The following is a 72089-nucleotide window of genomic DNA, read 5'->3' on the forward strand; positions in this document are numbered from 1 at the left end:
AATCATTTATATGTGTTTTATGAAGAATACCATATATCGTGGAGAAGGTTCATATATTTATTTATATACCACTTGATTCACATAATATCACATGTCATAATATCTCCATGAACTTGATATTTTACTTCACAATTTTCTTACACGATATAGAGTATTGATTTCCTGTGCGTCTCTATACAAGAAATGAAAAAAATAGTTTTTATGAACATAAGCGCATAGGTACTCTTTTTCATAAGATATCACATGGATTATTTCGTGAAATCAATAAACATCCTGTATAATAATACCGATAGTGATATTTCTACTCAGCCGTAGAAAGAATCCAACAAAAATAATTATCGATGCGCCTTCAGGAGCCCAGTTTATGACTCGTTTATGACAGTTCATGAAATATTTTTGTCCCATAATTATTTCATTCTATTTTATTTTTAACAAATAGAATGTCTACCATGCAGCCATATTATTGTATAATACTATTTCTGTCTTTTTTCTTCAAAACTGCTAAATCGTAAACAAGCTCATAACTTATCCCAAAACTAGTTTTGCATAACTTGCCGAGAATGTTTGAACTATCACGAAGTGGATCGATCGTAACAGAACAAGTTCAATACTTCATTTATTTGATAATGTTATTATTAAAACACAAACTTTGTTATTCATATAGGAATTATATGAAATGATATTTTCCCGGATATCAATTTATTGTGCCAATTAATCATCTATCCCTACCAGATATTTCATTTTTTTTAACTCCCAGCATTTTCACCAGTATTTTCATCTATAAATGTTTCCCAAACTCATGGAAGACAAAATAAAATCAAATTAAGTTGAATCAGTCTCATACATATATAGAAACGAAGAGATCACTGGATGAAATGAAATCAAACATCTTTTATTTTCAACATTCTCCAGCTCCTTCATTTTCATTATAAGTCAAGGAGTGACCTTAAAAAACAGCATTATCGCCCTTCTATTTAGAATCGATTTTCCAGCAATTTAAAGCTATCGCTTATTTAAAATTCACACAATACACCTCTCTAGCGACAATCAATAAATATAGCCTGAAGCCATCTAGCGAATGGGTGCCCAAACTTTTCCGGCGTTCAGTAATCCTGATGTCGTCTAAATGCAGCTATCCTGAATAGTGTAGATTTCTGTTGGCTGTGCAGGAGTTTCGTTACGCTTTAGTAACTGTCTGGTAGATGACGCAACAAGGATTCGCAAACGACGATTCAAGTTGAAAGTTTATTTAGTTTCATTTTGAAAATTAACAGCATATGTGTTTTAAAGTTACTTTCGCTTATAATTTCCTAATTCCGTTATGTTTACTCAGAGGGGTGCGCTCCTTCCTAACTGTTTATAACCGTATTTTTTCATGTTAGAATTGATTGGACCATTCGCAATAATTTATTAAGGTGTCTTTGTCCATACGAAACTAATTTTTATAATCACTTTAACAGAACGGTTCATACTTAATGCAATAATTTTATTATAGCTGGACATGCTTTTTTAAAATCCATAATCGATAAAAACACAGTCTATGTGATTTCTACGCCACTCGAAACATAATAATGATGAGAAAGTAATATCAGTAATAATCAATATGTAAGGAGCGGAAAATTATGACAGGTAATGACGAGACAATTTTTAGTATTGATGTTTCTGTAATGATCTGCTGGAATGACATTATTACTGAACGTGTGATGAAGTCTTATAGATAGGAGAAACAATAATATTCAAAGGTTCTTCTTTAATCAAAAATATAATGATACGGGAGTAGCATATCAGAATTTTCGAAAATTTTGAAGACAATGGTTTAATCAACCATTAGATTACTGGAAAAAAAATCATAACAACTGATTAAAAAATTGAAGAAGCCTTCATTTTTCAGATTCTGAATGTCGTTTATTCAACCTAATATACATACAAAATTTGTATTACTAACTTTTTTCTCTTTGGAAACTCACTGCTTTCGAATACTGAATTACATAGGCGCTGAATTCATGACATTTCTTTCAAATGAATATGTTTGATAGAGAAACAAATTCCCAAAGTCCACGTCAGGATTATCAAAATATAATTAAATATTTGTGATGAGAATTTGCTTGGCCTATAATAATTTTGTCAGAAGAAACTTAGTGAGTGGGACAATCAAAAACCAGCACTGCTCCCAAACCTCAGATTTGCAAAACTCTTCTCGAAGATCTTCTCGAATTACAATTTGGAAGGAGACTGAAAAATCTGAAATCTTGAGGTGAGTGAGTGTGAGAAATATATCTGAAAGTAGAAGTATATTTTCATTCAGCAATTTCACAAGTATTGTAACCTCTGATAGAGATTGGGATGCCTGAATTAGAGACTCACAGTCAAAGTAAGTTTCGACAACATTGAAGTGTGCTCTTCACTTCTCATATAATTTTAGTATTGAAGGTTTCACAAACGCTGAGGAAATCATGCCAGGAAAAACTATGTAGGCCTCGCCTCTCTGTTTCAACATTTTCAGTTCGTCAACATAACCATGATGTCACCAGAAAACGCTGTTTTGGCTGTTTTCGGATGTTTGACTGTATTTTTTCAAGTGAGTAACAATCACATTTTCAACACTGTCGTGATATTCCTCACTCCCCATTTGCCATAGAGTTTTATAAAGTATTCGGAGATAACTTCTGAACCTAATATCCGCCGTACACATTCCGAAACACATGCGAAAGCAAATTGAATGCAAATGTGAATTGGATGGATTCAATATACTTCCGTTGACAAAAACAGACATGCTTATGTCGGCCGACTATATAGTCCTTTAAAATTTTGCACTTTTCTACCACACATGCACTGTAAAACCGGATGGCCAGGGCTGCACAAAATCTCTTCTCAGATGATTTTCAGAGCGTTTGTGGGTACCTATTGGTTTCTTTGCAAGTTATTACAGGAACCGTTCTCTAACAACTCTCTCTTTTCAGTCTGATTTGTCCAATGTTATTAAAAAGTAAACTTGGAACTTCTGGCGAAGAATAAATCCAAAACAAGAACTTTACCGAATTACCAAAACTGCAATACTCTACTCGACTTCTTCAAAAGACATGGATTCAAAGTTTATTATCTTTCCGTATGAAACAGAATACACTAACGGATTGGATCGTATTTTCAAAATGATTAATGTGAAAGTTGCCTGCGAAACTTCCTGCTCACTGCGACGAATAGAATCCAAACCTGAAGACAAGATGTTGGGAAAAAAGAAGCGGATATTTGAAATAAGCTGAGAGTATGTTACAGAAATATATCGGTCAAACTGAGCGATTCAGCTCGTTTGAAGGAACACGCAGCACCAATCCGTTTCGAATACCGAATTTTTTTTTTTTATTTGACGTAATTCTGTTCCTCGAAGGAACCAATTATTATTTGTTTGATGAGTGATCTTTCAGACCAGCTGAAAGGAAAGGAATTCTGTGAAACGCTGGAAACCTGATCAGGATCGCGGTGGATTAAGTGGAGTAGATTGTTTTGCTTCGAGGGCCTGAAGGATGGTCCGCAAAGTGTCGCACAACTTTGGTTTTCAGATAGACAGGAATGTTTTTCTATTCATATTCAGTTATTTCTTTTGATATTTTCAGGGAGAAATTGGGTGACAGGTAATGAAAGTGAATAGAAGTTAACTGAATGCCAATTTCAATAATTTTCCAGAATGATATTTTTCTGTTTCTTAAACTGTGATGAAACTGTCATCAGAATGACGTGACCTGCCACCTGCCTGAAAAGTTACTGGTTTATTCAAACAACCTTGAAGTTAGTAAATTATCACCGTATTCATGAATTACACCTATAAATGAAATGAATAAATCGGCTTCATTTATGTATCAGATTGTAGAAGTTCAGAAACCCAGACATCAAAATACTAAAATGGTAATTTTTGAGACAATTCCAAAAATAGATTGGTATATATGAATAACTTTTCGAGCAGAATGATGTTGAATAAACTTTCAAATCGCATACTCTCGAACCAACTTGAATGTCTGGAAATGTATTATTGGATTGAATAACTCAAAGTTTCTCCTTGTGCGAACATATATTGCATATATACAATTTATATTTCCACAAGTCATTCCACTAGTATTTTCCATGATATTCAGAGAAAATGAGTTGCAATATGTATGTTCGACTGAAGCGGAAGTGCAGAAAATTACAACTATTACAATTTTTCCCTTCGTCGCTACTATTCCATGGTTGGTGCAATGCAGTTCTACTTTCCGTTAATAATAGGTTTGCTTCATACGGTAACTAAACGGTATGTGGAATTGCAAATTGTTACGATGTATGTTATTGTCAATTACATTCACATTTCCAACTCATTGTGACTAGTTTCATTACCCATAATATTGCGAACGTGGAAAAATATGAAAGGACTCTCAGTCTGAGTTGGCAATATGTTACATGAGCTGCAAATACTGATAAAACTCACGAATCAGGAATGATTATGAATGATTATGAACACAGATCTACCTATATTTTGTTTGTTTATTTGAACACGCTAATCTCTGGAATTACTAGTCGAATTTGATTTTTTTTCATATGATAGCCACAATCTTGAAAAAGGGTATATATATATTTATATATATATATATATATATATATATATATATATATATATATATATATATATATATATATATATATATATATATATATATATATATATATATATATATATATATATATATATATATATGTCATCCAACATTACGCTAAAATATTCTGTGTGCCTTAGATATTGATAGAATCAGAATCAGAACAATGCCGTCTCCACGACATTTATACATATATATTTGTAAGTCAGAAATTGACGGTAATTAGACATGTTTCGAGTGGACTTCAGTAAAACAAGAAACAGCTATAAATAAAAAGGATATGAGACATTCTTTGTGAATTTGACAAAGTAGTAGGTACTTACATTATAAAAATTATTAAAAATTAAAAAAAAATTAAAATAGAATTAATTTACAACGACCTCTTTTAGGTAAATTTGAAATCTTAAAGAGAAGGAAGAGAAACTTCCGGTGAGAAAATAAAGTTGGGTTATAAAGGTTATTTCTACCTAGATGGGGGAAATAGGAAATAAAATACAAAATTTGGATTGAAATATTGAGAAAATTGAAAAAATACAAACAATCGAAATGAATCTGGTCATTCAAGGAGATTGTTTGTAGGTCTTTAAGTATTTTATATATAAAATAACCTCACTAATGTTCAAATTCCTCCCTTTATCACAGATGCGTAAAAATTTTATGTTTGTGTCTGGATTGAAAAGGTGGTTTTGGTTGATAATATGGTTGACGGAGGAGCTGTTTGTATTAATTTCATAGGAGTGTTCATGATGTTGATGCTTTCGAATTGTATTGTGACGATATTGAACCCTGGATATGAAGAAGCGGCCGATTTGGTCCACATATGCTTTATCTTCACTACTGGAAATATATTTGTCTAATATATCATTACAGTGAAAGGAAATATCAAGATTTTTGTCATTTTGATTGTTTGAATGTTCACAATTTTCTCAATATTCAAATCCCAATTTCGTTTTTTATTTCCTACTCCACCCGTCTATGTAGAAACAACCTTTATAACCCAACTTTATTTTCTCACAGCAGCTTTCTCTCCCTCCTTCTCATCAAGATTTCAAATTTACCTAGAAGAAATTGTTGTAAGTTCATTTTATTTTAATCGATTTTATGATCCTCCATGAAATGTCTACTCCATTTTATCAAACAGTGTGCGTAGTATGACGGTTCGATTTACACCTGAATCATTTTCACAAATTTTAATGTTACTGATTATAAATACTCTACCTAATCATGTGAGACATAACCATAAGCTAAAGAAAAAGCCTTTTGTATTAAATCACCACGTATGATTTCGTTATTATTCAATTGTTCAACCCAAGCTAATTCAATAAGTTTTATAATCTAAGTACTACTTTGTCAAATTCACTAAGTGTGTCTGATATACTTTTTTTTTTGTAGCTGTTTTTTGTTTTTCGAAAAATGAAGCCAGAAAAAATCGAAACCATTTTCCGAAATTTCTGTTTTTTCCGATATTTCCGGATGTACTCGGAATTTCATAACTTTCTCAACAGCATATTGTTAGTCAGGTAAATACGCAACTTTGCCCCAATTTAACCATCTTCGTATCTCTCATAGTTTCCGAGATCCCAATGGTGAGGATCGAATTTGAAATACCCTGTATATCATGAGCTTTAAATACTGTACAATTTTTAAGAATGGACCATAATGAAGTTTATTTATTTTCATCAATTCCTATTGGAACCAGCTGAATTCAACAGAATTACAAATAATAAAGAAAATCCCGGAAATAAACGAAAGTACGATTTGGAGGAAGGTTGCGTAGTCACCGTAGGCCCCATGTGCACTGTGTATTATTATGGGAGGATTAGGAACGTTTGCGAGGGTCTGAAATGTCTATACAGATGAAAGATATTGTCTGAGTAGCTTTAATGAGATTGTATCAGTAACTCATTAGGGACTGTGTGGGTTCACGGGATGGCTGGTATTATGAAATTCGGTTCCTTTGGGGAAGTCAACATCATTAGGATAGGAGTATCTACCAGTGTTACACATAATTAGTAAAAAATATCCACTTTTATATAATCCTCTACGTGGTGTACGCAAATATTGCAAATCAGATAGATCAAACTCAACTTTTGTTCGTATAAATTACTCTACACAATGTCTCTCATTTTGAACTATCGATTCATAGATAGAAAATCTGATAAAATTGGAATTATGAAATAAATAACAAACATCAATGTAAATAATAATTGAAAGGAAAGTTTATCGGCTACGTACCTACCTACCCAAATATGTTTATGACAAGTCATTAACAACAAAAACTTGACGTCATATATATTGAACTACATAAACAATTTGAAATATATCATGTTATAACTGCAGTTATAGAAAAGAACCAACAAATTATGTTCTAAATATGCATTAACAGGGTAGAAGCATGTATCTCAAACGGAAGTGATAACTTCCAAACTCTGGCAAGGTCGACTTTTTGTAAATTTCAACTGTAACTGAAAATGTGTTGTGTTGGTAGTAGCATTATTTCTTCAGAGAAAGACGCCATAGCTTATAGAAGTGTGGTAAAGAGAGAAACACAAGTTATTTTTAGAATCTTATCCAACGTCAAATGAAAAGAGTTGAACAAAACTGATCAGTGTAATACTTCCAAGTTAAAGTACTGTCGAAAGTTGAATACCCCCCCTACTCCTAACTCTTAACTTCTGAACGGAACAAGATACCTGAGTCGGAAAATATTTTCATGAAATGGAATCACTTTCAGTATTTACTATTTCCTGATAAAAATGCAATGTGACAACACTCGTAACAGAGAGGGCCCCATCATTTTTTTACAGAAAAAAACAATCACTCAGAAGATATTTCAATTCTCCATACAACGATTTTTGCTGTTTTGAATTTGGATAACCGGTTGCAGAGTTATTGTTGTACGAATTGGTGACTAGGATGAACGATAATTCCTAAATTTGGATCGAAACAGCTACAATGTTAGAATGATGTATCAACCACCACCATCAAGAAATAGCTCAGAAGACATAAGTTCCATCACTATATAGTCAATATGATATTCATATATTTTCATATTGACTCATTATGAATGAAATAAAAATAACACGGACAGAAGAATGCAGTTTTATGAGTTGATGTTCAAACGTTCGATTGCCAATCGAAACTGCATAAAAAGGATTTGTTCAGAGAAAAATATAACTGGAGATTCATATTTGTAAATTTCTTAAAACCTCATTCACCCACGGACTCTAAAAATGGTAGCCAATAATCAAGATGAAGTCGAAATTCGAGTTGTTTTCTAACACAATGTGCCTCTTCACATTTTTTAGATCTGTAAGGGATTGGTTGGATCAGACTTACCCAGGCATGTGGTTTGATATGCGCGGTCCATTGGAATGACCTACCTGTTCACTGACTTTGACTCCTCCCGATTTTTTAGGGTTATATCAAATCAAAAATGTATGTTACGGAACCTGGAACAATAAGGAAACTTAGTGACATAATTACCGCAACTTGTGCTAGCATTACACCAGAAACATTTCATAATGTTATGAGTGAGTTCAAAAATGAACTGTTTCATTGTTAGAGGGTTCAAAGTAAACATTGTGAAGATTACTCATATGATTTTTCATGTTGAAGATGAATAATAACGAGGTTAAAATGGAATCTATTGTCACTAGTTCATTTCTCATTTATTTCAAAAACCTGGCATAGGATGCCTGAGTTACGATATTCCTAGTCCCAAATTCAAACATCAATAACACCGAAACCTGTAATCGATATTAAAAAAAAGTAGGTCATTATACAGGGTGTAACTAAATAAGTGTAAAACATTTTAGGAGGTGATTCCCCATCGAAAAAATGATCTTTCGTATGAAGAAATTTCATTGGAGCATCTCTTGTTGAGATACAGCCCCTTAAAGGGGGTACATCAAATTTGTATAACAATTTTTTTCACCACCACTAAAAAAGTTACAATATTGAAATTAACCTGACGTTCTGTACTACCAAAAAGACACTTAGCTAGAAATTTGTTTGGTTTACCACATGGTTGTAAGGGGTAAAAAACGCAACCCCTAAAATTTATTTCCAATGTAACTTTTTGTCTTACTATTTGTTTATCATTGAAAAATTTATTTCCGATAGCCTGTTTCATTTTAAACAAAAAATGTCTCCTGGGTTTTTTGACCAAAATAAACCCGTTCGCAGCAAAAAATTATTTTTGCTGCGAACTGGTTTTACACTTATTCAGTTGCACCCTGCATAGATAATTGAAATACCTTCCATATGAAATGCCACAAGAATTCCCTTTTCATTTGAAAAAAAGGTAGCGCTCTTTCGGCTGCAAATGATGTCACACAAAATCAGTCATTTCATCAAAAAGTGCTGATAATGATTTCTTCTCGAACAAATTTCGATATATATATCAAGCAGTTATCAGTAATAATTCAACATCTAAATATTAACTTGTTGAATGGATGTAAAATTATTACTGTTCACTGCTTGATAACAATTGGTCGAGAGATAAAAACACCCCTGTTATGAAACAATAGTAGAATAGCCCCTTCAATACGACATGACCTTGGTTAGGTTACAAAGTGTGATTGACGTGCTAATTCCATATTCAAACTCCTCAATCACATCTCTAACGACATTGATGAAAATTTTTTTGACGATATCTTTTTGACTACACCTTATCATTACTCTATAGAAATACGAATAATTAAAGAAAAACACTGAAAAATATAAGTGAAAATTTCTGAAAAAATTTGTAGAACATTAAAAAAAAAGTTTTATTTGTTTAATAAAGTCGTGTTACACGACTTTATTGAACAAATTATACACATATGGAATGAGGATTGGATTGAATTTTTCATCAGAAATAGACGTCAATTTGTCTCTCTGAATCACATAGGTACTTAATGAAATTTACTCAAAATGTATCTCCGATACAAAGATTTCACATTTTGGTGTACCCCAATGGTCGATATTGAGACCCATACTTTTTATACTATATTGCAATGACATGAATAGTATACAATTACTGACTCTACATGCATGCAGACGATACATCTCTCTTGTTTTCGGATGAAGATGACAATGTTTCTAAAGAAATATGTAAAAGGGTTATTAATAGTTGAGGTTCCTGATGTAGTGCAAACTATCTTTATTCCAACCTGAATAAAATTCTCACTTTACGATTCCACCACATTCAAAAAACTATTATGATATAGAAATCTCTGTGAATGATCCCACAATCTCTCGGTAGAGGTATGCAATATTCTAGGACTTACTTAAGATTTCTGTGTCAACGGGCAAAGTCATTGTGGCATGCCGATCACAGGAATGAATTTCTTTTCGTATGCAATACGGAACCTTAGACTAATATTAAATATTGACCAATTAATTAACCAAAACCGGGCACATACAGAATCTAGAATAAGGTATGGCATATGCCTTTGAGATTGCTCTACACTACACTACCTAACCTAACCTAACCTAACCTAACCTAACCTAACTTCGAATATATTTATTGCTCAAAAACTAATTGTGAGAATTATATCGGAGGTCGATCAAAGGAAACTATATAGAAAATAAAATTTCAGACCGTCCGGATATGTTTTACTAATTATCTGATGAACTGCATCAGATACAGCACCTAATTTGAAAACATTATTTAGTAATGAAGTAATTGATTGAACAGTATTTGTATTTGATAAACAATATTTTTTAAATTTGGGAAACTCATAACTGTGGATGTAAGCAAATACAAATGTTACTCCACGAAAGTCAAATTGAATTATATGATTATGAAAATTAATGATTTTCGATCCATCAATATTTTTGTTCTGATTCATCACAGTAATCAAAAATATACTTCTTGATCATATCTGCACCGATTATTATAATAATCATGATAAATTAGTGTTAGAAAGAACAATAAATATTGTATTTATAACGGAAAAATTAGTTTACTTAAAATCAGATCCAAATTAAGAGGGATTAAAAGAGAATGTTTATGGGCGTAAAAAAGCTTCCATAATTTCAACTAGAACTTTAATTCTTTGAATTGTAGGTAATGAAAAGGTCTCCAATTTCAGTGGAAATTAGTTTTCCACAAAAAATTAAATTTTTGAAAGGAAATACCGATCTTTTTAATATTATGTCTCAAAAGTTACTCAATTCTCCTCAGTTTTAAGGAAAAATTTTGAATATCAAAAAATTCTACTTATAATTCATAATATTTAACATTTTATGTGGATGTTGAACCTGAAAAATGCCTTATCTTAATATCAATGTCCCAGATTTTTGTTTTGCAAAGTCAGCAGTTATCTTTTTGTATTGAGACATCTTTGGAAATAAGTTAAAAGGTTTTACCGAAAATAGAAAAACAAATGAGTTCATACAAAAAAAATATGTTTTCCGTTAAACAGCTTTCGCAAACCTACGAACGACAACCCTAAGAAGGCGAAACTTGTGCGAGCTGATGACTAACGAGGTCTTACCTTCTGACGTGTGATTCCTAACACTGGTTGGCTTGAACCAGTGGTAGGAATCACACTTGAACGGCTTGAACCACCGATCAAGCACCCACGTCGAATCGACCGGCTACAGATCTTTATAATTGTGACTCATTTCAAGTTCACTTCATTTCATCACCATGTCTACTTGCAGTGAAAATCATAAAAAAATATTTACACACCAAAATTTCAGTCCACTTCACCCCCCGTTTCTTGCATCGACTTGAATTCGTTCTATCATAAGTCCGATACTTTTCCATGATTTAATTACTGATCTTGTCATATTTCTGAGAGGCTTCTACACTATAGCCGTATATTGGTAATTATCAAAAAATAACATTTCATAAAGCTTGTCATATGTAGGAAGAGCTTTCTGAATTCAGTTATGGTCCCGCCCATTAGATGTGCGTTCGTTAGAAGACTATTCGAGCGAGGGAGAGAGAGAGAGAGAGAGAGAGAGAGAGAGAGAGAGAGAGAGATTTTTAAATCTGTTTCTAGATTGGTTTATGACGGAAACATTAATTAATTAAAAATCATATCCATATTAGGAGGGATAAAAAAGAAAATTATAGAGACGGAGAATTGTTTTCCATGATTTTCAGTAGAACCTTGTCTCCTTGAGATGTAGGAAATGAAAAGATCTGCAACTCCAGTGGGAACTGGTTTTCCACACTCGATAAAATTTTTGAAAATAAATGCCATTCTTTTTAATATCACAACCTGAAATTTATTTGGTTCTCCTCAGTTTTGATGTAACTTTCATTTTCTTATACTAAAAAATTTTACTTTTTTATAATAATACATATTGGAGATTTTATGTGGATGTTGAAGCTAAAATTACTTTATCCAAATACGAGTATCATTGTCTCAGATGAAGTTATGTTTTCAAAGTCAGCAGCAATCTTTTTCATTGAAACATTTTCCAGGTGATGCAAAAGCAGAAAATAACATTGTCTTGATAAAATTCAAGAGAAAATTTGAAAAACAAAATTCATGAAATGAGTTAAAGTTAAAGTTTTTGGCTATCTACTGCTTCATCTTAATACAAGAAACAAAAAAATATGAAAAGATTTCCGAAGAAAGAAAGGAAGCAATCAACTTTACAATAAAGGGCAAAATGAAAAGGTTCACCCTGAAAAGTTATTACACAATATAAATTACTGGAAAGTCCAATTAGTCAGTAACTTATCGTATTCATAAATTTTGAAAACAAAATTGAAAAATGAAAATCAATATTTAGCTGACTTGTGTCAAAAGAAATTGAGAAATATATGAATTTTGAGGTGAGATTTGAATAGCAAAAAAAAGGTTTTTGAAATGGAAAATGACTGTTTTCCGAAACGTTAGCCATTGAAAACGGAAAATAACTGATTTTCGAAACGTTAACCACTCAAGAAAGCTGAGTATTAATATTCAAGTTTTCAATTTTGTAGGCAAAATTTATGGATACAAGTTGCTGACTAATTGGACTTTCCAGTAGTTTATATTATGTAGTAACTTTTCGAGGTGAACTTTTCAGTTTACCCTTTACTACATATCAGCAGATTCTCTATTGATTTATCTTACCCAGTATAAAAATATTCTTGGTTACCAATCTCAATAGGAAGTTATTCTTTTTCACACTCACATATCACTGTTTTATTAAGGAATGGTTATCGGTACTGATAAAAGATATAATATGAGTTGTAACATTTTATTGTCATTTAATTTTTTTTCATGAATTTTCTACATAATTCATCTAAGTCCCGAAGACTGGACTCATATTTTTCAATAAAAGCAATTATCCTACGTTGCAGATCACTTTCTCTTTCAATTTCCGCTTCAACGAGAGATAAATTGCTCTTTCATCATCGCCCGTCTATCAAATGCTATTCTCTCTCTCGCCATAGATTCATCGAAGCGCCGACGCGCCTCAGAAACTGTTTCTTTCAAACCATTCGCATTCCCGATTACGGTTTGTGACACTGGATGCATGGAAGTTGGAGGTGATGGATTTTTAGCCTTTGGAGGTTCCTAATTTTTCTAGGTGGTTGCTCCGTATTCTTCTTTACGTTTTCACCACCCCTTTTTCTTTTTTTTGGACTCTCATCCTCATAATCTGAGCTAATTTCGATAATCTCTGATGGGGGTAGCACAACCTTCGAATATCCATCATCCAAGTCCAGTACCAAATCTAACATAATTGATGGGTTGAATATTTTCAGTTCGTGCTTCAGCGTTAATCTGTAAAAAAAATCTGTTTTTCCGTTAACCAGCTGTCGCACCCCTACGAACGACAACCCTCAGAAGTCGAAACTTGTGCGAACTAAGGATTAACAAGGTCTTACCTTTTAACGTGTGATTCCTAACACTAATAATAAAACTATTGTTTGAAGAGAAGTTTCATTCGATGGTTGAGGAGTATTTCAATAATTATCTTTTCATTGTATTATCTGTGACTAATCGAGAAACATCAAACATTTTACAAAAATGAGTGATGAACAAAGAAACCATGTCAATTTCAATTTGAAACAGTTTATCTCGAAAACGGTTCAAAATAGAAATAGTATTATCTGAACAAAGTTAATCTAAAATTGGATGTAGGGCTCAAAAATGTTGAAATATACAGTGTGTTCCATTTGAAAAATTGAGTTCCACTCATTTTTTCATGAGATCAAATTACCTGCATTTTTTTGAAGACTCTGTATGAGGCAAATGAAAATATGACTCCTCATAGTATCACTCCACTCCATTTCAAATTTGATCGTTTTAGTGCAAAAGAGTTCAAGATTATCAGCATTTATAAAAGTTCATGTTTGATAAAAAAAATATCGAAATTAATTTATATCTTCTAAACGGTAATAGATAGGTATAGGGAAACAGTATATGAATTTGTTGACAAAGTGATAATGAAAAATAATATGATATTATATACGGCGGGTGATTGTTCACCAGAAAATAATCATCTAGGAAGCTACGTCCCCACAATTTACTAATAAGGTCCTTCCTCAAAGATTTCGATCCAAACCGGTTATTGAATGACGATGTGGAATCGCAGTTGCATTCCACAATAGCACCGCCAATTCCAACTCCAGCCTTGTTAGATTTGGTACTGGACTTGGATGATGGATATTCGAAGGTTGTGCTACCCCCATCAGAGATTATCTAAATTAGCTTAGATAATGAGGATGAAAGTCAAAAAAAAAGAAAAAGGGGCGGTGAAAACGTAAAGAAGAATACGGAGCAACCACCTAGAAAAATTAGGAACGAGGGTGCAGCGCCCCAATTACAATCACCTCCAAAGGTTAAAAATCCATCACCTTCAACTTCCATGCATCCAGTGTCACAAACCGTAATCGGGAATGCGAATGGTTTGAAAGCAACAGTTTCTGAGGCGCGTCGGCGCTTCGATGAATCTATGACGAGACAGAGAATAGCATTTGATAGATGGGCGATGATGAAAGGGCAATTATCTCTCGTTGAAGCGAAAATTAAAAGAGAAAGTGATCTGCAACGTGAGATAATTGCTTTTATTGAAAAATATGAGTCCAGTCTTCGGAACTTAGATGAATTATGTAGAAATTTCATGAAAAAAAATTAAATGACAATAAAATGTTACAACTCATATATTCTTTTTTCAGTACCGATAACCATTCCTTAATAAAACAATGATGTGTGAGTTTAAAAAAGAATAACTTCCTATTGAGATTGGTGACTCAGAATATTTTTATACTGGGTAAGATAAATCAATAGAGAATCTGCTGATGTTTAGTAAAAGGTAAAATGAAAAGTTCACCTCGGAAAGTTACTACTTTTCAGTAATTTATATTGTGTAATAACTTTTCAGGGTAAACTTTTCATTTTGCCCTTTATTATGTGAGATAACTGCGTTTATAGAAATATATGAGTCCAGCCTTCGGGATGAGTTATGTAGGAATTTCATGGAAAAAAAGCAGATTCTCAATTGATTTTTTTTATTGTGGAAGGTTATGTAGCCAATAAAAACCAGTATAAAATAAAAATATTCATTATTCAGATTATCCATTATTTGTGTTAATAATATTTCTTCGAGAAAAACTTTTCTTTTCCTATCAAAAATTGGCTATCAAAGTAATAACAACATAATGAGAACGATAATATTTATTAAAACAATAATAAAGTTGAAAAAAAAATATTCACTCTAATATGTGTGAAGGGACATTATTACAAATGATGCAAGCATCTAACCTTCGAAAGTTTGTTGAAGGCCTCTCACACGCTTCTCACCACGTTTGTGTCAATCCCATCATTGATATTGTATAATGGAGGTCGACATGCTCGTAATCACCCCCATTATCATTTCTATGTGAGTAGAATCTAAAGCAGCACCAACATAACATGTGGACCGTGTTGTTAATTGTTCGTATCCGCACGTGTGAGTCTGTCACGCAATACAGATTCAAACGATCTTCCACCGTATCACTAACATTCATCCACTTGCTACCTAAGATGACGTTACCATTGTCAGTCGCCGGATCATCATCGATACCCTCATCTTGAATATCTTCAGGATCCATCTCTTGTAGGTTATCGGCGCCTACATCCTCCAGCCCCCTAGCGACCACCATGACTTCACCCTCTTCTTCTACAATAACATCATCAACTACTTCAATGAAGTCGTCCTCTACTTCGATGATGCCATCCTCTCCTTCGATGATGATGTTGGGAACTTCCCCCTCTTCATCCGAAAACCAATTATTCTCGTCTTCGAGTGACAATCTCGTCAAAACTTCATTAATTTTTTTAGAATTCATTTTTGATTATTACTTGAGTAAAATCTTGAAACTACTATTAACACCACTGGACAGTAAGTCAAGTTCAGAATGATGAGACTATTCAAATGTTTTTATTTGGTGGTAGGGGTGGTACCCCACCAATGGTCGAGTGGTGGGGGTGTGAGTTCATGTTCCAATGGTGGGGGTGTTCAGTGGTGGGGGGTTGATGGGTGGATGTTAGGTCATTCACCCCACGTGACGTTATGTGAGATCATGGTCAAGTGGTAGGGGTGTTCAGTGGTGGGGGTTGAAGGGTGGAGGTGTCCAGTGGTGTGGGTTGGAGGGTGGGGGAGTCCAGTGGTGGGGGTTGAAGGGTGGGGGTGTCTAGTGGTGGGGGTTGAAGGGTGGGGGTGTCAAGTGGTGGGGGACGGCATCGAGAGAGGTAAGGACACACTGATGAATATGAATTACACAGCCACACGCCGTGGAGTGCACATCTCGCTCTTCTGCCATTGAACGGTTGCTGCTGCTGTGACGTCACACCACTACTGACATGGTGGGCTCACACCGATGGGACATTCATTACTTGGAGGATCTTTGAAGTATGCAGACGTATGTTTGTACACAGACACGCACATGATAAACCCTGTACCGTGCATTCACACACACATACACACACCAACCCTCAAGGTCACCCTAATTACACCATTACGTCATTAATGACGTCATACTGGTGGGGGGAGGCATGAGTCGGACATGTCGTTCAAGATTACCATAATTACACCATTACGTCGTTAATGACGTCATAGTGGTTGGGGAGGCATTAGTCGGTCTAGGTCATTCACCCCACGTGACCTCATAGTGGTGGGGGGACATGTCGTTCAAGGTCACCCTGATTACACCATTACGTCGTCAATGACGTCATTGTGGTGGGGGGAGGCATGAGTCGGTCTAGGTCATTCACCCCACGTGACATCAGAGTGGTGGGGGGAGGGTCATTCACCCCACGTGACGTCATAGTGGTGGGGGAAGGCCTGGGACCGGCTCAAATCTCCTACTACTGCCTCTATTATTGTTTTCAATCCTTTATTGCATTTGATCATTTCCTTTAAAATTTGATTATTTGAAACTTCAGTTTCACTCATTATTTTGTCGTGTATGGGCTATTTTATGTTATCAGAGATGCCAAAATATTAAAAGCCTCACTCTCCAATGATAAGAATGATTGGAATGTAAATGTTTATAGTTGTTGAATATTAAGAAACCCTCTCGTATTGGGATTGAAAGTGGTTTTTTAATTTATTCTTTCATACAATAACTACTTGCAAAGCTAAAGCTGCCATATATATCTTAAAAACAAATAATTTTATATGAACACTAAATTATACAAAAAACGCTTTTCTCTACTCAGTTTGTATGTGATCTTTTGTATAGGTATTGTTTATGTTTATTGAATTTGTGTTTCGAAATAAATTGATTTGACGCTAATTATATGACGATTCCTATGCAAATCATTTGTACCATTTGTCTAGAGAGAAATAAAAGTCATTATTATTATTATTATGATTTTTTTAACCTTAGTTTGCGCTGGTCAGGCCCTATCCTCTCAATCCCCGATACATTTAGGAGGGAGCGCCAGAATTATCAACCAACGACCACACCCCACACCTTAAGGTAATGATTATTGGATCGGGAACAGCCTGATTAAAATTCCAGCCTGCGGCAAGTCGGAATGATTTCAAAATTTGAGTGTAGAAAGAGCTTCATTCCACCAAGGTATCCAATTATGAAAACAACCATCTTGACAGAGTGGTCTGGATAGAGCCTGCGGAATTCGAAGAGAAAATCTCGATTTTTCATCCGTATTTCTTCCTCTTTTGAAAGATATTCGTATTGTCAGGAGATGAAAACTTCACGACAAGTATCGTCTTGCCCTGACTTATTAGCTTGTATGAGCCTGAGGTTGGGAAACCATAGTTCCTGGTAGGCCATGATGAATCCCCCAGTTTCCGACTTCAACTCACTCGACCTGAAGAAAACGAAGGACAGGCAATTTGATAAGTCAAGGTCTTCAATGCATTGGCTTATCCTTGTGTTGCTTCAGGACTTAAGTGATCTCTGCTGCTTTTATATGGGCATTTTTGATGAACGGAGATGACGAAGAGATGACAGAGTTATGATCACCTCGTTCAGTGTCAAAAATTAAACCTAGTTCATCAGCTGCTTGGGCAGAGAAATGATTCAATTTCTGCTCTCTCATTGTCGTAGACCATGCAGAGAAGGGGATCCGAACTCCTGACGACTATACAGGCTCCATCCAGTACTCATGTAGATACTCAAAACTCAAAAGTCTAGGCCCTCCTTGTTGTCGGCGAAAGTACAACTATGAAACGGACGATTTTGGATGCGAACTTCTATGGAGGTGAATCGTTTTTCCGGTCTATAGGTCGAGTTGATACAGTTTCTTTCGAGTCCAAACGAGTAGAGTAAGATTGGAACGGTAAGCATATTTGTTGCAGCAGCTTTGTTCTTCATCAATAATCCCGATGATCAGATCTGTATGAGTTTGTGCTGATACTTGCCGCGAAGAGAGTTCTTCACTGCTGTTATCTCTTGTGAGTGGAGTTGTTCCACCCCGAAGAGTATACGTTTTTCCTTCATTCAGATGGTGTAGGATGCTTCTATTTACGAGCTGCACATCTGTTCCGTAGTCCCCGCATCATTCTCTTTTGAGATAGACTGTTGCACATTCGTCTATCCCGATTTTCATACTGAAAGCATGAAATATACCCCTTCTGAAAGTTACCCACCCCTTTTGGACTCTAACATAACTAGGTGTTATGGTGAACGAGTTTACCAAAATTGTTCGAAGCATCTCACTATTTTGTCGGGTACCGAAGGGCACTGAGCAAATGGAAGATGAGCTCATGCGATGTTTATCGATTGCCTTGCGGTAATCAATTCAAGCAATAGAGAGGTTACGCTCAAACTGTATAGAGTCCTGCGTTACACATCTATCAATTAGCGCGATTTCTGTCTTCGACCCTCTCTGCTCATATATCAGTTCGAACACTCGGTCAACTGCGGTGAGTATGGTGAGTATTCGTGTGTGTGTGTATGCTTGTAAATAAGTTATAACACGAATTTAAACATGTCATTGGTCTGTAATTATTAGGAATCGACAAATCTCCGCTTATGGGGGTGAGAACGGTCTGTCATACGTCAAACCAATCTTAAATCGACTGCTCTCCATTCAGCCATGAGTTGAAAACTCTTACCAGATGGTGGTGGGAGCTTGGTAGTTTCTTCCACCAATAAGTGTTCAGCCCATGTGGCCTAGAGCAGAAAATTTCTTGGAACCCACAAGGGGTTTTCTAACGTCACCCGGGGTTATCGGGTTGCGTAGTTCATTGAGCTCAGTCTCTTTACTGAAAGCTTGGAACTGCGCTGGGGCTGGAGTGTCTAAGTTGAGTGGCTGCGGGTGTTCATGGGTATCGTTCCAGAAGGATTCCATCCGATCAGCGAATTTACCACAACACATGGATGCTCTAGGAATAAGCGAGAAGATTTTTCGCTCATTCCTTCCTTGCTCTTCTCACTAGTGATTTCTTAGTAGCCACTAGCTTTCGTATCTTATCAGTGCAGTGCTGTTTGGTGGCTAGCAGCACGCCTTAACTCAAACTGTGATGAATACGTCACGAGACATGTATTGTCTCGCCAACGTGATCTCAGCCTCCATCTTGTATATCCATCGATCAATCTTCTGAACTGCAAGGCCGAGATTTCGTCCTCACGTTTTGGAAAGCGATTGGACGATTCTGTACACGATGTTATTTTGCCAGATGTCAGCCTCTTCTGTCAGAACACTATGAACCTCTGCATCTAAACAAGCCATTTCTTGTAGCTTCAGGGACCAAATTTTGTGGAACGCTCTAGGTCTACTGATTATCTCCACTGGTGGGGTGATGCGAGTCTCCTCTTCAGGCGACTGGTGATAGAACTGTCACTTCTACCACTTCGTTAGCAGACTGGGAAGGAGCTATATAGTCTTGTCGCCTAATATAGGATACGTTTTCCTTAAGGCGGAAAAGGCGGCATGCTCCGGATATGTTTCACACCACAGAGCTTGCATTCTTACCATGTACCCTCTTCGCGTGGACTCACCACTCTCATAGCAATGCATAAGCTCATGCGTCCACTCAAAGCGTCTGTTGTAATTGCCAGGGTTGTCATAGGTGGGCAAATCATCGTTATAGGTGCTTCTGACACCTTCGAGCAAGTCGATTGTGGGGGCCCTTTTCTCGACTACCACGAACCTAGTTTTGGGAATACCGGTTAGTTAGCCTTCTAGATCTGCGGTCGGCACCGGAAGGAGAATAGTGTTCTCCCTCACGGGTGCGCCCGGGCTGCCGGTCCGGTGTTGCACCAGTTGCTGGGGTAAGCATTGGCGCATCTCACCAAAGACCTCAGGTGTTAGTCGCCATCCCTGCTTATGCGCGTCTATTATTATGATTATTATTATTGTACTATACTTTGGAATAATTCGGTATACAGGGAGTGTGACACGAAAAATTAACATGAAATAAATGAAATTATTCAGATCGGTACAATTGGATACTTTCGAAAGCCTTCACATGGTGAAGTAGAGCATGAGAATTGTGAACGAAGGTTCCAATCCAAACAACCTGACTCTTTCCCCTTTCTACTGAAACCATCGAAAATTTCTTCAGAAATGTTTCGCTAGTTTGAACTCAAGATTTACAGAAAGTAAAGACGTAGGTTCATCCGGTTAGGCACAAAAAGGCAAGACAAAATTCATGATAAAATCAATATATTCCATCTTCTGATGCCAACTTGATATGTACGGTATATCCAGATCAATCTAGCAGTTCTGGCGTGTAGGAGCTATATAGGAAATATCTGAGAGTAAAGTTTCATTAGTTTCAGTTATGTACTACCTATCTTAGTTGTTGGGGGGTTTATTTTGAATAAATAGTGGATTTGTTATGCATCTATAATATTATCCAAGATACAAGAGTAAATTACGTTATGGCTTCATTCGTATCATGGAAAATGTAGGTATACAATCATTTCAGTGAAAATTTTGATAAATCATTCGAATATGCAAATAAATTATTCGTAGCATATCTAATTACATATCAGAAAATTATCAGAACTAGTATTTGCAGCTATCAAGAAAACGTTAATTCAATCAATGCACTAAATGAATATGATATGAGAGTAACATACATTTTTTTTCTAACATTGTTTTTCAAAATTTGAAAATATTTATGAAACCCCAAATCCATGCTTTAACGATTGAAATATGCAAAAAATGTTTAACAACGTACTCAAATATAGAAATTTACATTCAAATGTTAAAAAAACTATTGAAGAAAACTCAAAATGAATTATGAGTTATTGAAAGAGAGCGTTTGAGTGCAATAATAAACCTTTCTTCATATCCATAAATAGTCATATCCATCGATTCATTCAATAGTCTATATAAATTTATAGGGTAGGGTATAGTTTAATATATAATGAAGGTGATATAAACAAAAATGATGGCGTGATAATATACATACGTGATAATTTAAAGTACCATACCAATATCATAAACATTAACCAACTTAAAGTCATTGAAACAAATGTAAATGTAAATAATGAAAAAATTATTCTTACGTCAATTTATAGACCACCATCTACTGATATTAGAGAGTTTTTAGATAGTCTTGGGCGGTATTTAGTGGCATCAAAATTTCTTACTGATTATCATTTCATTTTGGGTGACATTAACATTAACATATTAGATGAGGATGATCAGTTGGTGTCTGACTATTTGAACATACTTTATGAATTTGATTTTGTTTCAACAATAAATGGAATAACAAGAGATGCTTCAGGAACTTGCTTAGATCATATTTTTGTAAGAAGTAAAAATTATGAATTATCCAATAATTTGTGTGCCCCCTGTATTTATAAGTCTGCACTCACTGATCATTCATCGACAATTCTACATTTGCAACAGGGTGGCATTGGGAAAGACTATTCGGGACAGCAAATTCAAAGTTTGTATACGAAAACTATAAATTATAATAACTTAAAACATTCTTTAAAGCATTATGACTGGACTACATTCTATGATATTCAAGATACAAATAAATTAGCTGAAACTCTTATGAAAGTAGTGAAAACAAATATAGATACTAATACTCAAAAAGTTAAAATAAATGCCAAAAACAAACATCGAAAACAGTGGATTTCAAATGGTCTGGTAAAATCTATAAACAAGAAAGACACACTTTATAAAGAACATAAAAAAAAACCCAAATGATTTATTTAAAAAACATGAATTTATTAATTATAAAAACAATTTGACAACACTGATCAGAACAGCCAAACGTAACTACTACCAAAATAAAATTGATGCATCTAAACATAATTCAAAAATTCTGTGGAACACTGTAAATGAACTTACAGGCAAAACAGAAACAAATAACAGTATAACAGAAATACATAATGTTCAAGGAAACTCTATCACTGATTCTTTTGAAATAGCTACGGAATTCAATAACTATTTTTCCAATGTAGGACCAGAACTTGCTAATAAAATACCGCGGACTTCAAATTGTAAACATTCTTACAAATCACTACCCCATTCAATTTTCTTGGAACCTGCAACAGAAGAAGAAGTTATTAACACCATAAAATCTTTAAAAAACAAAAAATCACCGGGTTACGACGAAATTACCGCAGAATGTTTGAAGGAAATTGCAAATGAGATTGCAACACCACTGTGTTATTTAATAAACAATATTATTTATAAAGGTGTATACCCTTCTTGTTTTGAATTATCAATTGTAGTCCCATTACATAAAAAAGGAAGTAAAACTGAACTTTCCAATTATAGACCTATCTCCCTGATTTCTAACTTTGCAAAAATATTTGAAAAAATTTTGAAAATTCGTATAACAAAATACTTAAATAAATACAATTTAATATCAGAACATCAATTTGGGTTCAGGGAAGATAGGTCAACACAAGATGCAATCTCTTTTCTGACAAGCAAAATTTATAAATCACTAGATACAAACAAAAAATCGTTATGCATTTTCTTGGATGTTGCAAAGACATTTGACACAGTGTCTCATAATAGGATGTTGGAAACTTTACAGGATTTAGGTTTCAGGGGCAGTGTTTATAATTTGATGGTAAGCTATTTAGCTGGAAGAAAGCAAAAAGTCAAAATAAATGATAAATTAAGTGAAGAAAATTTAATAACATATGGTGTGCCGCAAGGTACGGTTCTAGGGCCTACTCTGTTCACCATTTATATTAATCATTTACTTACCTTGAATACTGAAGGTTCCATTATTAGTTTTGCAGATGACACGGCTGTTTTTTATCAGAGTGAGTCATGGGCTGACCTACAACAAAAAATTAATCAAGATTTTATTCACATTATAGACTGGTTTGATTATAATTTATTAACTGTTAATTACTCAAAAACGTGCTTTGTTCCATTTAGTTGTTATGAAAATGGTTTACCAGATTTTAATGTTGTACAGTTACATGTCAACAATAAAATAATAGAAATAAATAGAGTTAGATATATAAAATATTTAGGTATAACAATTGACGATACTATGAAATGGAATATACATATACAAAATGTAATTAAAACATTAAGGCCTATGCTATATAAAATAAAATTTCTGAACCGATACTTAGACTTACCTGTGATAAAGATTGTATATTACTCTTTGGTTGAATCTAGGCTAAATTACGGAATATTAGGATGGGGTGGAGCCGCAAACTGTCATTTGTCCAAACTTGAGACTCTACAAAAAAGATTCCTAAAAATAATATTTAAAAGAGACATGTTGTATCCTACAAACCTTCTTTATCAAGAGGCTAAAATATTTGATATTAGTCAGTTGTACTACATACAGTTAGTGTATTTTCAATATAAACATAAACGTCACGATTATATAGACCACGTACATAACACTAGAAATAAAGTAAAAAAATTGATCAAAACAGAACTGACACTCAAAACAATTGGTCATCGAAGTCATTTGCATTCAGCTAGTCGAGCCTATAATATACTTTCGGAGTCCATTCGACAGGCAGAACCTTTTAAAAAATTTAAAAAATTAATTAAAAAATTCGTTTTGGACGAACGACATCAAATTAATTTGTTACTAAGAGCCTGACGTCCTAGTAACATAGTATGTTGTTCTTTTTTTTGTATTGGCAAATCCTGTTGTTTGCAATGGTTTGTAGTTCTTTTTGTTTATTATTATTTTTATTAACTACTACATACAAAAGTTTTATTTACTGTCTAGATTATTTTTTCTGTATTTCTTTTTTGTTTGTAGTTTATTTCATAAAATACGTATATTTTTTAATCGAAAATTTTGGTAGTTTCATCGCATACAAGCTCTGCTTTCGCGATGTTTTGTGTTGGTGTTTATTTGTATTATTATTTGTTTATTATTAAATTATAATTATAAAAAAAATTATATAAAAAAATTATATCAAGAAATTCATAAGGTTTGATACAGTTCGAACGAACTTGGAAATAAAAATTTGTCTAGTATTCAAAAAAACACTAATATGTGATTTCCGCTTGACAGTTCACAAAGTCGCGAAAGGTGTTTCGCTATACAATATCATCTTCAGGCATCACAATACACAGTACACAATACAAAGTATTGTTTAGCAAAACACGTGTCGCGGTTTTGTGAACTGTAAAGTGGAACACTCATATTGAAGAAATTTTTTCAATAGGCCTTGAAGAAAAATATGGATAGTGGCAAAACAGCAACAGACTGATATCAGAGATCATCTTGTACAACATTGAATGTATAAACTCAAACTTAAAAGTTATAAACGTATAAACTTAAATTTTGTCCACTTCTGAAGACGGAGATAACACCAAGGTATATTCTGACCTCTGAAAAGTTGAGATAAATATTCTATCATTATCCAGTTCTCTTATTTTGATAGGCAAAATTAATAAATACGACACGTTTCTGATGAATGAAACATTTTTCTTTGTGGAAATTGCTATAAGTTCTCATCAGAAAATCATGAATTTTACACAAAAAAAAAGTTTCATCACAAACGGCAGGTGGTTGTGTTATGCATAGAACTCAGGTTAATTTTAACCATACGTATTATAGCTGATCACATCATTTTCCTCCGTGAAGTTGGGCCCTTTTTTCAATCTTCTCAACTCACCAAAGTTTGGGTCAAGTTTAATTATCAACTATTCCTATATTCGAGATACTTTTTCCTTATCTGAGAATACTTTCTGCGTTTCACTTAATTTCTTCGTTGCTTGGGAAAACGTATTCAAGAAGTTTCCCAAGAGGAAAGAGTATAATTTCAAATTTAACGTGGAGACACGACTGGGGTGTTGAAATGACTGACTACTTCGCGAACGAAAGCCGGAGATAACACCAAGAAGAAATTTAATTTTAATTGCAAGATTTGAATCTACATCTGAGTAATTACGGCACTTGTATAATTCCAGATTTTCTGTGACAAACTGAACTCGTGTTTATATTCTGTTAATTGATTCTCTTCAGATTTTAAATTAACTTTAACATCGTTCGAGGCTAATTTGATTTTGGCATTAGCCTTCAATTGTTCGAGATCAACGCAGAAGGCTCTGAAAATCATGTTTATCCAATGTTTCGAAAAAAAGTTTCGATAAAGAATGAAAATATTTCAAATTTGACAGGCACCTGTAATTTCATTTGAGAATATGTTGAATAATATGAGATCTGATAAAATTATAATTATGAATATGAATCTGAAGTAATAATTTCGAAACGTTTTTCAAGATATTTCTTGTTGAGAAGTCACCTATTTTTTTCAATTTGAGCTTTCATAGTCAAAAATTTATTCTAGATCAACAGAGACTTTTCTAAAGTGGAAAAAGAGCTAACTGAAAAGTTCATCCAGAAGTTATCGAGTAATATAAACCCTGTAGAGTTGAATAAAAATTTATATACGCAACCTCGTATCTTTACAAAGTCACACGTTTCGGAAAGTAACCTCGTTATGCTATCAAAACCTAACCTAAATTTTGTTAAAAAACGCCTAACATGAGAACATACTAAATCGAGTTTTTTTATCCACTATATCTTATGCAGGTAGAACTTGTACCTCTTTGATATTTCGCCACTGAATGAAGAATTATTTACAGAAATCGTTGTATTCTCGTGTACTGAAAGTCAACAAATTATTTTGATTTAACGTCGTATGTATAACAATTTATATTACCCAACAGAATCTCATTTTTTATGTGAAACATCTATACCCGCATGTAAAATCGATTCCTGGCCTGGCGACGTGTGCCGTGGCGATGGGTCGCCACGCGCAAGCGACTGTGCGATTCTCTTTCTACTGTTTCGGCGTTACGCTATCTCTCTCGTCATACTGAGCTTGGATACATATAGTGTATACAGTTGTGTTTACTACAGTTTTACTAAATCTAATGATGGTGGAATTAATATTGAAACATTCATTATTGATATTTATAATTGAAGATCTTCAGTAATATATAGCAATAACTATTTAAGATTCTTAAGTTTACCAATAAATTGAAGACACATTGAATTTTTTTCATGTATATTTTAATCACGCATTTTTTATGAATATTTCAGTACCCAACAATCATCACAGGGGTCACAAAATATTATTAATGATGTTTCACATCTGCCAGGGGTCCCGTGACAAAATATATTTTCTTTTCTGATACTTTATCCACTATTGCTATTTTGAAAATGATAAGACTCTCGGGTTTGTTGAATTAGAAAATTCAAATCTTTCTTCAGATCTCGTTTTTCAATTTTTGCTTTAAATATTCACAAAAAAATAAATTTGACGGATTTCTTTCATTGGCTTTCTCGAGTTTTTTTTCCAAATAATCGATACATGTTATAAATTGTTCTCCGAGGTGTCTCTCTGCCTGTCTGTCTGCACGCGATAAACTCAAAAACTATGAAACGGATTTCCATATGATCTTTACCAATGGACGGCGTGAATCAATGGACACATTTGTGTGTATAATTAATTGAAGTTATTCGTGAGAAATCGGAGCGAAGGTGCTATCCTGCGAGCTTTCTTGGAAAACGGTGATTAATTTCTTTGAGATATGACAAACAAAACAATACAATACATACAGTTCCTCTTTCATAGGTATATAGAAAAGGTCACAATAGAATATCTTTAAAAGACACCCATTTCAATTTTCAAAATTATGGTCACATAAAATGATATAATGTGGTAGTTGGGAAGCTAATTGTTGGATACGATATTAATGAATTTCATAAGTTCGGACTTCCATTATCTGATATATAAAATAATTTGAAATCCCTCAGAGAACTAACAAACATCCGAAGAATTAAAAAAGAATATCTGAAAATAACAATTATATTCAGCAGAAAAACCCTGAAATGTAATAAGAGTGAAATAAAATAGTGTGTAAAAAGAGTGAAGTAATTTGGTTTGGAATCTCTTGAATTTTTTTTGTTATTTTAATTTTTCGTTCAAATATTTTATTTTTACCCGTATTTCATTTCACTGTTATTTCATTTCAGAGTTTTTTTGCTTAATATAATTATTATTTTCAGCTGTCCTTTTTTAATTCCTCTTTTTTTATTAGTTCTTTCAGGGATTTCAAATCATTTTATATGTGAAGTAACTTGGCTTGGAATCTCTTTTATTTTTTATTAATTTTTTGTTCAATTGTTTTAATAGTGGAGACACTTTCATTTGATTGAATTTCATTCAAGGACATTATCATTAGTTATTAGTTGGAAAATCTTGCTTCGCCCAAGTAGTTGATATATGAATGACTGGTAGTTATAATGAAGGGACAAACTTTTTTCATAAACTCCACCTCATAATTTGATTTCAACAAACTTTATTTGAAAAATATATCACGACTTGTTTCGCTAACACAGTAGCTTTATCTACAGTGATCACTGTTGAAACATGATATGTGATATATTTTTCAAATAAAGTGTTTGGAGATCAAATCATGAGGTGTAGTTTAATGAAATCACCATAGAATCTTCATCAAGTAACCGCCAAATCAATCAGAAAAAGAAAGGTTAACGTCAAATTATTAGAGGTTGACGAATCTTACTTTATACAACCCTACCAATGTTTATCCTCCACCCATACGAAAAAAGAATATGCAATTTTTTAGACCATTCCGCAACATTCGAGGCATTAAAAAATCTGGTTACATTTCTACCTGTTCAGATCAGCTGTTTTTCCGGGTTTTGCCCCGTGTTCTGTGTTTTTGATCCTCACGAGGATTAGTTTCACAGTTTGGACAGTCTAGTTTTAAACTCCAGTCATCACCAAGAGATGGTAAATGAAACTTTGCCGAAACGTTGTGCAAATAATCACAGAGATTCCTGGTGAAAATTTCCCACCGAATACTTTCCAAAAAAGAAAAATTATTACATAAGGGGGGAAGGGAGAATATCTGGTAATATTCACCATTAACAAAATTATATCGTTCTTCTAATCAGGGGTTTGTTCTTACCTGAAAGTTATAATAAGAAAAATATTTAACGTGCTCTAGTGACTCCCCTTATCAACTATAATCCTGAAAACTAAAACACAAACTTTGCCTAGCTTGGGGGTAGGTTCTCTGTATAGCGGGTTCTGATATCATAAATAATTCCCAGTGAATCAAACGAACCTGACTCATGAATTCGCCTTATTTATTATTGATTTTAGATCAATGAACATTTGAGATAGTACTCAAGGGAGATCTCACTTGCGTCTCACATTAGAATAATCAACGACATAAGCATATACAATTTCTTCTAACTCTTTCGTAGCACAACCCCATACAAATTATAATGATATTCTATTATAATACAATTAAAAAAAATAAATAAATAAGGAATTCAAAATAATTGTCTTATTGGCTAGACTTATCTGTTTCTGTCCAATATGAAGGTAGTGGATCTAATGTTTCTATTCAGGGTGGTGAGTCGGGATAAAAAGTCAGATCTCCTGGACTGGAACCGATCTATTCAGGAATGACCGTCTGGAGCGCAGGATAACACCTATCCATCAGGACTCGTTCCGGGTAACAAAGATGACTTGAGTCAAGGGTAGTAGGCCCCAAACAATCTAGGGGTGGAAGAACAAGCCGTGGAAGAAGGGTGGCTTGAAACGTAGCTGTCCTACGCAAGGACAGAAGACAAAGTGCCGGTAAACACAAAAAAATATCCGACTAAGTCGATAGCTAGAGGAGTAAAAAAAAACAACTCAACGGAATGATTCCAACAGGAACTGTAAATCCATTCACCAATTACTTCCTCAGCACAAATTTTACGTCTTGAGAATTTATCCTCAAATTAGAGAAGAGCAAAACAAAGTTAAACTCGAGACGACATCTGCACAAGTGATATTTCCACCTAAATCAAGTAGGATGTGTTTTTTTTCATTTTTTTGTTTTCTTTCCTTTTAGTTCAGTATATTTATAAAGAAATAGTCCCTTAGAATAGATAACCCATATGGCAGGTATGTGTTTAATAAGTGGTATTGATTTTTCTGAAGTCTCTCTTTACATAAAGCAATGATGGAACCAAAACAATTGTATTTGAATTATGAAACTTTGGAACACGTAACATCCCCCATCAACCCCCAGGAGAATTGCTCCGTAATTCTCCTTTAACATAATGGGATAACCTAAACTATTCGTCATCAGATTCAGAGTCAGGAGGTTTTGCTTTTAAATCTTTCACATGCCATAATCCTTTCGGGCGATCATCTTTGTCGGCTAACTCATATGTAGTTGGGCTCAATTTATTTTTAACCTTAAAGGGTCCTACGAATTTTGGGGCCAGCTTTGCAGTGAAGTTATTTGTGGCATCCGACAGAACAAAATTTCTTCTGTACACCCAGTCACCAATTGTATAACTAACTGGACGATGCCTCAGATTGTAACGATTCTTTGAACCCTTATGGGCCTTGGCGATTCGTTTTTGTACATCCTGATAGACCTGAACAATCTGTTGTGAACGTAACAGTAAGTCCTGTGGGGTACTGGTTGCAAAATCTGGAGACGTATGGAGGTCGCCAGAACCAACGTACTCCCTAGAAAAATTTATAAAATATGGAGTTAGTCCAGTGGTTTCATGAGTCGAAGAGCGAATGGCACAACCAACTTTGGGAAGAAGGGCATCCCAGTTCTTGTGATTATCCATTATATAACAACGCAACATGGTTTTGAGTACTCCGTTTACTCTCTCGACGGGATTTGATTGAGGGTGATAATTAGGAGTGTAGAATAATTTCACTCTGTAGGATTCACACAATTTTGAGAATGAGGTACTACGGAACTGGACTCCATTGTCACACTGTAAATACCTAGGACATCCAAAGACAAGAAAAATTTGCTCCTCGACTATCTTTGTCACTGCGGAAGCAGTGGCTGAACGAATCGGAAAGAAAAGTGGGAACTTGCTGAATACATCCATTATAACTAATACAAATTTATAACCTGACGAGGAACGTGGCAAAGGTCCAAAAAGATCGACACTTATTGTTTCCCATGGTTTCGTAACTTCTTGGGGCTTACCTAACAAGCCTGCCGAAGAACGAAGAACAGGTTTATTTGATAAGCAAACCTTACATTTACCAACATACCGCGCAACATCAGACCGCATCTTAGGCCAATAATACCGTCTTTTAATGCGCTCATAGGTTTTGAAAATACCTCCATGTCCTGAGGACATCTGGTCATGATTTTCTTTCAATATGGCCAGTCTCCGACTTTTTGGTACCACTATCTTCCAAAATTCGCTATCGTCTCGCAGGTTTGGATATGAACATTTCACATACTTGAAAAGTAAATTGTTCTGACATCGCCAAGCAGGATAATGCAAGGGATGTGCTGAGACTTTTTCTCGTAGAGAATCATACCAACTATCTTCTCTATTCTTTGATCCACCTTGATTGATAAAGAGAGGATCGATACTGGTAATTTCAGGGACTGAACGACTTAGCACGTCAGGTACAACATGATCTCGTCCTTTTCTGTGGACAACCTCGAAATTGAATTGTTGTAATCGAAGAGTCCAACGAGCCAAGCGGCCTGTGGGTTCTCTAAGATTATGTAACCACACCAAACTATGGTGGTCAGTAATGACCTTAAAATTATACCCTTCGAGATATGGTCGTAACTTTTCACATGCGTAAATGACGGCAAGTAATTCTCGCTCTGTGGTGGAGTAGTTTTTTTCGCTTCTAGAAAGAGACCGAGATATGTAACAAATCACATGTTCTCCATCATCATGCTCCTGCGAAAGAACCGCACCGATTCCATAAGCGGAAGCATCAGTTTGAACAATAAATGGTTTGGTGAAGTCAGGACAAGTGAGAACTGGGGCGGAAGCCAATGAATTTTTGATAAACTGAAAGGATCGTTCACAATCCTCAGACCAATGCCATTTTTTATGTTTGCATAATAATGCTGTAAGTGGAGCAATCGTTGTAGAAAATTGTGGTAAAAACCGGCGATACCATGATGCCATCCCAATGATTCTCCTTACTTCGGTAGTATTTGTAGGAGGTTTGATATTCAATATCGCACTAACTTTGTCAGGGTCCACATGCAGCCCATACTTATCCACAACATACCCGAGGTACTTCAACTCGTTCCGGCAAAATTGACATTTTTCTTGAGAGAGCGTCAATCCTGCAGATAATAGTTTTTGGAATATTATCTCTAACACTTCAAGGTGTTTCTCAAACGTTTCGGTAACGACGATAATGTCGTCCAAGTAGACAAATGAATATGGTTCCATTTCTGCACCAAATAAACGATCTACAAGACGTTCCCAAGTGGCAGGGGCGTTTGTCAACCCAAACGGCATTTTCTTAAATTGATACAAACCACGTCCGGGTACTGTGAAGGCAGTTTTATCCCTCGAATCCAAAGCTACTGGAACTTGCCAATATGCCGAGCGAATATCGAGTGAACTCAAGTATTTTGCATTGCGTAACTTATCCAGGATCGTAGCAATGTAAGGAATGGGATAAGCATCTTTTTTCGTGACACGATTCAATGCCCGATAATCTACACAAAATCTCCATTTATCATTACCTTTGGGCACCAAAAGAACTGGTGAAGACCACGCTGAATCGGAGTGCTCAATAATATCATCTCTGAGCATGATTTCAATTTCCTCATCGATACGTTTCTGTACCGCTGGTGAATAGCGATAAGGTCTAAGCCTAATTGGTTCCCCTTCCGTAATAATTTTGTGTTCTATCAGATTGGTACAACCAATCTTATTACCCATTAACCCAAAATACTTCTCAGTTAACTCTTTCAGAATTTTTCGTTGGGAAGTTGTCAGTACATCCAGAGCCACTAAAGAATTGACACAAGCAACATCTGGAGGGGAACTCTGAAAGGACCAACAATTTTTCCGTAAGTCGGGGATTATACCCATTTGTAGCCAAAAATCTATACCTAGAATCAAGGTATGAGAAAGATTTGGAATTATCAACAAATTTGTTACAACAACTTTGTCTTGTAATTGAATAGGAACACTGACTGAGCCTAAAACTGAACAGGATTGACTGTTTGCAACGGTACAATTCTCAACGCGAGAAGGTAACAATTTTACTCCTAGATTCTTCAAAATATTCCAACCTTTCATATTCATAAAACTAAAATTTGCTCCTGAATCCAGAAGACCCATGAAGCGTATACCAAAAATGGTTAAATTCAAATAGGGACGGTTATCGCCTTCACACTGTGCAAAAATATACGCAAGAACAGGTTTAAGACATACTATACTATCATTATATGATTTTGGGTCGAATTTCTCCGAACTCATCCTTAGACCCGCGGATGGTTCGGAGTCGCGTTTCCCGAACGGACACAATCATTACATGTACGAGAGGTAACATTTGCTTTCCCACATCTAAAGCAATGCTTCTTGAAGGCTTTAGTACAGTCTCGTTTACGATGGCCTATCTCTCTGCAATTCCAACATACCTCTCGACTAGCGTCTGTAGCAGAACTAGACGAAGCATGCCCTTGAATGGTGCTAACTTGTGGTCTGCGGGGCCTCTGGTACATAAGCTCAGGTTCCGCAACTATACTGGGATTAGTGGGAGGTGGGCGCATGCGCATTGTGCGCAATTGCACATCTTCAATGGCTTGAGCAGCTCTTTCTAATTCATCTATTGTTCCTATAGGGTATAGGGCCAATTGATTCTGAATATCTGGTAAGAGGTTACGTCTGATAATTCTCAGCTGAATTTCTTCACTCGGAGGTTGAGAAAGCTTTCTGAACAAATTTTTCATTTGAGCACTAAAAATTACAGTTTTCTCTTCAGCCCCTTGAGTTCGATTTCGAATATCACCCCAAACATCTTCTTCATACTCAGAGGACAAATAAGTTGAGCGGAGCTTTGCTTTAAAACTGCTCCAAGAATCAAGGCTATCTCGAATTGCACGATACCACGATAATGCTGTTCCTGAAAACAGGATGACAGCGCTATGAAGAAGCTCTTTTTCTGTTATTCCGCAAGCATAACTGAGCTCTTCAATCCTTTCAATAAAATTTGTTACGCTACCCTGTCCATTGAATCGAACATTCCATTTCGAAATCGTAATGAAACTTCGTGAAAAATCCAACGTGACCGGAGATGGTGTTATATTGAACTGACTTTCAACGGGTGGCATGGCAAGATCTTGCAACCCCATTCGCCGAACTCTAGGCTCAATTCCTAAAGTAGAATGCAAGTTGTGTTCCGTCTCCCTGAATGGAGTGGCTTGGCCTGCCTTATAAATAGGGCCAACCTGTATCTCACCTTGGGGGACATCCACTATATTCACCTTAGACTGAACACCTGTTACCAACTGTTCGACCGGACATGGTGATCCAGTGGGATCAGATTTTTTTTCACCTGCTCCCAATGAATCAATAAGAGGAGCATCTAATAAGTGTGACAACATTTCTCTGTTGGAAGTCGGTTCTATTACTGGGAGTGTAGGATTAGGTTGGTCTAGAATTGAACCTTGGTTTTCCGGGTTCAGGACTTCTGATAAACTGTTCTGTCTTATTGACTCTTCTAATTGATCAAGGAGTTCCGCGGCCCTTGTTATCATTTGACATTTCAATTCAGTAAAATCTGTCGAAATTACCCGATTCAACCGCCCTATTACATGGAAAATCCGAGTTCGTACTTTCGCATATTCATTCGCTGTATTATTAAAGTCAAAATTTTTCACGATACTATTCAAATCCTCAATTTTAGATTCACAAATTTGAATTTCATTATTTGGGTCTAATCCTTCTACTGAATTGGTCAAAAAATTACCTGATTTCTCTAACTTCAAAAATATTCTCAATCGTTTTCGTTTATCATCGACAGAACCATCACTTACCGCACCTCTTACTAATAGTTCATAAGAAAGTTCATCAGATAATAATCTGTTGATTTCCATATTTCACTGAAAACTAATATTACTCAGATAAAAAAAATAACTATATCTCCCGATTTCCCGAAAGAAAGAAAAAAAAAAAAAAAAAAACAACTACCCAAATAACTTCCTGAAACCCCTATTCAATCAAAGGACAAAACGTCAACGAATAAGGTCAGTGAATGCCTTTTGAAACACTCATCACTTCAAGACAAAAATAAAAACATGAAAACGGTAACGATACTTACGAAGTACCCTGTATTATGAAAAAAAATACCTATGGGTGATGTAATGAAGTAATAACTGGCTAGGAAATCGTTATTACTATGCCTAAAAATACTTATTATTATCAAGAGTAATGCAGCTCAATACTCTTCCGAGAACCCCTGTATAAAGGAAAGAAAAAAAACTAAGGTCAGTGATTGCGGATTCGATAACTCTTAAGTATTCAAAATCAAAACCACGGGAAGTTTTGAGACACCTTGTACCATAGAGAATACTTAAATGTGATCTAACGAAAGCACCTGATTTCTGGTCTAAAAATCCCTGTATGTCTGAAAATTCCTCAATAACGACAACAAAAATACCTGATTACTCTTTCGATCATCCCTGTAGGTGAAAAAAAATGATACAAATAAGTTTATGGTAACGTGTAACCACCCTGTATATATGCAACTAAGCAATTCTGGAAACATAAATCAGTACTTGACAGCTTCTTTAAATCCAAAAAAAAAACAATTTACAAAAAATATATGCGATATCGTTCGACGAACACAAGGCGAAATCACTTTCGAATAAATACACATGAGAAAAAAAAAATAAGAACCAGCTAGAATTAATTATTGGGCGCCATCTTATTACATAAGGGGGGAAGGGAGAATATCTGGTAATATTCACCATTAACAAAATTATATCGTTCTTCTAATCAGGGGTTTGTTCTTACCTGAAAGTTATAATAAGAAAAATATTTAACGTGCTCTAGTGACTCCCCTTATCAACTATAATCCTGAAAACTAAAACACAAACTTTGCCTAGCTTGGGGGTAGGTTCTCTGTATAGCGGGTTCTGATATCATAAATAATTCCCAGTGAATCAAACGAACCTGACTCATGAATTCGCCTTATTTATTATTGATTTTAGATCAATGAACATTTGAGATAGTACTCAAGGGAGATCTCACTTGCGTCTCACATTAGAATAATCAACGACATAAGCATATACAATTTCTTCTAACTCTTTCGTAGCACAACCCCATACAAATTATAATGATATTCTATTATAATACAATTAAAAAAAATAAATAAATAAGGAATTCAAAATAATTGTCTTATTGGCTAGACTTATCTGTTTCTGTCCAATATGAAGGTAGTGGATCTAATGTTTCTATTCAGGGTGGTGAGTCGGGATAAAAAGTCAGATCTCCTGGACTGGAACCGATCTATTCAGGAATGACCGTCTGGAGCGCAGGATAACACCTATCCATCAGGACTCGTTCCGGGTAACAAAGATGACTTGAGTCAAGGGTAGTAGGCCCCAAACAATCTAGGGGTGGAAGAACAAGCCGTGGAAGAAGGGTGGCTTGAAACGTAGCTGTCCTACGCAAGGACAGAAGACAAAGTGCCGGTAAACACAAAAAAATATCCGACTAAGTCGATAGCTAGAGGAGTAAAAAAAAACAACTCAACGGAATGATTCCAACAGGAACTGTAAATCCATTCACCAATTACTTCCTCAGCACAAATTTTACGTCTTGAGAATTTATCCTCAAATTAGAGAAGAGCAAAACAAAGTTAAACTCGAGACGACATCGGCACAAGTGATATTTCCACCTAAATCAAGTAGGATGTGTTTTTTTTCATTTTTTTGTTTTCTTTCCTTTTAGTTCAGTATATTTATAAAGAAATAGTCCCTTAGAATAGATAACCCATATGGCAGGTATGTGTTTAATAAGTGGTATTGATTTTTCTGAAGTCTCTCTTTACATAAAGCAATGATGGAACCAAAACAATTGTATTTGAATTATGAAACTTTGGAACACGTAACAAAATATGTGTGCCTTTAGGAACTTTCATTTACGAAAATTCAATATCTATGTTTGATTTCGCGTATTAATAATTAATAATTATGATAATAACGAAAAAAATATGCAATAGAAAGAAAGGGAATCCGGCTCGGAGGACCAAAATGTAGCAGTTTGTATGAATATAAATGAATGGGCAAACTTGAAAAATATCACTGCATAAAATTCTTTTGAATTGTTAACACTAATCTATAAGTGGGCAAACATTGAACAAAATTCAAGACAATGAGTTTGATATTTTTTGTGTGTTTGTTTTACAAACAATCCCGAGGTGTTGTTGGACTTGGCGAAAATTCCATTCCCTAACAATTTTCACATACAAAAAAGTTAGAGAATACCAATATTTTTCCTAAAATAAATAACTTTAGGAGGTATAACTTTCATTTGTGCAGAAATGCATGAGTCATTTCGATAATTTTCTGAATATGATCATAGAAAGAAGCTTTAGGAGAAGTATGTCTAATTCGACCGATACTTGGAGAAAATCGATTATAATATATATACAAAAAACAGTTGTACTCGTGACGCCTGAAGATGCTATCGTATAGCAAAACACGTGTCGCAGTTTTGTTAACTTTCAAGTGGTAATTTCACATTAAAAGGTGTTTATAATACGTTATAATGCTTTGTGTGTTGGTTGGAAATTATACGTAATTACTTCATAACATTAAATATTATTCAGTTAACTAGTTTAGTGATCCATTAATTTTTCTGAAAAAGGGGTTGGTTGGGTAACAGGATCAATTCTTTCTCAAAAATTGTGCATTGTTGTATTCTTGCCGATGTTTCGAATTCAATTCAATTCTTCTTCAGGGCTCTGTAACAATAAATTTTCATAAATATACCTTCCACAAAACTTATACGATCATTATCGTTTCAGTTTCACAGGAAATAATGAGAACTTTATAAAATTTCTCACCGAAAAGTAGTTTTTTCGTGTTGATAATAGTACTATTTCGAAACCCATCAGACATATTTAATACATGTTTGAAAAATGAAAATATAAAACATTGTAACAGCAAATTTCCACCAGCACACAATACAAAACAACACCAACACAAAACGACATGAAACAAACGAATGGCTTTATCTGTGATTCTGATAAGGTGGTGTATGTTTTTAAATCAATGGAAGAAAGAAAAATAATGAAAAAATGTAAAATGATTTACCTATCAAATTGAAATATGCAGTATTAAGGCCATTGATATCTCTTCTAGTGTTAACACTAAATTGAACCTGTTACCCAACCAACCCCTTTTTCAGAATAAATATTATTTTAATAAAGAAGCAAAAACAAATAATGAAATGCATTCTACGGATAAAAATACTAAAAATGTCAGTTGGGAAACGTTTTAATTGTATTCAGTGGACTGAAACTATGAAATGAATTCACTGGTATGGATAATAGAGCACAATTCAATGCAAACAAAATTAATATGTTTCAATAAAGTGATCTTGACCTGATTCCATTTTAAGCATTCAATGGAATTTCATTGTCTGAAATCGCATTCAATAAATGAAGTAATATGTGAAATGAAAACCTTCATTGTTATCGAATGTGTATGAATTGATCGGCTTTGAATCACCAGGTCAACTTCGAAGTGGGTCGACTACAGATACGTTTAATCAAGGATAGTTATACATACAAAGGGCGACTATGGTTCAGGGGAGTCAATTCTTCTGTAATTACTTGAAGAACCGTGTCTTGAAAAATCTGCTAAGAATTGTGTTTCTCAAAAAAATATATTTCAAATGCGTAGAATACTATTATACCTTGTAGATGAAATAAAATATTTCTGTACGACCATGAATATTTCACTATGACTTTGAATAATTTGGCTTTCTTTATATCAATTAAGAGAATAAAAGTAATACTTTTGTGTAACTATGGAAATAGTTTGATCTGTTTCCAATAATGAAATTTTGATATTCTAATAAGAATATTTCAGAATGTAGTTAGGGGTATCACAATCAGTCGTGATAATATTATCAGTTTGCTGGATCTAAACCCTAAGGTTCCGATATCGAATACGCCGAATTAAGCGAAAATTCATTTAGTTGAAAGAGGATAATAGTTCTACTAATACTGCAAATATCTATGACCATAGGTTACAAAAGTAGTTATGAACAAAACTTATACAGAATACAAGATCAATGACCACAGTTGTCGATAACGTAGACATCAAAACAAAAGCCGTTGGTTCAACATTTTTTTTTCTGAGGAAGATTTCTCTTCTAGAAAAATATTTATTGAAACAGTACTTTCGAACTTATTTCAGGAAACGGGTTTGGAACAAAAATTTTTAATTAATATTTCTGTTTTTTTCTGTGAATATTTGAGCAATGAACATAAAGATACATCAAAAAGTTCTGAAATACGTGATATACCAGATTTTAAGGGATATGGCAAAAAATCTATTGACTTTCTACTTCTCCACCTCTATTAAAAAAAATCACGAAACAACTAATTCAATACGAACATTGAGTTATCCGTAAATCACTTTTTTCTATTCAGTTTGTTCCCTCACAATGTTCATGTGGAATTGCTGCTATTCAAAATAGTGTTTCGATTTGAATTAAAAATGTCTTGTTATAAGAATAAATTTCGATTAATGTATTGAAATTTCTGAATGTCATAAATAAATTGTTCGTATTCAAAGTGGAGTTTGAATTGAAAGATTTTTGTCCCATTTTCGTGAGGTCGACTGTGGCAATTCTTTTTTCATTCCGGAATCTTGTCTGTTCATTGTATTAGTAGTTTCATTTGATTCATACTACCGAATTTAATCGGTAAATTTTTGTAGAGCATTTATACAGACGTTTGTTTGACAGTGGTTGATAATGTTTCTGAGTGAATTTCATTAGTTCAGACTTCCATTGTCTAATATGATTCTAATGTGATTTGAAATATGTGAAAAATGAAAAGAAATTAAAATGATCATCTACAAATATCAATTATCAAATCATCTAAAGGAACAATTCGTTCAGGCCAGTCTCATCTCCCTACACTGTAAGTCAAAGGACTGACACCTATCAGAAAACAACTACTTCCCTGGCTAATATCACGAAGGGCGTTGGATTATATCCGACAAGTGTCAGTGCAGGATTATTCACCGAAGTTATTAAAGTTGTGAATATTATAGTTATAGATTTTCAATTATTGGAACACACTTGCCGACCGGTTTTGGGCTTATTGGCCACTCGTCAGTGACAAGTACCGCATATCCGAAATTTGTCCAATTTCTCGTGTAGAGAAAAAACATTTTTCACATATAGTCAGTGGGCATACTGGTTGGCTATAAATGAATGATTTGATTCATAGCCACCCTTCAAGTATGCACACTGACTCTATGTGAAAAATATAAATATCAATTATAAATCTAAAGGAATGAACTTTAAATTTTCAAGCCAGTCTCGGATATACCTACACAGTAAGTTAAATAGACCGACGCCTATCAGAAAACAACTACTCCACGGGCTAATACCACAAACGGCATTGGATTATATCCGACAGGCCTTAGTGCAGGAATCTTCACAGAAAATTTCCTGCATACGCAATTGGCAATACAACTGAAAGAGTCGACCTTCAATTTTGGAACGGGAACGGAATGCAGGAAATTTTCTGTAAAGATTCCTGCACTGACGCCTGTCGGATATAATCCAACGCCGTTCGTGATATTAGCCAGTGGAGTAGTTGTTTTCTGACAGGCGTCAGTCCATTCAACCTACTGTGAAGGTATATCTGAGACTGGCTTGAACATTTGAAGTTCATTTCTTTAGATTCGATTACTGACAGTCTTCAAGCATAGCCCACTAACTTATAAGAAAATATCACTTATATTGAACAATAAAAACATGAAAAGAAATTACGATAGAATAAAAATTAGCAAAAAATCAAAAATTGAACGATTTCAAATGAAATTAAAAATATCACATCATTATTGAATATTTGATTCCATTAGTCCAATTTCTTTGTTGTGGAATTGGCCGCGGTGGTAGTGCGCCCGACTCATGATCACGACCGTGGGTTCGATTCCTGCCTCGACCAGATGTTTTTTTCGAGAGAATTTATCTGGTTGAAGCTTAGATGATTCTGCAACCGTGTTAGGAATCACACGTTAAAAGGTAAGACCTCGTTAGTCCTTAGCTCGCACAAGTTTCTCAACTTCTGAGAGTTGTCGTTCGTATGGGGGCAACAGCTGATTAACGGAAAAATAGATTTTAAACAGATTTTTTTTAAGATTAGTCCAGTGACTGAAATTTTGAAAATAATGCATAATCAGGCCCTATAAAATTTTGTTGTAGTGCTGGGATAGCATTCAATTTTTTTTATTATCTTATCGATTCCAAGGAAATATTCTGGTGAAAAGTCATATATCAAACGGATTACAAAAAAGTGGTTATGGAAAACCAATAGCTATCTGTTGACACAAAACATATATACCTCGTTAGTCACCCAGCTCTGACAGATCATTTCAATTGTAGTCACTAGTGTAACCAAACGAGTTTGCTTGAGGGTGTTGAGTTAGAACCTAGACCAGTAACAGAATACATAATTATTACCAGTCAGTAACCACTGCTAAAATTGGTCTCAAAATCTAAGTAGTAGTTCGTAAAGTACTAAACACCAATTCGGTCTGGCAGACCGTGCCCACCTACCGGAAGAAATTACAGAAATCATTGAATGCACCGCAGAATCCCGAGATTATTTCAACGATTTCTATTTCACTCCCCATTTTCTCACCCTAGACGGAGGTGTTTATTTTAATCAGACTCGAAAGTCATATCACCATGATATCCTGTACTATATTACCTCCGACCCCAAATTCTCCAATTTAACCCCCGCATCTCGGTATCACATAACAAAAAGATGCTCAAACAAGGAGAGTAATTTCGGTGCGCGAGTCAAGAAGGGAATGCGTGAGTCGTTAGTTAACAATAAGGAGATGTAATTCACGCCAAGACAATGCTTTTATTGTTCAGTTTATAGCCGAGTCCTCCACGAGTATGCACTGCATGGGAACTTCAAATTATGAAATATGCCGCTTTATCAGGTGGTCGGGATATTAACGTAGCTTGAATATCTCGTAGAAGGATTTTGGATCGAGAACATTGTTGCCGAAGTTCCGTATAGTTGAGACTGAAACTTTCCAAGAAAATGTAGCGTGATTATCAACGTCACGAGATAAAATTGATAAGTATCGAATTGACAATGTGCTGTCTTTGGTACAGCATTCATTTTGGTGAACTCATTCCTCATTAGGAATAATTCGAATTGACATATACATGTTCTATAGGTATTTTTGTATAATGATCTTTCACATGAAGAAGTCAAAATTCATTAAAATTCTGTAGAAGCTTGAAATGACAGACTACTGAGTATAGCCAGAATAGTTAGGTTGATGGCAAGATCCAACTACAGCAGCAAACATTCCATTCGCAAGTGTAGCGATTTTCTAACAACCTGGGATTATTTCAGATCATATGATATAATATTATACAAAAACAGTCAAAGATCGCACTTTGCTGATCAATACACTTGTTGTTGAAAATATAAAATGTCTGATACTTCGAAAGATTATCGCTATAAGTTAGCATTCATGCATAGAGAAGCGCATAACAAAAACAAATATTTAAATGGAAATATGTTGATTCAACATTACCTCTTGTCACTAAGTATTCAAAAAGTGAACAGTTCTATCAACTGATATGAAAATAATTCACATCCGTAAATTCGATATGATTTTCAAATTTTAATTTTTTATTTTACTTAAGTGATTTTACCCGCGGTCAGATATAAGAAGACAAAATTTGTTCATTAATTTTCCACCGTGGTGAAATCTATAATTTTTTAATTATTGAACTCGCATTTTCATCAAATGATCTTGATACTGAGATCATTTCTGAGCAGAACATTTTAGAATCTACAAGAAAAACGACAAAATCACAAATATAACAATGAAAAATATGTTGAAAACAGCGATTTTCGTTACACATGAGCAATACTGCAATATTGATTCTACTAAAGAATTATAAAGATTTCTTGTGGAATTAACATTAGTGAATTCTATTATTCAGTAATTAATTTGAGACACTCAAGGAGCAGGTACCTAGAACAGGTACGTCACGAGACGAATTTGAATCTGTTTATCATATTCTTGTCATGATTTAAGTCTCATATAAAGTGCTTGTAATCTCGTAAAATATCATGAAATACCATGTTCCTTTTTTCATCAAAGATGAGGTCTTCTTTAAATAGCCCTATTTTCTGCAGATGTCCTCTCAGTGGGCAGTATTCAGTTAATTCATAAATGCTTTTCCGTGTGTGTTTCTATGTGTATTTTTCCAATGCTTTTGTTTTTATCATTGACACATTTCGTGATCTAGTGTTATAGTGAAGATTTTGATAATGTCACATCTCATTCAGGACCTTTATATGAAGATGATGTTCCGGGTCTGGTGATTTTTGGAAATTATATTTCTCGATGTCACCTGTAGGTTTACTGAATGTCTCTAAGAATATCGATCGACTCATTCCATAACACGAAGAGTCATTGATACAGCTTACCCAGATCATGAAACTAATGACCAAGATAGTCGATACCGACAATATCGAAGAATAAAAGAATAAAGAAAGTAATATTGTTCACTATACAGGAAACATTTCCTGTTTTAAATTTTCCTCAAATATTAGAACACAACCTAATGAAAGGTTGAAATCCTTGATTAACGTTTAAATAGTATATCAGAATCAATACCATTCAGAGGATGGGATTCAAAAATATCGATTATCCCATCAGTTACATCCCACCAGTTACATTGAATGTCGCAATGAGTATATATTTCCATTTCCCAACTCCCATAAAAAGTGGGTGAGTGAATTATGCTGTGCCCTACCACGCAAACAAACAAAAAGTATACAACTGAACATTTTACGTTAGCTCTTTGACTTTATAATAAATCCACGGAAATTTATACTGTCATAACAATTTTAACAGCCCTATTAATCATCATGATATCACTGGTTCATTAGCGATTCAATGTAAATATAAGTTATTTCGTGTGTGTGCCATACGGACTTCATTAGATTCATTTCGGACCACGTTTTTGGTGATTTGGAAAGAAAAAAACTCATTCAGGAAAGGAATATCATGCTAAGCTATATCATACGCATTATTCAATTGAGTGGTGAAAGATACTAGAAAAACTTTCAGGTAGATACTCATTTTAATCGCTGTGGCTAGTGTTCGAAAAATATTTATTGAATGATTTTTACCTGCTGACCACCAGTCTCAAGTCAAAACTTGGTGCTCTAGTCTACTTTCGGAGCTATATTCAAAATATTTTGGTTATTCAGGCAAACTTTTATATATGAACGTGAAAAACTTGAAGACAATTGAAACACACAAACAAAAAGTTCTAGTCTATGATTTGAACTATTTTGTCCCATCACAATTGTTCAATCAAAATTCCTCATAATTATAGACCATGGTCAGTAAACTAATGAGTAGTGAAAGATACTAGAAAAACTTTCAGGTAGATATTGATTTGAGGAATATATTATTGAAATTTATCATCAAGAAGTTTATCTTTGTAAAGTATATCGTTTTGCCAAATTTTTCACGTGAAATTCATTTATTTGCTGTGAAATTATATAATTTTCAAATTTGTCATTTCTCAACATGAAAAATGACAAGTCAAGAAAGTAAAAAAAGTTGTCTTCGAGAAAAAAATCAGATGAAAATGAAATTATAGTATGTACTGAAACCAATTCAAACGGATTTTCCAAACGAAGCGTGGTGTTGTTATTCACATGAGGAAAAAACATCATTCAACCCTTTTTGTCAAAATACCAGTGAATCTTTAAACGTTAATGAAAATCTCACTTCCAAAATATTGAATGCTCATTTGGCATACCTGAAAAAGAATGTGAGCATTTTGAAAAGATTTCCTAAATCATCCAGGATGTTTGTTGCTGATTTTTTAGCCAATACAATAGACAATTGCATTAGAGTAAATTCTTTGGACTCCTGGAAAAAGTTACTGTGTTTCGCATATACATCGTTTTGTATTCCTTGTTCCAAAAAACCACATGAAGAATCCATCACTTCAATAATTAGATGGAATATGAAAAACGCCTCCAATCTTTCAAAATTTCCCCCTAGAGATGGAAAACCACCAATGAAACACAGTAAAAGTAAATATATAATCAATAAAGTTTCTGATATTACTTCGGCTATACGAATTTTGTCTTCGACTGACACAATTACTACTTTTGACAATGAAACAGTTACGTTGCTCAAATCAAAACATCCCTCTGAGAATACCCATCTAGAACTCAACATTCCAGGAAATGGAAATGAAATTCTGGTTCCTCTTCAAGTAACTGAAATTGATGTTTTACGTGCTGTTAGATCATTTCGCACAGGATCATCTGGTGGGCTGGATTCTCTAAGACCTTCACACTTCCATGACCTTTTATGGAAAAGCTCCAGATCTAAAGGTGAAAAACTCTTATCTTCTTTGACATCACTATGTAATTTTTTACATGGGGGTGGTATAAGACCTATTGCCGTTGGCACATTTTTTAGACGCTTGGTAACCAAAATTTCTCATTCTATCATATATTCGAGGACTTATTTCGTCCCTTACAATTCGGATTTGAAACTTTCGGAGAATGTGTGGTAGTCGCTCACGTAGTACGCCGTTTCATAAATCAGTATCCGAACCCATCTTCAACCATTTCTCTAAAACTAGATTTTCAAAACGCATTCAACATGATTCACAGACGAGTATTTTTAGAAAGAATCATGGATCTGACATCTCATCTTTTCCACTTCATCAGCCAGTGTTATCAAAAGCCCACTTTTTTGAATTTTGGAGACAATGTCACCATGTCGGAAAGAGAGGTTCAACAAGGAGATCCCCTGAGTCCTACAATTTTCTGCTTATCCATTGATCGTCTGACGATATCAATTCAAACTGTTGGTACTTGGATGATGGGTCTATAGGTGGTCAACCGGATATATTTTTCAGTCAGTTCAAAAATATATTATCGTCCTCTGAAGAAACTGGATTAAAATTGAATTTTGAAAGATGTGAAATGTTGTTTTTGTAGATTCACAAGATGCATCAGTACCTAATAGAAAAATTCAACAGTTCACCTCCTGTAATAAGAACAAATAGACACGAATTGACTCTACTTGGTGCACCACTTTCAGAAGAATCTTTGGCTGAATGTTTAAGACAAAAAACAATTTCCCTAAATTTGATGACCTCACATATAAAGAGCCTTCCTGCTCACATTGGATACTTTTTACTGAAGCACTCTTTAAGCAATTCCTAAATTAATGTATACCCTAAGAAGTAGCCCTAAATGGCGATGTCGAAACGAATTAGCACAATTCGATTCAGCACTTCGAGAAATCTTGGAACAAATAACCAATAATAACTTCAAAAACGAATCTTGGATCCAAGCTTCGCTTTTGGTGAATCTGGGTGGTATTGGCATCCGACAATCATCTTCACCTGCTTTACCAGCTTTCCTATCCTCCTTCAATAGCGTAAAGCATCTGGTTCATTCTATTTTACCAAAATTCTCCTCTGATATTGATGATTCATTTTATTTGGAAGGTGAAATAATATGGATGGAAAAATCAAATGCACCAATACCTGATAACAAGGGCTCTCAAAAATCTTGGGCTCACTTACGGATCAAGCTCGCCTCAAAGCTGTAACAACTAAGGAATCTGGCGCCTGGCTTTCTGTTGCTTCGTTGGGAACATTATCAAAGGACAAAAGTTTCAGAATTTCGATAGGTATTCGTGTAGGATGTCTGATTTGTGTTAATCACCAATGTCGGTACGGTTTCGTTGTTGAGGAAAATGATACTCATGGCCTCAGTTGTAAATTTAGTGCAGGTCGCTTCTGCTGACGTTATGACATAATTAAACGTACATTGTCAACAGTCAATATCCCTTCTGTGATTAAACTTCTTGGAATGGAAAACGTCCTTATGGAATGTCTCTCCTTCCTTGGAGATATGAAAAACCTTTGGTTTGGGACTTCACCTGTGTTGGTATCTTGGCTCGTTCTCATCCAAATTCAACTTCGTAATCATCTGGTGGAGCCGCTGAATATGCTGAAAAAGTTAAACATTTGTCCATTTGTCTGGAAGATCGATATATTTTCTATCCAACTGACACTGAAACATTTGGTAGCTTTGGTTCCTTTGCTTCCAATTTTTTCAGAGATATTGGTCGAAAAATCATTTCTAATACAACGAATCATTACAATTCAGAGAGGAAATGCTGCATCAATCCTTGGTACTATTTCTCCTTCTCAAAGTCTTGATGAAATTATTCAGCACACAAAACTGATCTGATATAACTAAATTTCCTGATACAACGGATTTCTCCCCAGCTTCTTCTGTTAAAAATTATCCAAACGTTAATGAGAGTAAATCAGACTTCAGTTCTGAAAAAATTGTGGAAGACTTATTAGGCAAACTCAATACTAACAGTTCCAACATCATGAAAGGACAAACGCAGAAGAGAAAAAAATGTTCAAACCCTGGGAAATTTTGCAGTGTTTCGACAAACTGCCAAATCTCCACCTTTTGCCAAATACCCGCACACTGTGATCTTCCCGACGATGAACCACCATCATTCGCCTATGTCTGAACCCGTCAACAATTTCGACGATGTCGCTATTGACCAGTACGCAGAAAACGAGTTCAACAATAATCTTCCCATATGCCTCTTCAAGCTCCCCAGAAGTTCCCACCAATTTGTAGATCCAGACTGTTACAGGATGGGCATGTTTCTATCCACATATATGATCGACGGTAGGGCAGTGAATTTGCAGCCAAGGGGTCTGCTTAATCAAAACAATTACTGCTATATCATCTCGATTTTGCAAGCCCTGATCGCATGTCCACCACTCTACAACTTACTAAACAGCATGAGTAAAAAAATCTCTTCAAACGAGAGAATGACATCTACAACGGTTATATTTAAAATGTGCCGTTTTGTTGAACAGTTTGTTCACCTACCTTCCTATATTTTGACAAAAGATGGGAGAGTAGATAAAAATTCCAAGAATGACCAAAAAATGTCAATCAAGACTGGCATCCCATTCGGTCCGACGTGGATTTATAAAATGTTGCATAACATGCGTACTGACTGGATCGATGATAGACAACAAAATGCAGAAGAGTTTTTAGGTTTTCTTTTGGATGGACTCAAGGATGAAATGTCTGAGCTAAATGAATTGGTTGAATATTATATTGAAGATGAAAAACCTCTCGGAGACTCTGCTTTGAGCAAAGGTTCAAATAATGTATGAAATATAATGGAATGGAAAAATAAAGGACGTCCAACCAGAATGATTGACTTCACCAGTACTCTAATTTGTGACTTCTTCGGGAAGCAACTAAAGTCGAGCATTCATCGCAACGAAGACCACATTACTGAGGATATCCAGCCTTACCCCACCCTGCCACTCAACATTGAGAAAGTGAAGACTGTCAAAGAAGCGCTTAAGGTACTCACTCGTCTCCAAGAACAGTTTAGAGGGAGTGACTTCGTCAAAAACAAACGAGAAGGTCGAAGCGTGGGAGCAAATTACGCTCTGCAAACTTCCCGTTATAATTATTTTGCATCAGAAGTTTTTCGAATACAGCCACGACCGTTGCACGAAAATTATCAAGACTTTGGATTTTGTATTCGACTTGAAGATTGATTCGACTTTGGTATCGTGTAAAACACAGTCTCCAACAGAGAAGCAATACAAGCTATTCGCCGTCGTTTACCACGAAGGCAAAAATGCCAACATTGGACACTACGTGACCGATGCCTTCCACGTCGGCCAGAACTGCTGGATTAGGTACGACGATTCTTCACTCAAGACCGTGCAAAAAGAAGACGTATTGAAACCCCAGGGAACGAAAGTTCCTTATTTGCTTTTCTACAGGAAAAGCGATATGATCCTATCTAAATAAGGTTGCTGCTTTAAGGAATTTCTCTTTTTAGTTTTTATTGAATTTGATATTTTTTTGGTTTCAATAAATTTTTTTATTCTTTCATCAGTGATAGGTATTGTTGAATTTTTACTGATACATGTATTTCTTTTGAAAAAAAAAATTGAAATTTAAATTCGGCATTTTTATTGAATCATATCAGTCTATCATATAATAATCAGTCTATCATATCGAACATTCTTCAAAACAGTATGTACTGTATTTATTCATTATTTCAACTCTGAAAATATGTAAATAACTGAACAAGTCCTAAACTATGTAATGAAGTTCACAAATATTTATGATATTTGTCAATATGAGTTGATAAATCATATCATTAAAGTTCAATAAATGAATCTGGATACTTTTGTAATTAAAAATAACAATTCCTCTCGTATAACTATAAGAAGCTGAAGAAAAGCTGAAAAAAGCTTCATATGTCACACCTCAATTAATATTTCGGCAATGATGATAATTATTGGTGTAAAAAAATTATTATTTTGGCGGGGCTATTGTTATCTTTCACCATAGTCTTTTGTAGCAACCATTTTGCTGCCGATCTTTTTTGAAGTGGCCTAGTTTCTTGTGAGACTTTTCTTCGTGTTACACAAGAAATTTGAAGCTGTTCATGCATTGGTCTGTTCCTATGATCCTTGATACTATCTTGGAAATAATTTGCTGGGAATTATAATTGATGATTCAATGAACTGGTCAGTTCATATAGAGAAGCTATTTGTCAAAATCTCAAAATACATGTTTCTACTCCGAAAACTAAAAAGCGTAATTAGTTCACATGCTCTGTTATCTATCTATTATGCTTTTCTCCTTTACAATATTTCATATGGTTCGATTTCACGGGGTAATAGCACAAAGGCTGATGAAGTTTTTTACCTTCAAAAAAAAGCAATAATATTAATAGCTGGTGCCAGTTACACCGACACCTGTAGACCATTCTCTGCATCTCTCAAAATAATGACATCACCATCTATATATATTTATCAATTTCTACAAAAATTCACAAAAATGAAGAAAACTATGAAATACACTAGGACTTCCACAGTTATCTCACTAGAGGCCGACAATTAATCAAACCAAGCAAAAGAGACTGCAAAAATCCAGTAAAAACTCTCTCGATGTAAACATCTACAATATACCACCAATATTTGTGAAAAACATAAAAACAAGAACCCCCAAAACGTTTAAAAAATATTTCTTGCTATTCTATAAAAGCAGTATTTCATGAAACATTCTTTTCTTCAGCTAAACTTTTGACTGAATCAAATTCAATTGCATTGCCTTCTCTGTAGGCGTGTGACTTTGATTCTGTCAATATTTCAGCTAAAGAAAATAATGTTTCGAAATGACTATTCTTGGAAATGGCATTCATTCCAATGTCACAAATGAAAAAACAGACGTCAATCATTTGGGTGAAATTCATTCATATTCATTCCTAACAGATGAAAATTGGGATATTCTAGAAGAAAACTCATTTGACATCACTTAATCAATACAATCCATCCTCTTGCATTGAAATTCCATAAAAAATAATACTCAGACATTTTAACTCCAAAAGAAATCACTCCTTCAAGACTTCTACAACTGTAGTTTGACTAAATTGGACCCAGCAGCTTAGGCCAAGTGATCTCTTCTCTCATGTAATTCAAATGACTCTTCCGTTTTGTTTCTAACCTAGTTGAGTTTCACAAGGTTCATACATAAAATAAATTGAAATATCTTTTTGAACTGTGATTAACTATATATTTCACTCACCATCATTTCATTTTTAATTCTTTTTAATCACAATTTCAATTAATGTATTTCAAACACTTGACAATTAACTATTCAATATTTTATCAAAATTTCGCCTAACAACCTCACATGACATTGTACGTATTAACCAAATTATCATATTACCATTATCTTGTAGCTCCCTGATAATGACAATATACATTGTCGAAATATTGGAAATATAATGTTATAAGAGTACACTTAGGCTTTCGCTGCATTCCTAAATAATTTCAAGATTTTTGTTCTCAACAAGTCAGCAAAGACTTACTCTCCTCTCTATATAGTGTGTAAAAGCCAAATGGAATAAATACATTATTTCGGTTACTGTACATATTGAAAAAAAAACGTCAAATGTAAAATCAAATGTAAATTATAATTTGACATTCTTCAATGTGAAAATGCCACCCCTACCTTTAACCCCCTTTGAATGTACAACCCCCAATTTTTTAAATGGAAAGCATGGGATTGTGATATATCGTTTGAAAGGTCTCTTCATTCTCTACTAAAACTTATAATCGCTTTCAAATTCATGGCAACAATTAAGATAACATAAATTAAAATCATGTGGTTACCGAAATTCCATAAAATACACTCAGAAACTGAAATGTAATGCAAAACGTAATGAACGATATATCACTTCCCATTTAAAAAATTGGGAGTTGTACCTGTCACTCGACGGGGGTTGAAGGAAGGGGTAGCATTCGGAACTTTGTTAAAATATGTATCGTAACCGAAATAATGAATTTATTCCATTTGGCTTTTACACCCTCTATATATAGATGTGTAATATTTTGTAATATTTATTTTATTTTTTCAATTTTAACAATTTTGTAATTCTTGACATATCCTATCTGTATTGCACTTTTCGAAAAAATGTTGAGTCTATTACATATTTTGCTCATTCAAAAAATATTCTGGGAATTCGTCGTAACTCAACTATCCTCTATCAAAAATATGAAAATATTCGGTTTTTTCAAACAAATTCAATTATACTAATGATTCAACGTGATTATTTTACGGTAACTAATATGGAATTTGCACAATTTGGGTAATTACACAATGTTTATGTATTGAAAATAATATTTTTTTAAAACTTCACAATTTGAAAAACTTGGAAAACTTGAAAATGTTATATTTTTCCTCTTTCGCAACTTCACAAGTGGATTATTATATCAACTCAATTGATAATCAAATAAGAAAATAGAGATACTGAACTATGCTGCGGAACAGAATTTCCTATTCCCGTCACATTCCGGCCAATCGTTTTCTTCAAACATTAATGGCGTTGCTCGCAGATTATGCATCTTTGATGTTAGTTAGGACCAATTCGCTTTCAAAGTTAATTCATCTTCTGCTTATTTCTTTTCAATACTGGGAGACAAAGATCGGAGTTAGAATTGAAAGAGACATCTGGCCTAGCAATGGAAATGGAGAGAGGATTCGTTAAGTATAGTATTAATTATCGAGAAGTGCTGAACAGGAAATAGCACTTTACTTTCGGGAGGATTACCCAGATTTGCTAGCACTTTCGAATTTAGAATGGACCGATGGTGCACATTTGACCTTTGGTGGTGATTGATTCGATTGAATTTCTATTTATTGTATTTCGTTAAATGAGCATGAGTTACCGAATTATATTTCAACCAATTCTGACACAAATTACTGATTTCAATACGTAGCATTTAGCCTGTTACTTGTAACATAGTGTATCAATAATGGTGAAGAGGTATAGGAAAACACTGGGAAAAAGAGCGTTTTGGTTTTCTACTTTTCATCTTCAACAAAAAATGTGAAACACAGTTTTTCTTAATCATAATTGCAGATGGAGAAAATGAAAGATGAAACGATTTTTTTACACGCTTTATATTAGCTTCACCTGTATGTATGTTTGTTTGTAACTTTCCTTTTCATTTTATATTGGGATCTGTATTTGACAGAATAATTGACATTATTGCTTGTTCTATTCGCGGGCAGATGGCGCTGTACGTAACCTCCTCCTGAATATATCAACATTATTGTTTAATCTATTCGCGGGCAGATGGCGCACTCGAATAGATCATTAAATAAGCTTGAAACAATAACGAACGAAAAATACTAGTATTATTGTGAAGAAAGCGTGGATGCTTTGTACCATATTTTTTGTATATCAAGCGCCCGTCGCCTTTTTCACAATAATACTAGTATTTTTCGTTCGTTATTGTTTAAAGCTTATTGAAAAAAATATATATTTAACTTTTTAGTTCGATGTTATTCAAAAGCATGTTTTTTAGTTTTTTAAACTATATTCTTTACGGGCGCTTGACTAGGGGAGTAAAATGGTGAACGGAAGTTAGTGAAGATAAAAAGAGAGAGTAACGTTTCATATATTACTGTTGCCACTAATTTTAACAGGAGATTTCAATGTTAATTTCTACAAGATAAATTAGAACTACAAATGAATAATTACCGAAATGAGCCTACTACTTGATATGGAACAACAATCGATGCAGTTTTCTCTAGGTATCTTTCTAATTTTCATTCCGAAACATATGTACTTATTTTATTTCTCATACCACAAGCCTATTGTCTCGGTCTTACAATCAACCACAGTAATGACTAATGTGTCCAATAATGAAAATAATATATAATAATAAAAAATCCATTCAAAAACGGTAATTTAACAATGAAAACCAAAAATAAATTCAAATATTTGTAGAAAATATTTGTTTAAAAATAAATATGTTCAAAATATATTTTTCCGTTAACCAGACGTCGCACTCCTACGAACAACAGCCCTCAGAAGTCGAAACATGTGCGAGCTAAGGACTAACGAGGTCTTACCTTTTAACGTGTGATTCCCAACACGGGTTGGACGATAACAAGTGAAAATCGAAAACGGCGGTCGATTGAGTGAGTGAATAAAGCATCCACATCGAACCGACCGGCTACAGAAGTTTTACTTCAGTCGTGTGGTCTAAAGCACACTCGATTTTTCTTCAATAATTATTCTTTCAAAAAAAAAACCCTTTTTAAAAGAAGCAATATTTTTACGACTGAAATTGAATAATTCACCTTATGAATGTTTCTACAAACTGTCATCGTGACAACATCAGAATTGGCATTGAATCATGAGTTCAAAATGTTGCTGGTGAGAAGTTGGAGTGTTTTCAACTTCGAGAAGTACATAATTAATGATAATAGTGTTGCAGTGAGTGAAATTTCAAATCAATATTCTTTCATTTACAGGGTATTTTCAGACTTGGTATCTGACGTTTCGTCTTCCGTCCACCATTATCAAATTTATTTTTTCTTGTGGGAGCTACATTGGATTCTTTCAGTTATGAATAGAATCAGATTTTACCTTATCAATAATGTATCACAAGTTATCATTCTCTTTCACAAAATTGGAAATATTGAAAAAAATGTATTCTTATTATAATTGGCTTTGACTTTCAATTTGTTACACCCGATGACATTTTGTTATTGTACAAGTCATTGAATTTTTGTCGAAAAATGGCTTTCACGAATGAAGAATAGAGGGATATGATACACATTTATTACAAATACGATAGAAATAGTGTTAGGCCATCGGAAATGTATTTAAACTTGTATCCCGAGAACAACAACCACATCGAACTATGTTCAACTTATTGGATCAAAATCTTACCGAGTTTGGTTCATTTGAAAAGGCGAGGAAAAAATACGGACACAGAATGGACCACAGAAAAATAAATAAAATTTGATAAATGAGGTATGTATGAGGTAAGTTAGACATTGTGTCCTTTCCAATAAGAATTATTAATTTGCAGATAAATATGAACCCGTAGAAATCTACACGACAAATTTCCTCCGAAATGAATATTTGTCATACAAGTGCTTGGAGACATTTCAAAAAAGTAGTTTGAAATATTACAAAATACACATATCTTAAAAATTGCATCCAGGTGATCCCGAAAAGCGATTAGAACTTTGTAGATACTTTAATTGGCTAATAAAAAGACCTGATTTTCCTGTTTCCCTGAAGAATGTAATTTGGACAGATGAAAGCATTTTTACGAATTGTGGGATATTCAACCGAAATAACGAACACATTTGGAGCATTAACAACCCCAGGCTGTTCCGAGAAATTCGACCGCAATGCGATTTAATATTAACGTATGGGCAGGAATATACAAAGATATAATTTTGTGTCTTTATTTATTTGACGAAATTCTGAATGGAAAAACCTATCACCAGTTTTTAATGTCGATTTTCGAAGACTATTTGGAATATCTACCTTTGGCTAACTATAACAACATTTGGTTGCCATATTTATTATTACAACTATGCTATTTAACTTTTTCTGCATAGGAGTTTTGCCGGAAATCGCGAAAAAATATTTTTCACCCTTACAAAACTCACCTCCTTCCACTTCTCGAACTCAAATCGCCCGTAATTAATTTTTTCTTTCATCTTTATCATATTTCCCCTCCTTTCTAATGGGTTTCATCCTACTGTTAATTTTTTTTCTGTTTAAAAAATTATCGACCCTGGTCTAAGGAGTTCATACTTTCGGTCTTTATTTTTCATTAGCGATTCAAATTCCTCAACCTGATACATTATCACCAATGAATGTGACTTTTTTCCTTACTCGTGTAAGATTTGAACTGAAAAAGAAATGTTTTAAAAGATATTAGTTTATAGGAAAACAAGTTTTTTGGCTCTGTACTTTTCCATTATCAAACAAAAAATATAGAAAAGCTGGAACAAAGAAGAAGAAAACTACGATGGAATATATTTTAACGACATTCATAGATGATACACAGTAACTTTTTTTACAGTAACCCTTATAAAACAACCATTCGCGCATTAACATTGAATAACATGGAAATACAAATACATACAAACACAAAAATGATTTTCAAAATGCCAAAATGATGTATAAAAACACACATATGTGTATAAAATATTATTAAAAGGTATCGTCATGAAATTCTTGCAAACTATAATAGGGCCTCTCGATAAGAGAATCCTTTGTTGATTTTCGAAATCCAGTTCAGTTTACTACTCATTTCAGGTAATTAGGAAGAAAATTTTTTGCCAAAAAAATTATCCTATCAAATTTGTCTATTTCTAGTCATGTGTGTCGAAATAACCAATGAAACCATCATTACACTGATAACTACCCATGGATAGTTTTCACGGGTAGTTATCACTTATGTCATGACATTGCTAAGCAACCAACACAATAAAGTTGTTTGACATTTCAGTAATTCAATTTATTTCGAAAATGTCACTTCCTCGCTTTGGTGTTCAAAATGATGCGGCAATTGACAAAATCATTGAAGAAAATACACCAAAAAACACTGTCAATAGTAAAAAATACACTTGGAAAATATTTATGGAGTTATATCATTATACGAATTGTTCTTTTAATTACTGTGTGTTCAATAAATAATTTTGTTCGAATTGCAAAAAATTTTCTCACCGAATATCCCTCGAACATTGATAAATAACTCATAATTTTATCACAACTTCCTCAAGCACGTTATTTTAGGTAACATTCCTCCGCTTTCGGCGTCGGGATGTTACCAAATAACGTGCTTACGAAAACTGTGATAAAATTATTTCGTTAGTTATCAATGTCCTTGGGATATTATAGCTGATAAATATACATCTTGAGACCATTATACAATATAGAATTTTTAATTAAAGTAGTGTTAGCTATGGGAAGAAATAAATTTAGGGTCTGGCGTGTGGTGTAATGGGAGACAATTAAGGAAAGTTCTGAAAGACAACTGAGTTAAAATATGTGAACCACTTGTTTCAATTGGTTTACTCTTATGAAATGAACATTCATTCACTTTTTATAACAAATTATTACCAAGTATCAAGTGCCTTCTTTGAAAACCAGTTGAAAGTGATTTAAATGAAATGCATGGTTGTCAATTATAGTCTATTTCAAAAGAGTGTAGAGTAATAAAATCTCATTAAGTATTCAAAAGCGCTACAGGGTGATCCGTCAATAAATTCTGTCACTTCCCTAGTCCGCATTGCAAAATTATGTCGTTTCATAAAGAGCAGGTAGGTATCACCCTGTTTTAAGGGATTTGTCCATTGTTATCGACGGATAAATACTGAGCCAGAGGCGCGCTAGTGGGATAATTGCCAAAAGAATATGCATTCATAAAAATTATATTAAAGGAAATAAAAATTCAATACAGCAGAACAGTGTTATTAAAAAAATATAAAATGTAACAATAAAATATATACGAACCGAAATCGGGAAATACTCACAAACACACACGAACGAACTTTACGTATTGAAACACTTGTGGGGACTTTAAATCAATTTATTCACAAAAACGACAAGAACTTTACTGGATACGTTATTACAATTTGACACTTGAACAATACTAAAACTGTGAACTTCCCTTAACGTTTAACAACACTCTATTTATACCCTAATTGAATGTTCTAGAGATTACTAGGTACAATTTTCGAGAACCTTCCGAGAAAATAATTATTCAGACTACCCTTAATTCTAAACCCTAACCTAAGCAAAAGTGTCACTGTCACTGATAAACTGGTCTCTGTCCAGATTGCTTATCCCGCTACAGTATATTTACAATTCAATTAAATTATTCTACATCAGTATAGTCTTCATCCGAAGAACTGTCATCATCCCCTGGTGTTATAATTATAGGGTCAACCACCTGATCGACCAAGTTGTCCAGTTCCCACATTTTATCTTCCTCTTTTAAAACATGCTGGATTGCTTTTTGCCAGTTTTCTGATGTGATTTCCATAATGGCTTGATCAAACAATACCTTGACATCTTTCATTTTAAATGTGGTATTGTGCCTTGCAACATATCCTTTAACTTGTGCCCATATAAGTTCTATAGGATTTAATTCGCAATGATATGGCGGTAGGCGCAGCACAGTTACTTTATACTTTTCTGCTACATCTTCTACGGCATATTTCATGAAGCGAGATTTATGTTGTTTTACTATGGCTAGTAGTTCCTTCTTTACTGAATTCGTCTCAAACTGAATACCTTTATTTGACAGCCAGTTAATAATTTCTTGCTTTCTCCAAGCTGAAGTTGGTACCTTCTCTAAGCGCCTTGAATGGTAGCTTGCATTATCCATAACCACGACCGAATCAGCTGAAAGAAATTTTAACATTTCCCCGAAGTAGTTTTCGAAGACATCCGAATTCATGTCCTCATGATAATCTCCCGTCCGGCACGACTCAAAGCTTAACAAACCTTCTTTTAAAAATCCGTGTTCGCTTCCAATGTGAGCAATTATAAGCCTCTTCCCTTTTCCCGAAGGCACTTTAATACCCGTCGAAAGGCCTTCTATGAAAGCTTGGCGAGAACTTGTTATATTTTTATCTTGCCACATTTTTTTGACTATATAACCTTCGTTTATCCACGTCTCATCAAGATAAAAAATTTTCTTTTGCTCTCTGCGGTACTGCTTTATAGTTGTCAAATATTTTCGTCTCCAGCAAACAGTTTCATCACTTTCCAGTAATAGTGCCTTTCGATTGTGCTTTTCCCAGGCAAAATTCATACTTTTTAAAGTTTTCCATAAAAGTTTTCTGGATATCAAAGGAATATCGTTATCTTGGCTTATCTCGATAAATATTTTTTCAAGAGTGGGTATTTCCTTTTTAAAATAAAACGAATGAACTTTTCTTCGAATGTCACATTTGGTGTCTTCATCTAAGATTTTTATTGGTCTTCCTGATTTTCTCTTGCATGGACTTACCTGGCCTGATATCTTTCTTTCTCGCAATAATTTAAAAATCGTGGACTGTCCAATTCCAGTCATTCGGGCACATCGCTCAACACTTTCTTGCACAGACAAACTAGGGTGATCGTGTTTTATGCAATCATATACATTTAAAATTATAACTTTTTCGCAAACAGATAGCGGAGAATTTTTTACACTTCTTTTCTTTGGAGTAAATGTCCCCATTTTATAACTTTTTCACTATTTCTATATCACAATATCACTGTACGTTTAATTGGTGTAGTAACAATTACTATTATAACTCGAATGTTTAAGACACCATTACAATATATTTAAACCCTTTTTCTTAATTACCTGGGTTTAATAGGTATTGCATGATTGGTGGGCAGGGTCAAAAAGGGATTATTATAATGACATGGCACCTCGGAACTAAGTGTTAACCCTTTTTTGAGAAATCATGCTCAAGTATATGAACCCAAATTGCATATTAAATAAGTTTACAAGAACCACTAAAATTAATCTTAATCTTTTTTTAAGAAATTTTACTTACCTAAATACATGTAGGTACTTAGTTTTAGACCAAATTACTTCCCAAAAATGGCCTTTTATTATTATCTATGTCTGTAATTTTTAATTTACTTTAATTATTAAGTTTAATAATCCTAAGATTTGCCTACGCCCATGGACGACAACGAAATTCAGGCAAATTTTATGACACTTCATGATTTATTACTCTACACTCTTTTGAAATAGACTATAGCAGTGATGCAATTAGAAATAATTTTATTGACGCTGAAATTGCTAATATACACTTTATTTATAATTTACCGGAAGAAACACGGAGAATTCACCAGAACAGATATTCTAACAACACCTGCTGTGAACTAGAAGAAACACCGTTTGGCGGTCAACTCCCGCTAAACACGTGAAGCGGAAAAAGAAGAAAGGGGATAACTGGAAGCTCCAAACGACCTATAAATAGTCATCTCACGGAATAGTCCAGTGGATACTAATAATCGAAACGTCATGAAGTAACTTGGGTCTTTAATTTTTTGCTGACTTTGATTTTTATTCTTTTTCTATTTCTTGTTTTCACCATGAAATATTTTCAACCTCTTTCAAACAAATGTTGAATACTCTTTCCAAAATCTTCATCAGTTCTTGGAAGAAGAACCCAAAATGGAATGACGGTGTAATCCATTTTCTTTGGAATAGCAAGTAACATGTTTTTGGGTGAAAATTTTGTAGATTGTTTGAATCTCTTCAGAATAGAATGAAATAAAATTATCAAAACTTTTTTTGACACTATCATATAAATGTTTTTTTTCTGATAATAACAAAGGACCACTTTCCAAGCTTGTTTGAAAGTCTCTTCAGAATGGAATTAAACAAAATTATCAAGAAATTTTTTGAATCTATCATCAATACGTTATTTTTCTGATGATAACGTAGGGAAACTTTTCCAGAATTCTAATTTATTAACAATCAATTTTTCTCAAAATTTTCATTCTTCATGTTCCATTACAAACTCCACATCGAGACATTGAAGTCTTAATAAAAGTTGAATTAAATCACAAACGGAGATTTTTCAATACTTATCCATTTTGAATCAGAACATATAGATTCTATTTTATATTCATCGCTTATTTTCCCGCTCTGGTTAAATAGCAAGGCTCATTTATGTGTAGATCCTGATGGAAACAGACAAGACGGCTCCCTATAAAACGGTTCATTTCTGGATAGCATCTCTTTGTTCGACTTTCTACATAACGTGCCTTCATTTAAAACTACATCAATAGCAATTTCAACACCTTTTCATATGCACCAGCATCATTCAGTCGCATTACAAGCATGCTTGAAAACCGTCCTTATCTTTCTCTTTCAGGTACTCAGTTTCTGTTATGTACCAGGAGATTTCAATGTTTTTGAATCCGCTAACCAACGGTTTCAATTAAAAAAAAATTGTTGATTTTTATATCTACCGAAAACTTTGATTATGAATAATTTGTGTTCTTTTGTCCAATTAAGTATCATTTGAATCTTGAAGAAACCATTATTATTTCAAATAGGACTCAACTTTTATGGGCTGTAAAAGAACACGACGAGCATTGAAAACAAATGAATTTGAAGGTAATAGAACGTTAACATAACGTGGAATATTCATATACTTTGGGTATTTTCATCTTCCACAATCTGAAAATATATGAAAATTCGTTTGGACAACTCTATACATGTAGAAAGGGCAAACGTTTCAGTTCATTCCAACAAGTTACTGTGTAAATTCAAAGTATTTTCACAAAGGAATATGTTCTATTCATCAGTAACTTGTCGTATTTTATAATTATGCCTGAAAAAAATAATAAATTTTATAGTCTCCAGAATTGCAAAAATCTAAGGATATTCGTAGTTTCTCTTGCTGATTCGCTTCATTTCCAAACGTCCTTCTGTCAAGAAAAGGTGCGTCACTGAAAATTGATATTTCAGTTTTGATGGCAATCTAGATTTTCCAACAAAACTTCAGTGAAAGTAGTTCATCTCACGAATAAAATTTAAATGATGGAAATTTTTAAAGCAATTTTTTTTTTAATGGAATACCGAATTCTAATGAGTCTATGTCATAACTTCTGGAATATTGGGTGTATCAAAATATGATTTAGTACAGGTAAATTGTACGTGATAAGCAGAGTTTATCCATACTTATTTTCCACTTAATTCGTGATGAAGATGGCTGATGTTTGATACATATCTATGATTGAGTATCAAGTGATATTCTATTGTGAGATTTTCATACGGAGTTTGTATTGAAAGTGACATATGTGTTCGGGAACATTCTGTGAGTTTTAACATTTCTAGATTTTTGAAAATTTAAATCAAAATGTGGCAATTTTGGAAGTTTTCTGCCTTCTTCATTTTTTCAGTCTTCGTCAATATTGTTCAGATGTGCACTAATTGAAGCAGGTGGGCGGTAAATTATGAATGCAATATTCTATTGAAAACTAGAATAAATTGGCACGATACGAAGAACCCATTCCTCCCATAACATAACGACATTATCTACTCTGTTTCAATTCCATAATGAATGTTTGTACAAACTGAATAGGAAAAAGTGATTTTCATGTAACTCAATATTATTATTATTATTATTATTATTTACATAATGAGATGGGCCAAAAGCCCGAAACACGTGTCTATGGTTTGCCACTTTCTTGAGTGCTATGTCGAAGATTCTCACGGATAAAGTATGATGAGCTGTTTTCTCGGGTTTCGCTCCGTGTTCTGTGTATTTTCTCCCCATAAGGATTATTTTCACAACGTTTCGGCAAAGTCTCATTTGCCATCTTCTGGTGATGTCTGGTTTTTTTCAACTAGACTGAGTCTAGTCTAGAGTCAACTAGAGTCTAGTTGAAAAAACCAGACATCACGAGAAGATGGTAAATGAGACTATATATATATATATATATATATATATATATATATATATATATATATATATATATATATATATATGAGAAATGCTCCAATTTCTGCTCTCTCATGGCCACGGACCATGCAGATAAGGGGGTCTGAACTCCTGACGACTTTAAAGGCTGTATCCAGTACCATTATGCCATGTAGACACTCCAAACTCAAAAGTCCACGGCTTCCCTGTTGTCTGGGAAAGTACAACCGTGGAAATGAAAATTTGGTATGTGAACTCCTATAGAGATGCATCATTTTTTAAGATCTTTACGTCGAGTTGATACAGCTCCTCCCGAGTCCACTTCACTACTCCAAACGAGTAGAGTAAGATTAAAATGACAAGCATATTTGTTGTAGCAACTTTTTTACTACCACAACAGTTCCGATGACCAGATCTGTCGAAGTTTGTGCTGATACTTGCCATGGAGAGAGTTCTTCATTGCTGTCATTCTTCGTGAGTGGCATTGTTTCACCCCTAGGTAAGTATACGTCTCTCCCGCATCCACATGGTGTAGGACGCTTCCATCTACGAGCTGCACATCCTCTTCGTAGTCGCCGCATCTTCCTCTTTTGAGATGTACCATTGTACATTTGTCTATCCCGAATTTCATACCGATAACATGCGTGTACTCTTCAACCACCCTCAAGGACTGATGGAGATCCTTCTCTCCAGAGGTATAAAGTATAAGATCATCTATATAAAACAAATGGGCGACCTTGTTTCTTCGGTTTCTGAGGGTGCCATAGTTATACCCTCGAGTATTTCTGAGCGCAACGGATAATGGCAATAGTAAGATGCAGAAGAGTAGGGGACTGAGAGAATCCCCTGAAATACACCCTTTCTGAAAGTGACCCACCCTGTTTGGACTCTTGCTTGACCAGATGTTATGGTGAAGCGAGTTCGCCAAAGTGGTGTCAGTTGTTCAATGCATCTCACTATTTTGATGGGCAAGGCATATGAGTAAATGCAAGATGAACTCATGCGATATTGTATCAAATGCCTTATTCGATCCAGGACATAGAGAGTTTATGCTTATATTGTATTGAGTCCTGCAACACACATCTATCGATGAGCAGGTTCTCTTTAAATCCAGCGACTCCTCTCTTCGACACTCTCTTCTCATATATCCGTTCGAACACTCGGTTTACTGCGGTGAGTATTTCTATGTATAAGATGCTGGTTAACAACTTCTAACACGAATTCAAGCATGTTATCGGTCTGTAATTCTTAGGAATCGACAAATCTCCACTTTTGGGGATGAGAACGGTCCGCACCTCGTCCAACCAATCCGGAATCGGCTGATCTCCGTTCAGCCATGAGTTGAAAACTCTGGCCAGATGGCGGTGGGTGCTTGTTAGTTTTTCCCACCAATAAGAGTTCAGCCCATCTGGGCCTGAAGCAGCAAAGTTCTTGGAACCCACAAAAGCTTTTCGAATGTCATCCGGGGTTATCGGGTTGCGCAGTTCATTGAGCTCAGACTGTCGAAGCTCTCTGTTGAAAGCTTCAAACTGCGCCAGGGCTGGAGTGTTTGAGTTGAGTGGCTGCGGGTGTTCATAGATATCCTTCCAGAAGGATTCCACCTAATCAGTGGTCGGCGGATTATCCACAACACGTGGAGGCTCTTGGAATAAGCGAGAAGGTTTCTCATGGAACCATAGGTTTTCCGCGATACTTCTCGCTCGCCTCACTAGTGAATTCTTAGCAACCACTAGCATTCGTATCCTATCAAGGCAGTGGGGTTTGTTGGTCAGCAGCACGCTTTGACTTGAAGTGTGATGTATACGTCGTAGATTGGCAGATATTCGCCGTACAGCGGCCGTGAAAGGCCTGTTGGCCGCCCTGTAATCCATCACACATTGGATACGAGACGCGTGTTGTATCGCCGACATGATCTTAGCCTCCATCTTGTGTACACACTGTTCAATCTTCCCAACCGCAAGGCCGAGATTTCGTCCTTCCGATACGAAAAGCGATTGGACGACGCTATACATACACTTATTATTATTATTATTATTATTATTATTAGAATGTCAATAAATTGATTGAGTCGAATGTAATTACTAATTCGAATTGAAAATAGTAAAAGTACCAACTTTGAGACAAATGAGCGAGATATTTTTCAGGTATTAACAAAAAAATATTTTTTCCCATGTTCACTATATGCAGAAGAGTAATCTCAATTATTTTCTCAAAAACGAAACTATTCATGGGGTATTTTCAGGAGAACAAAAATTTGTATTTATTCTTGGTTACATAGTCTTAGAAATTTAGAACTGGGGAAGATAAGTATCGTTCCTTTTTTTCTCAATATTATTGACTGCGGCTCCAACTGAAACGCCTTCGAACCTAATAATTTCTATCTAGTTAGTTAGGCTCAATAAGTTTAATAATATTCATGATATTTTGTAAATATCTTTTTTAACTTCAACGCTCTGTATCTGCATCTAAGTTGGTAGGAACTTTTTTTGGATGACCTAACGAATCACCATTTAAGTTACACACTTTGTACTTCAGGAAAACAATATTTTATTCGTTCAGTGGTTTCATTCTTTGTAGACGTATCTACCATGTTCAAATTGTTTACATTTATTCAAGGAGTTGTAACATTGGATTTATTTATACTTCAGATTTCTCATCGATAGAGAACTTTATACACGTGTAGGAAAGGCAGTTCACTCCGATAAGTTACTACGTGAATTGAAAGTTTTTTCACAAAGAAAAATAGTCTATTCATCAGTAACTTATTAATCTTCAAACACATTTTTTGTAGAGGACTCAATACTTCATATTGTTTTTGTGCTCATAGCCTTCCACAATCTGATAAAATTAAAACTATTTCAGTAGAAGATTTGCTGAAGTGTAATAAAGGGCAAACTGAAAAGTTCACCCCGAAAAATTGCTGTGTATAGAGTACAAAAAAGTCCAATTAGTCAGTAACTTCGTATTCATAAATTTTGCCTACAAATGAACCCAAAAAAACAGTGTAAAAAAATAACTTTCATTTTATGATTGTGCCTATCAAAAAATGAGCTGAGAAAGTTAAGATATTCATCTTAACATTTAGAAGGCCGAAATCTGCCTCCGGTTTCAGATTTGCAAAAATGGTTATCTATGTGCAGTAATCATTTATTGTATTGAGAATATCGATCCCTCATACTAATATCTACCCTTCTTCCGTGTTCGTGTCAAAGGTGCCTGCGCTCAAATGTCATGTTCAGCTGATATAGACGGAGACTGGGAGCTGGAAGTTAATTTCTTCAGAATATAGACACATGACAGCGGTGGCAGATGCAGTTAACGTTTATCTCGTAGATAATCTGGAAACTGATGTGCCGTAAAGACAAATGGGTAATGAAATATGAAAATGGATAGAAACGTCAAAATGTTTCAGTCTTGATTACGTATTTCCCGAATCGTATTATTTCGGAATTGTATTTATATTGAAATACATAGAAGGATTCCTTGATGGATTTTCTGCTATGGAAATCCGTTTCTGTTGTTGAGGGTGATTTAAGGTTTCTGATAAAATTTTAAATATATTATTTCTTTGTTCACATTATGAATACGAGATGTTAATCTATATAGGTACGTAATACAACAATTTTATAAAAAAATATATTTGTGTAAAATAGTGTAATAGTCTGATTCATCAGATTTGCTTGAGAAATGAATAATCAAGTAATTCTATATAGTGAAAAATTGATTATTCGAGAAAGTTGCCAATAAAATATTCAATAGTCGATATTATATAGAAGTGTTCATATAGAAGTATTTGTTTCGAAAGAATTTTTTTTCTTTCGTGTAATTCAATGTTTATATGAAAGTAGCTGTTTCAGGAGGACTTTCTTTCAGTTTGTGTCTGAAAGTTACTTCTTTGCATGATCTACACATCCATGTATAGAGTTACTTATTTTCAAATTGATTACTTCCTTCCTTTCTTTGGAAGATTCTCTCATCCATTTTTTTGTATCAGATGGAGTAGTAGAAAGCCAAAAACTTTCTTTCTTATTGTAATATTGTGACAATCTTCATCAATCCTATCAATTTTTGATAATTTTGTTTGCGTCTTATTTTAAGACGCAATAAAAAGAAAGCTATTGAAAACACACCAGATGTTGAAATTGTTATTCAGATTTCTCAATTATCCAATTTGTTGCTTGCCAAAAATGTAGGAATGGGAACGTCCAACCATTTCCACCACTAATGGGGCAAATACCAAGGGCTCACCCGAGAAATAAGGTAATTCGTCAATGTGAGGATGGATTATTTTGGACCATTTCACGTTAAAATTGGTCGACGAAAAGAGAAGCGTTGGGGAGTCATCTTCAACTGTCTGTCAATAAAAGCCATTCACCTGGAAATTTCACACACTCTTAACAGTGAATCGACTATATTGAGAATGGTAGCAAGAAAAGGGCAGCCAAAGATCATCTTTTGTGATGATGGAACACATTTTCTTGCTGCTGCGAAAAAACTGAAAAATGCTCTCCAAAACTTAAACAATTCATTTGTTGTGGACGCAATGTCGTCTAGAGGAATTGAGTTCAGATTCAATCCACCAGGAGCCCCACATAAGGAAGAAACATGTGAGAGGTTAATTGGATTTGTCAAAAGAATAATATCAAAGGATTTGTATGAACAGTATCTCAAAGAAGAACCTCTACAAACTTTTTCTGCTGAAGCTGAGCATATAGGCAATTTCAGGTCCCTTACTAGAGTATCAAGCGATCCATCCGATCTTGAAGCACTTACACAATCTTCTTTTTTGTGGTCGTCAAGTGGAGATGGCTCTTGTATACGCCTCCGCCGAGACAATGATTGCCTACGAAGAGAATAGAGAAAAACGCAGATGTTACTTGATAACTTTTGGAGCCGTTGGGTCAAGGAATACCTACCCACATTATCAAAACGGAGTAAACAGAATAAAATTCAAGAATGTATCTGAGTTAATGATGTTGTTATACTAACTGATAACACCAAGGAAGGAATGGAAGTTGGGGCGCGTAACTGTAGCTTAGCCAAGTCCTGATAGCAGAGTACGTGTCGTAGATGTGAAACATCTGTATGTAAACATTTGTTTATTGGATCTAGAGGAAAAATATTTCCTTTAGAAGTAGGGAGGATGTTGAAACTCATTATTCAGATTTTCTAATTATTCAATTTGTTACTTGTTTTTAAATGTTTTGCTCACCATATAGTTGTTATAAAAAAGATAGACTGTCAGAAGTTATTATGGAAAAGTAATCGAAATTTTGTTAGACTAAAATACAGTTTAATTGGCGATTCCTGAAAGGAATAATAACTGGATTCTCAACTCCAGAACGAAATTATTGTTATTTGGCAATCGTGCCGGCCTAGTCCGAGAAGTACGTACTTTCCGGAATAATAGTCCGGAAGGTACGGAAAGTAGGAAGAATGTTGGTTATGGAGTAAACAGATCAGAAGTCTTCAACATCAAGCAGATCAACACATTCCATGTCTAACTGAAATAAAAAATTACAGTATCATCAGCAATACTCATTATTTCATCAGAGTATCGGTTCCAAAAAAAATGTTATTGTCAGTAAAGCAGTAATTCAGTCTCTGAATTTCCATATTGTTCTAGGTTGCGTAACACGAAATTCTGATTTGATGAAGCTTCAAAGGAAAATTGAAGAGAAGTCAAATCCGGCCATTTGGCCATTTCAATCTAGCTCATGCCTGGGTATGGCTGATCCAATCAATTCCTCACTGGCCTAATAAATATGAGAACGCATCGTTTCGTTGAAAAACAACTATATTCCCAAATTTATCTTGATTGTTGGCCATCATTTTTTGAATCCGTGGGTGTATGATTTTTTCAAGAATTTCTAAAGTTAAATCATCAGTCACATTTTTTTTAGATATATAGGACCAATAATTCGATTTTCCATTTTTCTTGAATAGAGGTTGAGTGTGACTTTTTCGAAAAATATGTGGGTTTATGTCTTACCAATATCACACATTTCGGTGATTGACATTTCTGTGCATTCGTCACTGAAACAAATACTTTCCATGCAGTTTCGATTTGCATTGAAGCGTTCGAACATTAACTCTCAAACGTATTCTAAAAACACTTTATTGTGTGATTTTCACTAGATAGTTTTACAAAAACGCAACACGTGTTTCGCCATACAATGGTTTCCTCGGGCGTGTCTCAATTAAGACACGCCCGAGGAAGCCATTGTATGGCGAAACACGTTAGTTATGGATTTCCATCAAATATCGGCCGATTCCATCATATATGTTAACTCTCAAAACTCAATTCTTTTTTGAACGTTTTTTTTTTCAGCTTGCCCTATATGTTTGTTTGTTCATTAATATGTTTTGGTCAAATTTAGTAATTGAACTTTGATCCGCTTCCTGTTGACAGATGACCGTGACTACATAATGGCGGATTACATATTTTTCCACAACTACCTCAAAAAAAATTAATTGACCAAGCTTGACTAGCAGAATAGTAGTACATATTGAAAAGATGCAAATTCTCCATAGCCGCAGCTATAAAATGAAGGATAATATATTTTTCCAAACTACCTCAATATGGGTATCAAATGACAGGGCTTGACTAGTACTATATAGTACACTATGGAAAACATGCAAGTTCAATATAATCTATACAAAGAATTTTGTCAACTCAAAATCGGTATACAAGCATATCCCACCCAAATTGAGATTTTGTATCGTGTCGAGGACTGTGTGGCGTTAGAGTGGCTAAAAATTATTCGTCGTTAGCAATGAATCACCCAAGTTAAGGTAAAATGTTAGAGTGTGCCGATAACTGTGTGCCCTCAGGGTGGATAGAAATTAGATACTGAAAACTTGAAAATAAAATAAGTAAAAAACTTTTGTTGAACGGTTTCATTGAGAAATGTAATGAGAAATAATTCGGAAGGTCCTAGGTAGCAGCCATCACACTATAATCCTCAGCAATCTACGGTATTGATCAGTTGAAAAACTAATGCAATCGATATTTACTCAGGTTACGCTACACCCAACGATTTTATTATTTTTTTATCTGATCGATAATGTATATTGCTGAAGAGAGTGGTGTAATGATTTACACCTAGGATGTTTCAAATTATTCTTCAGTTTTAAGTATATTTTTTTATGAATCCATATTCAACATTAAATTTGTTTTACTCAATTTTCAAGGCTCATTTTCATTTGATTCATGTAATATATCCAGTTCTATGAGCGAAACTTATGTCTTCTGGGGTATCTATTGACGATGGCTTTCGAGAAATCATTCTAACGAGCAACTCTTATCGTGGACTGCATGGGGTTATTTCTGTTTCTCGTCCGAGATAGATTTTCATCCAGCAACTCCAGCTCTAGATACTCGCGGTGGTTTTAAATTTCTCTACTCAATCCCCGAGAAAGTTTCGGCAGATTGGATCATCAGGCATTGAACACCCTTTCTGTTCCATGGCGTTAATGTCGATTGCTTCTGTTTTTCGTATTAAGATCTAGCTCAAACCATTTTTGAAAGTTTGAACGAAATGATATAAAGCAAATTCTCAGTATCAATAGTCACAACTATCGTGCCATTACTCTCTGTTGCTTGGGTAACACTGATTAGAATATTGTCTACATCACAAAACAATCCTAGATCGGATTCAAACAGAAATGTGCTCATTTGTCGAATAATTTGGTTAGATTTTATTTCAAATATGCAAATATTTTCAGCATTATATATGAAAACTCTTTTGGGAAAGAGTAAAAGTGTTAGGGAATTTACACTGAATAGTCTAGGGACTCACTCAGAAGCTGGTAATTTGTTTTTGATTTGACAAACATCAACAAGAAATAACCACAGCTCTCATCATATATAAATTGAGCAAGACGTCGAGCGAAGTTCATAAGAAGCACAAAAACTTGAAAACAGAGCTATGTGGTTCCATTAGGGAGGTCAACAATGCACATCTGTCCCGATTCCCAACAGCGGGAGCAGCAGGAAAGCGTCATGCCGCGATTTGTATAGGTGCCCTTCCGTCGCATCTCTATTAGAAACTTTGTCACGCTTTCATTAATCTACGTTTTATGCCGAATCATCCCATCCTCGATGTGACACGTGCTTATTGTACCTTTCAATCTGAAATTCGCATTCACCAACATGACGCTTTCCACGATATTAATAACAAAAAATGGTCGATAATGGAATCCGCGATGAATTTTCATTGAAATTGGTTATTCCGTTAATAATTTTCATAGCGATTCGTTGATTTTGGGGCATGTGCGGTATAATATGCAAATGGTGGTGAATAAAAGCGTAGCAACAATTTTTGTGCTTGGCTACAGAACGGTGGTATTTCATTAGCAAACTACGAATGATTCAATGATGAAGTGTCGTAACTAACTGCAGTTTCGTCCTATAAGTCCATTCTCAAAATAATACAATAAACTGAAAATTAATTGATGATATTAGGCACGAGTGAGCTGGCTGGAAGAAGAGCGCAAAACACTGTTCTCAAAATGGAGTATTCTGCAACATCATCTGATGGCATTCCACACTGAACCTATTAATAAACCCCGTCAGACAGAATTTGATATTTTTCATGACCAAGTCAGTTGTGAAATTACTAGTTTTATATAACAAAAATACCAAACTCAACTTAACAAACTTAAGGCACTAACACAGAAACCAAAACATTTATTACATAACAAATTAGTCGAACTGAATTTCCAATTCAATGAAAAAAATCATCAATTTGGCTAAAATATAGTTGAACAAAAAGGAAATTCCAGCAATGTTCAGAGGCTCAAAATGTGCACCAACAATAATCAACAAATACAGTTGAGATACGTTTGAAACAGATAGATGAGAGAGCTATTGTATTGAAACAGATATATGTGAGAGTTATAGGGGTATATAAATTCAATGAAGTAATTCAGAACAATCCATTCGGATCATTAGACCACAAAGAAACAGGAATAATGAAAACTACCTATAAATTAAACGAAAAATAAGAGGAAACGATCTTGTTCTCAAGAAAGCTGATAAATCGAATGCAATCGTTGTACTTGAATAAGAAACATATATTCATAAAATTAAATCAGGCAATCATAATAAAAATCTTACTCTTACCAAAAAAGGTCCGAAGATAAATAGTCAAAATGAACAAAATATTTTGTTTCAGACACTAAACTCATTTTCATGGAACTACCGAAACGAAGAATAAATACCTAATAAAAATATATAAAGAAGATAACCCCATAAGACCGACAGTTTCTTATATAAATAGTCTGTTAAGAGAACTAGGAATACGTCATAACAAGTTGTTCAAACATATTACCAATTTTGTCCCACGTCACAGCACTAAAATTTCGCTGATTTTAGTGGAAAGAATAAGTAACCAAACCAAGCCACATAATTCAATTTTAGTTCCATCCGATGTAAAGAGTATGTTCTCCAACATACCGTACAATGAATGTAAGGTAAGCCTATCATTTCAGATATACTAGATCAAGCCAACGAAGACCAGATCACTTATTTTGAAATTTCGACAACTTTTGGTGCATGCCTACATCAACAACAAATTTTATAAACAGGATTCAGGTTTGCCAACGGGCTCACCCCTTAATTCACTTCAAGCAGACATTTTTGTGAACAGCTTGAAGACCACTAAAATAAATTCCGACCTGGGAAAAAAACATTCATTTTTGGTGCAACTATGTAGACCATATTCTCGTCTATTTCAGAGATACTACACGACAGCTAAACCAATTTATGACATTTATGAATAATCTCAATAGAAACATACAGTTCACAATCGAAACAGAGATAGAGAAACAGATTGATTTCTCAGACCTGACCATTACACATAATTAGAATAAATTTGAGTTTGATGTATTCAGAGAACCGAGCTATACAGACTTTACACTCCCAAATGAATCTTTTCATCCTGACAGTCATAAATTAGTAGCCTACAATTCAATGTTGGACAGAGCATTCTCGCTATCTTTATCTGCTAACAATCTAGATAGGGGAATTGAAATGATTATACAGATAGGATATAATGGTTTTAACGCAATCACGATTCAGAAGTCTCAAATTCACTTACAGATTTTCAAGTACCTAATCATTGTGCCTTAGTGAGGAATCAATCTATTTTTAACTTTGTGACCCGTCTAATTTTATTGATATGCTTTTTATAAATTTCACATAATTGTTGACACGGTCATCCTCAAAAACAGTAAGTCTCAACTATGTTTGTACTTGAATATTAATGTCATATTAACAGTTTGTAGCTTTTCCCTGAAGATGATAATAAAATTCATCGAAATATTAGAATTAGATTTAAATCAAATTGAAATAAAAATAGAAAATGACAAAATCGAGCCCATTACTGAATTCAAATATCTAGGATTCATGTTGGATAAACATCTATCATTGAATAACCATTTTACATACATACAAAAAAAATTTGAAGAAATTATATTTTTTCATAAGAGTGTTCCAACACTTAACTATGCAATGACGGATAATTGTATATAAGATCATTATACAACCACATTTCGAATATTGCCCCACCCTTCTATACACAGGTGATTTAAATAAAATGAGAACGCTAAAAAAACTACAGAATCGCCCAATGAGGATTATTTTGAGATGCGATAGGAGTACCCATATATCTTTAATGTTAAATACTCTT

General features: G+C 34.5%; 2 protein-coding genes and 1 long non-coding RNA gene across 3 annotated transcripts; 2 read left to right on the forward strand and 1 right to left on the reverse strand.

The window, feature by feature from the left end:
* Window positions 1–22189: 22189 nt before the first annotated feature.
* Window positions 22190–24336, reverse strand: LOC141483328 (uncharacterized). The gene is made up of 3 exons (XR_012466015.1): window positions 23593–24336; window positions 23207–23282; window positions 22190–22530 (listed from the first exon to the last, which is right to left on the reverse strand). It is a non-coding gene; the product is annotated as an uncharacterized lncRNA (long non-coding RNA).
* A 23474-nt stretch (window positions 24337–47810) lies between these two features.
* Window positions 47811–48426, forward strand: LOC111507918 (ubiquitin carboxyl-terminal hydrolase 10-like). The gene is made up of 2 exons (XM_074177806.1): window positions 47811–48038; window positions 48091–48426. Exons 1-2 carry the CDS (start codon window positions 47811–47813, stop codon window positions 48424–48426), a joined length of 564 nt encoding a protein of 187 aa, XP_074033907.1.
* Window positions 48427–65674: 17248 nt separating this feature from the next.
* On the forward strand, window positions 65675–66253 carry LOC141483306 (uncharacterized). Its single transcript, XM_074177807.1, has one exon. The coding sequence runs from the start codon at window positions 65675–65677 to the stop codon at window positions 66251–66253; it is 579 nt and encodes a 192-aa protein (XP_074033908.1).
* The last annotated feature ends 5836 nt before the right edge of the window (window positions 66254–72089 follow it).

Source organism: Leptinotarsa decemlineata, unplaced genomic scaffold (assembly GCF_025532065.1).
Source record: "Leptinotarsa decemlineata unplaced genomic scaffold, Ldec_3_MD MMD2_tig00003308_RagTag_RagTag, whole genome shotgun sequence".
NCBI lineage: Eukaryota > Metazoa > Arthropoda > Insecta > Coleoptera > Chrysomelidae > Leptinotarsa > Leptinotarsa decemlineata.

Excerpts from the sequence above, each read along its gene's own strand:
- LOC141483306 (XM_074177807.1), top strand. The coding sequence starts at position 65,675 with ATGGATTATTTTGGACCATTTCACGTTAAAATTGGTCGACGAAAAGAG.
- LOC111507918 (XM_074177806.1), top strand. The coding sequence starts at position 47,811 with ATGATTGACTTCACCAGTACTCTAATTTGTGACTTCTTCGGGAAGCAA. Across the intron at positions 48,039-48,090 it reads ACAAACGAGAAGGTCGAAGC|AAGTTTTTCGAATACAGCCA; the intron begins GTGGGAGCAAAT and ends ATTTTGCATCAG.